Below are 71,753 nucleotides of genomic sequence, written 5' to 3' on the forward strand. Positions count from 1 at the left end.
ACTCCATATTTGTAGAAAAGTAGATATAAAGGTGTCAGTGACACTTTGATTAATCTCCCCATACTGTTTACATTCTTCTGCTCTTTTAGTAAGTGCAGCGCAACATCATATTTATCAAACTGTAAAAGATCTGCATTGAGTTTGAGTCAGAAGTAAGTGTTACGTTTTGACAAAGTTTGTATATTTATTTTATTAACAAAAATGTCTGACACACACTCAGCCACCGACCCTGTGGCTTCCACAACTGACAGCGTCATGTGATCACTCTTATATAGCAGCTATACTACATCCTTTTTTAATTTACGAGTATGTGCTGGATAGGCTCTAACCGTTTCTTTGCTCTGATATCTATCTGGTGGTTCTCTAATTCTATTCTTTATTATACTATTCTATTTCTTATTCTTTCTTTGCAAGCAAAACTCACTTCAACCAGGGCAGTTGCAAAATATTAATATTTATTTTAACAGGAAACATTTTCAAATAACAATGAATTAAGAGGGGTGCAGTTAGATGGTAATGGTCACATAGTCTCCGAGATCTATCAGCATCTTACTGTAACTGCACTTGTCTGGCAAAAATGTTATCCCAAATACGCTAAATCCAGAGTGGAAAGATACCCCACGCAATGAAGGCACCCTCTAAGAAACATTCCCGATAGGAGACGTTTGGGCGAAAATTTTCTCTCACACGGGCAAGGGCCCAAAACCTCTCAAGATGGCGGATCCGGAAGCCCACAAAAGGAGGGAGGAGAGCACGATGATGCCTCTGATTTCTCCATGACTTACTTCGAGGACCTTGAGAGGTGGGGAGATAAACACATTTCGCGGATGGGCCGCATCCATAGTATTAAAATGAATATGCTTCCGAAGCTCCTCTTCTTGTTTCAAGCTTTGCGGTTGCTGCACACCAAGAGGGACCTTGACAGCACACAAAGACATATGCGGTTGTAATTAAAATGATTTGACCCCTGTTGAAAATGAGGTTTATTGTCAAAATGTACAGACTTTCAACTGTTTGCAATGAACAAATAAAACAAAAGCTATTGAAATAGCTCAACACAATGAATGCTTCAACTGGTTTCCCAAAATTCCACTGAAAACACAACTTATAATGACTTCTACAGTCTCAAAATGATCCAATACCATTAATAAAATTCTCACAACAGAGGAGAGATCATCGTCCTTCCCAAACATGGAACAGGATACATAAAGATTGCAAACAGCTAAAAGGCTATACATTTTTAATAAACCTGATTTTACAACATGACAGGAGGCTTCATATTTTTCACAAACACAGAAACACAGAAAAAAAGACCCAATCACAAGAAAGTAGGATGTACATGAAGTATAATGACCTAATCACTTCCTCTTTCTTTGCTGCTCCATCAAACAGACAGGTCAGGGTATTACTCTTCTCCATTACTTTATGTTTCTACTGCCTTTTTTGACGTTGTTTCTGTATTATATTTTTTTATATACTTTGCTGTTTGTTCTTGTTGTGCTTATCTGTTTTTTTCTGTTATTTATTGTGTTTCTACCTTATTCTTGGTTTCTGCCCTCTCTCCTACTTGCTCTCACTTCTCTGTGGCTTGAGGGGCTTTTGGGTCTTACTGGGGTTGTATGTTAATGTTGAATTAGGCCACTTATATAAGCTGTTTAAAGGGATTTCACCCATAACCTTGAATTAACTATTAAAGCATGGATTAGTGCTCTGTCAGGACTGTGGCCTGCACTCAAGGGGTGAGCCCCCTACTGTATTTTTACTGCGCTGTGCTACTGAATGGAGACATGATGTTGCAGCCTCTGTAACTGCTGGGCAGAATGTCCAGAACATACTGCTTAAAGGACTAGGTCCCATAACCTTGAATTAACTGTTTGAGCACAGGTTAGTACTCTCTGTCAGAGCTGTGGCCAACACTCAAGGGTTCATACCCTGTGCACCTGGGGTGATACCCCCTTCTCTATATTTTACTACACTGTGCTACTAAGTGGAGACATGCTGCTACAGCCTCTGTTAACAGCTGGACAGGATTTCCAGGACATACTCCTTAACCCCTTAAGGACTACACTTTTAGAATAAAAGGGAATCATGACATGTCAGACATGTCATGTGTCCTTAAGGGGTTAAAGGAATATCTCCCATAACCCTGAATTATCTGTTTGAGCACAGATTAGTGCTCTCTATCAGGGCTGTGGCCTGCACTGAAGGATTCACATCCTGTGCACCTGGGGTGAGCCCCCTGCTTTATTTATACTACACTGTGCTACTGTATGGAGACATGCTACTACAACCTCTGTTAACTGCTAGACATGATTTCCAGGACATACTGCTTAAAGGAATATCTCCCATAACCTTGAATTAACAGTTTGAACACAGATTAGTGCTCTCTGTCAGGGCCGTGGCCAGCACTTACGGGTTCATACCCTGTGCACCTGGGGTGAGGCCCCTGCTGTATTTATTCTACACTGTGCTGCTGTATGGAGACATGCTGCTACTGCCTCTGTTAACTGCTGTACATGATTTTCAGGACACACTGCTTAAAGGAATATCTCCCATAACCTTGAATTAACAGTTTGAGCACAGATTAGTGCTCTCCATCAGGGCTGTGGCCAGCACTTAAGGGTTCATACCCTGTGGCTGTGCACCTGGGGTGAGGCCCCTACTACATGTGTGCTGCACTGTGCTGCTGAGTGGAGGCATGCTTTTGCAGCCTCTGTTTACTGCGTGAGCCCCAGTCTATTGTATTTGGCCACTGTTAAGATTACAACCCTGCAGGGTTTTTGTGAGCATTGCCTACTACTATGGTAGTCTGGCCTGTTTGACCTGCATCCTGAAATTGCCTACTAATTTGTGTCTTCTACAGGGATATCCCATATCATGGTAAATCTACCTGTCTACTTTTTGGGGGGAGCCCCAATTCTGTGTCACACAATTTCCCCCTATGGAAAATTCTCTGGCTAACCCTGTGGAATTTCAGGTAATGATACACACAACAGTGCCTGCATTTGTGGCGAAAACTGGCTGGAGTCGTTGAGTTTCGTAGTGGATGGTCCACTTCTTAGGATTCGTAATTCCGCGTCTTGCACACTGAAGCATTCCGCTTCAAAGGTTTCCTCTATCCTCAAGGAAATTGGCACGATCCTCCTTTGCAACACTGTGACCTCCACACACTTGCATGGATTGTGGGCTACTGCCCTCTTCCATCCAGGCTATCTTCCCAGACCTGCTACATTACCGGGACATGCAGCACTTCCTGGTAAGGTTTCCTCAGGCAAACCCTTACGACCAACCGGAATTCGTTCTGGAGTCGGATACCAGCTTGTGGGGCTGCGGTGACAAACTGCGAGAGCGCACCCACGGTAAGCGTGTGCACAACTCAGGGATTCTCACTTCACATTGAATACCTGGAATTCTTGTGAATAGTGGGGTCCTTCACTATTCGCAGACTGGTAAGGAATTGGCATTGGAGTATTATATGATTGTTGTTCAGTTACCAGATTGTAGTTTACAAATGACTACTATGGAATGCTGTGTATTACTTGGATTTCCACGTTCATGACTATGTGTGTAAACCTGTCACACATTCTCTTTTCAGTTTGACTCGTCCCTGAAGACATTTTAGTTGTTTGTGTGGAATTCATGTGAAGTTTGCTCCTTTGGATGTTGGATTTAGGAGTTATTGTTATTGCTTGTTATTTGTTTTCTTCTGCTTGATGTTGCTTTCTGAAAGAGCAAGTATTTAGGTCCTTATACCTCATGTACATCCTACTCTCTTGTGATTGGTTCTTATAAGGTAAAATTCACATTTCTCTTCTGTGTGCGCAAATCACTTTATTTTTCCGATTTTACAACTGTAGATAGGTTTATTTAGAACAACAAGCACCACAGGTTGGCAAGAAACATGCTTTACAGACCAAAGTAGAGGGGGGATTGGGACTTCCCAACCCCTTAATATACTTCTATATAGCACAGTTGTCCCGATTAGCTAAGGGCAAAGGAGATGGATGGAACTTAAAGCACAACTCATGGGTTTTGATATCCCAATGTTCTAAATGTGGTTATCTAAAATACAATAAGACTTTCTCTGAATGGAGTGCCCTGGTATAATGACTTCACAAATCTCAGCTTAGCTCCAGCCCTTTCGTATGACCCTGATATTAAGAAATAGAGACTTCCTATAAGGGATGTCCTCACAGAGAGTATAGCTGTGAAGCTCTTATAAGTGCTAGTGGTTATAGCAATATAGCTGTTCCCTACAATCACAAGACGAGGCTGCGTGTTGAGGGTGAAGAGGAACTGATTTTAATGGTGTGACACTTGGCCTTTTCTGACAATCCCCATGCAAGGGGTACGCCCACATGGACCTTGTGGGGAACTGAGTGAAAATATTCACAGACCAATAAGAACAGCATTCCAATGCACGACATTCCCACACATAGCATACAATCCCTCCCCTCTGCCTGGGAGACAATTGAGTCAGATACTGTATTAACCCAATTATCTCCAGGCAGAAAAACATACATTTCTATAAAGTACCCCAAAACACATAATATCTCCACAAATGTCTCATCCCTGATAGCCCTGATCTGGGTGACCAACATATCCAAAAATCACCCAGATCAATTCAGGGGTTCAGGAATTTTATGGAAGTCACATTTTGACGGACCGCAGGCATAGTCCCATGCCCAAAACAGTGCAAGAGAATCAGGGCTTGCGATGGGTCTAGTTCAGGGATAGGCAACCTTCAGCTCTCCAGATGGTGTGGACTACATCCCCCATAATGCTCTTACACACATAATGCTGGCAAAGCATCATGGGAGGTGTAGTCCAAAACATCTGGAGAGCAAAAGGTTCCCCACCCCTGGTCTAGTTCGGTAGTTTGAAAACGAACATACTACCGAACAGAGTCAATAGTCTTACCCTGGAGCTTGTTCCCCTCATCCAGACGAATGATCTCACTGAACAGTGACCTTCTAAGTTGAATAGAGCCGAATGCAGGCGATGATGGAAGTTCAGCTGTGTTCGGGAGTTTCTGTATCTGATTTTAGATCCATGAAATTCATGCCCAAACACCGCTGCCTGCGTTCATACAAACAAGATGGCCGCCACCTCGTGGTTGGCCATAGGAATTGCAGCCACCCACACGAACAATTAGAACACTGCGGTGAGAAACGTTCCAAGTTGTTAATAGGTGTTAACAAGCTCCAGGGTGGTCTCTGGTTTGTGTGGTTGTTCGATAATTCAAAGTGCTGTTTCGAATCGCTTCAGGAGTTCGAATTATAGCCATACATAGTAAAATAAAGGCACAAACAGTATTTTCAACCAGGGTTTAACACAGGGGCTATAGTCACAGGGTAGGGGGCTGGCAAACAGGCTCCTCCAAAACCCAGTGGCGAGGGTACTTTCACCACAACTAGTAATGACTTTTTTTCACCATCTACAAATTAGAGACTTTGCACACCAAGGGAAAGTGATCAAAACAAAAGCCCAACTTCTCACTTTCTTTGAAACCTTGTGCCAACATGAACAATATAGAAGGGGCCTTATTTCTGACATGTACAACAACATCTGCTCCCATTCGTTAGTATGGGGCCCCTTGAGATATGTAGACCAATGGGAACGGGACCTGGGAGACGAGTTAACAGGATATGAATAAGAAGAAACGTAGAAAGCAGTTAAAAGGTAATTGGTGTGTCTAATATCGCAAGAACAAATGTATAAGATTTATTCTGTTGGCACACCACCACTGTACAATTGCTTGAAATGGGGAAAAACCTGTCTGACGATTACTGGAGACTCTGTGGAATGAAAGGCACCTATTTACATATGTGGTGACACGTGTCCTTCCTTGGTGACGTTCTGTGGGGTGTCAATGTGTTATGAGGAGAAAATATTTCTTAGACCATTTGATCTAGACCCCTGGCTATTCTTGATATCCAAGCCACTGGAGGGCCTCACTAAGAGGGAACACAAATGATGCAATAAAATCACATTGGTGGCCAGGAGGGTCTTCTAAAGGCATGACAGATGAAATGCCCAGCTTATCTATTAAAAAAGTATACTATTGCCGGGGGCGGAGCCTGACATCCAGACTGAGCGGTTGTGCTGTACTTCAGCTCCTGCTCCAATCGACATTTTCGGGGGGCAATTCCCCCAAAAGTGGCACAATCGCCCACTGGAGCAGAGTAACAATGACGGGGACACCCGGGGGAACCACCCGACACCAAAACGAAGCCTGTAACCCCCTGGGGACCCGACAACATACCCTGAGGCCTGCCGGAGATCGAGCAGCAGGGAGACGGCCGCTCCCTGCGCTGACTGACCTGGACACGGATTCCTTGGGGTCACCATCTCCTACCCCCCCCCTCTGGACCGATGGGGGTCATCTCGGTCCACGACAAATAACAAGAGGGGCAGCCACAAGCAGATCACTCAGCTTGCTATGCCCCAACACATGGGCAGCAGAGCACGTGGAGCACCCAAAATGGCGGCGGCAGATACACCTTGCAAGCCACACAGCGCGCCCGCAGCGGAGCCGGAGACCCACGATGCAGCTACGCAACGTATTGCGGATGCCTTCACCCTGTTCTGGCGCAATCTGTACGAGCGTTTGCACGCACCCCAGCGAACCCTGCCGGGATCGAGTAAGCCGCGGCATCCTCACGGGGGAACACGCAAAGCTCCACAATACAAGCGGGCAGAGTGCAGAAGAGCAGGCGAGAGCAGAGAGAAGGAGCGCTCCGCACTGAGCGGGACTACAGCCTTCAAGCCACTAACCCGACAACGGCCGTGCAGGCGGGGAAGACACCGCCGGCGGCGAAGTCACAATGGGAACACCAGTAATCCCCTGCCTCGCGGAGACATGGCCTCGCAGCATGGACTCACTAAGTTGGACATGCCTACTTCCCACGCTGACTGCCCGCCCGAGGTGGGGGTCCCCAAGGGTATTGCTTCCCTGCATCAGCCGCACACATGGAGCAACATAACCTACCAACTACCATCACCACCGCTGACAGGGATCGGCTGATCAGGAGGCAGGACTTTCGATCTGACCCTGGTGATACCTGCATGACCATAGAGAACTTACCACATTGCTTGCTATAACGTTTTACTAACAGTCTACTTTATATGTCACACTAGTTGATTGCCTATATATGTTATATACTCAAAACTGCCTAACGTACAACATGATGCATAGATCTTCTCCTTTGACATGGGTGGTTGCTTGCAGCCGCTGAGGCAGGGCAAGCCTTGATGTTATTATTCTTACTCATATAAAAGCTGACACTAACGTGATTAACCTCACACTATTAAGCATTGACTGTGCCTACTTGTTTTAATCTTGTTTTAATCTTGTTTTAATCTTGTTTTAGCCTATAACTACAATCGTTGACCACTAGCTACTATTAACCTAACACACACCCAAAGAATAGCGAGGAGTTATACCCACGTACCAAAGAATTAGTTAACGAGACAACTGTTTAGACATATGGTGTATAGCCGACGCATTACCAGCACTAAAGCGATGTAACTAACTCTGACCTACTGCTAATCAAAGCATGATTACTGCCTACTCCTAACGTTGTATACCAGAATCGTTAATGCCTAATCACACTGCTTTAGATTATTTTCACAATATATACTGTAAGCCAACACTGTTAAGTAGTTAGAAGAATAGCTACGCATAGAACTAGCCTAAATTTAACATATAGCTATCTATACAAGCGACTGTTTTTATGAGTTATTATTGTTATTATAAAATGTGCTTATTCATCTTGTGCCCCGCATGTTGAGCGTGGGAACAGCTGGAGGACTGCTCTTGGGGCACCTACGACTTGCCTGTGATATATATATGCACAACAAAAATAAAGAATTATAAAAAAAAAAAAAAAAAAAAAAAGTATACTATTGCCAATGCTAACCTGCTCAGCAAGGTTGCTGGCCCAGCATGGGAGATGGCTGTTTTTATTTTGGTATGGTTGGTGGGCCTCCTTCCGAGTACAATATCACTGAACTGCCAATAGTAGAGTATTTTCTTTTCCATGTGCCATGCATTGCTTGTTTTTGGTTAATTCTTTTATGTTGTAAATACTGAAAATACAAGTGCCGATTGCACTTTGTTTACACTAAATGTACTTTTTTGCTCTGATGGTGCTTGAAAAATAAAGTATAAAAACCAAAACAAAAAACAATGAATTATGATCTTCACAAGTGGAAGACATCTTGTAATTCATTTAGCTGGGAAGATGTATTTGTCACTTGCAGTTTTTGTGTTTATGACAGGACAGTTTAATGGCTGTTTTTGTTACCTCAGGCTCACGCCCAGCCACCGAGAGGGCAGGGCTTCCACATCCGACGGCATCATGCAATCTTCCTCACGTAGCAGCTCCACTACAGTAGGTAGACAAAATCGTGTGCTATTTGTAATGTGCAGTAATTTTGCACAAGGGTTGTAGCCCATCTATGCAGAATCATAGCATGCATGTAAGTAGACAGAACATATAATTTTCGGTTCCATTTTCATCATCTATATCACAAGCACTCAAATCTAAGGCAATTTTCAAGAATGACAAATTATTTTGTTCACCAATTATAATGCAAAAAATACAAATAGTGTTGTGCAGTTATATTTTAATGATTGTCCTAAACTAAACTGTGAAAACCACTTATGTATTAGTGATAAACCACAATTTAAAAGAAAAATAACAAAATACATACAAACTGACTTGTGTTTTTCCTAAAGCGTGGCAGAAACTCATGGAGATGTCTAAATACATCGGGATACAAGAGGATAGTGGAAAATTTCCCAGTAGGTCGTGGCACCTTGGTGGCAGACAGCCCTAATGCCTTTTAAAGGACCACTATAGGCACCCAGACCACGTCAGCTTAATTAAGTGGTCTGGGTGCCTGGTCCAGCTAGGATTAACCCTTTTTTCTATAAACATAGCAGTTTCAGAGAAACTGCTATGTTTATATTAGGGTTAATCCAGACTCTAGTGGCTGTCTCATTGACAGCCGCTCGAGGGCTTCCGCGCTTCTCACTGTGATTTTTACAGCGAGAAGACGCCAGCGTCCATAGGAAATCATTGTAAATGCTTTCCTATGAGACTGGCTGAATGCGCGCGCGACTCTTGCCGCGCATGCACATTCAGCCGAGGAGGAGGAGAGCTCCCCACCCGGCGCTGGAGAAATAGGTAAGTTTAACCCCTTCCTCCCCCTAGAGCCTGGCGGGAGGGGCACACTGAGGGTGGAGGCAACCTCAGGGCACTATAGTGGCAGGAAAATTTGTGTTTTCCTGGCACTATAGTGGTCATTTAAGGAGGGAGTTGCTGGGGGCTGCCTGTGACCCAAGAAAGCACTGTAAGTCTCCCATTACAATTTCCAGCAGCTTTTCTGAGTCTCTTTTCCTCGACTGCCTCACTCAAGCTCCAGAGAGCCACTAAAGGGACTTCCGGAATGAAGCGAAACGGACCTTTGGTCTGTTATCTGACGCTGGACGTCCTCACGCTCAGCATGAGGACCTCCAGCGTCAAATTTTTTTCCATAGGAAAGCATTGAATATATCTGTATAATGTCATAAACTCTCTGAGGTGCCATTTTTTTCAAACTAAAGAGGTTTACATTTGTTAACCTTTCATCATAACTAAAATGCTCCATTCCATTTATTAATTTTGTAGCCCACCTCTGTACTTGTCTAGTGCCGTAATATTCTTCATTAGAACAGGTGCCCAAAATTGCACAGCATATTCAAGGTGTGGTCTTACCAGTGATTTATAAAGAGGCAAAATGATATTTTCATTCCGAGAATTAATGCCTCTATTTATACATGAAATACCATAGTGGCCTTAGCCACTGCGGATTGACATTGCATATTCCTGCCTAGTTTGTTGTCTATAACAATTCCCAAAATCCTTCTCATGTGTTGTTATCCCCAATTCACTACCATTTAGGGTGTAAGTTGCTTGTGCATTCTTTACCCCGAAGTGCATAACTTTGCATTTTTCTACATTAAATTTCAGCTGCTATTTGAGTGCCCATTCCCCCAATCTATCTAAATCCCTTTGCAGCAAAGCAATATCCTGCTTATATAATGGACATTAAAATTGAATGTATCAAAAATAGGGGTGAACTGTAATGTATTAGTGGGAAAAAAGGTGAAATAAAGGTAAAGCAAACGTGTATCAATAGTACCAAAATGATCTCCGTAAGAAAAACATAGAATATCCGCAAAAGCCAATTACTAAAAGTTATTACCTGTTAATGATCTAGTTATGGTGTTGCGCAAGTGCTCTCAGAAAAATTGCTACACAAATTGACCTTTACTGATATTTAACATGCTCTTACTACATTGACCTTAATATAACATTGTAATAGGAAGGAAAGAAGAAAACATTTATTTCAACAATTTATTTTTTTTCATAACTTATAATATATAAATTATATGATTTATTCAGTTTATTTTTTGGTGTTTCTACTGAGACGCATTCAGTGCTATAAACTTTTACATATGGTGATAAACCTGATGTCCTATCTCCGTTATTTGTATTACTACATGTTTAAAAGGTGATAAAATGTACCAAATTCAATGTCATACATTTATGAATTCCAATATCCTTCCAGTTAGTGTACATCATTAAACATAATCTGGTTCCACGTGAAAAAATATTATGGATACTTATTTCATGTTATTGAACAATTCTTTAATTATAATGTAAATTACATTTTGTTTTATGAGTTCACTCTAGTAATAGTTTGCTGGGTAATACAACCAGGGAAAAAAAATATATATATAAATATTTAAGAGTAAATTGTTCCACAGATCTTACTGATCAATCTTCAATTTGGTCCAGGCACCAAGTCTCATACAGTGGTCTCATCCGCAGCTTTCTTTAAGAGTTTGGAGGAAATCAAGGAATGTTGGGTAGTGGAAGCCATTTTAAAATCTGGTATCAACAGCAAAACCTTCTGGTTAGTCCGTCGCCATTCGGAGTACAGCTGGCAGTGGTAGCGGAATGATACCTGGCGATAAAGTGAGGATTAAACACACTGCAAGAAATACACAATAGAAGGGACAGGTGCGCTATACACAAAATATTACAACTGGTGCAGCTTAAAAACACCTCGGTGTACAGTCACTTATTACACCAAATGAGAGATATAGTGAGCAGAAAAAAAAAAGGTGAAAGCGCACAAACAGTGGAATATTTTACCTTTAAAATCTTGTATAGGTCCTATTTTCAGCAACAGACAGTAACTGTGGACCCTATATATAAAATATATACAAGAAAAGAACATAGTGTATACTGTTGAAACCTATTTACAATATGTGGAAAATAAAAAAGGTTCACTCACACTTTCCAGAGCCACATAAGTTAGGCTCTGGACTGTAAAGGTATTTCATCCACCAAGGGATACACTGGATCTGATCCTCCTCTTAGATGTTTGCAATACGCTTTTCTTAGCAGGAACTCAGGAACCAGGTAAGGTGAAGTGTTAAAATAAACATGTATTTGGTATAAAATAATAAAAGCAGAAATTGCTGAAACAGCAGCTAGCACAACGTGTTTCAACTTGAAAAAGACCCTGGAGGGTCGAAACGCGTTGTGTAGCTGCTGTGTCAGCAATTTCTGCTTTTATTATTTTATACCAAATAAATGTTTATTTTAACACTTCACCTTACCTGGTTCCTGAGTTCCTGCTAAGAAAAACTTATTGCAAACATCTAAGAGGAGGATCAGATCCAGTGTATCCCTTGGTGGATGAAATACCTTTACAGTCCAGAGCCTAACTTATGTGGCTCTGGAAAGTGTGAGTGAACCTTTATTATTTTCCACATATTGCAAATAGGTTTCAACAGTATACACTATGTTGTTTTCTTGTATATAGTATATATAGGGTCCACAGTTACTGTCTGTTGCTGAAAATAGGACCTATACGAGATTTTAAAGGTAAAATATTCCACTGTTTGTGCGCTTTCACCTTTTTTTTTCTGCTCATTAAACACACTGCACTTATACAGCAATAAATCATGAATACAAAAAAATAGTCTTAAAATAATTAGATTACACATCAAGTATAGTCTGAAAGAAATGCATTCATTTAAAAAAATATATATATATTTCAAAAGTGACATTAGAATGAAATTAACTTTAGTCCGTTACTTTTGTGTCACAGGATAAATGTTAGATGTACATATAATATAGAGTAGATAAGCTTTGGTTTAGTAAACAAGCTTGAATTTAATCTTTATCCCATGACGTGGTATAAAAAAACATCCTGTATAACCAATATTAGAAAACAGGGACTTCCTGTTTCTATAGATTGTCTAATCACCTGATTGGTTTTGCCTTTTTGATTAAAGGCCATATAATATGTAGACCTAATACTGCTTCCAGGAACTTTATGGGAGAAAATTACAATTTGAACATGTGAACAGTGTGAGCAAGCAGAGATATCCAGAACGCCATGGATAGACTGTTGAAAGAAAGATCATCTACTATTCTGAGTTCTTCTGCCATGTTGGGATGACTTTTAATCAGTGGGATATTTCAGTATATTTGCTCAATATCACTGTGGCGTTTAAGTCAATGTTTTCTGCAAACATCAGTATGCATTTAAATCTAGTTATAATAGTATTTAGCGCAAGACTCAAAAAGAACAGAAAATAACCTTATGCAGCCACCCCAATACAAAGAAACAACTACACAGATAAGATGGAAAAGCATGTATAATGAGGACCATTCACTATAACCACAAATCCATTTGTTTAATAACTTTGTGCTTTCTGGTGTCCAGAGTGAAAATTCCACAGACTTCCTGTGGGGAACTAGAGTTTATATCACTGGAATGGCAAATAAAGACAAAGGCAGAAATGTAATTAGGCATTTTTTTCTAAAAATGTCTGACGTCATGTTGTCCCTAGGTCAACAGTGGAGTAAAGAAGCTTCTTATGTTTCATCTTCCCATCTTTCAGATCCCGGTTTGGTTTCTTTGGTATACAGTAACCTAATTTAGCACTTAATTTTTCATTTACATTGTATTGAGAACAACATAAATTATGCACAATACAGCTGACAAGCCATGTTAAAGAGTTACTCTAAACATCATAAGGTTATGATGCAAGGAGCACCCTGGCCCAGTTAAGCAATGATTTGCCCCCTTACCTGTGTCCCTGCTGGGCTCTGATGCTCCCTGGTAATCCAGTGACCTACTTCTGGCTTCTGCACAGTTAAAGAAGCCAGAAGCTTTAGCATTCATTAATTGGTTGTGAGATTCAGCTGACCACTAACAGCAAATGACTATCATTCTGTGCAACAATAGTTGCATAAAGAATATACAAAGAACATACAGAGATTAAGCACTCTGGCTGCAGAAGGCTTAATTTCTGTATGTGCAGTTTCAAAGCTAAACTCCAACCACCATGACCACTTCAGTGATTTTTTTTTTTAATCCCTCTCTTCCTATCTCTCTCGGGTCCAGAGTGCGTGTGAGTGCTTTGAGTAGGCTAAGCTCTCCAATCACAGGCTTCTCTATGAGAATTCTGTGATGGGACCGTGCAAGGCTCCTGTGATGTCGGAGTGGGCATGGAAGTCAGTACCGGGAACCTCGTCCGGCACTGTATTCAAGGTGGGTAATTCTCTTTTTTGCATGTTTTACTGCAAATCAAGGGAGGGGAAACCTTATCCCCATAGTGCCCAATAAAGCATACTACGCAGCAACGGTCACCAGTCCAAAGGGTTGAAGTAACCCTTTAAACTTTAACGTTGCATTATCATAACTCCCTTTTTTAATTGACCTGTAATATTTGGCAGTTACAAATACTGGTCGCGTGCCAGTTTTTGGAGTGGAAATTGCTGGTTTCACTTTCAATGTTATTATAGGTGTATTCAAGAGTAAAAGGAGATGCTCATTTTTTATTATTTGGAATTTTCAGTATCAAAAAAGGTGGTTAATACAAGTATGAGAGGTTATTCTTCTTCAGAGGTAAATAGTTGCTATGGGCTTGAAATGGGTATACACTTGGTATAATTATATGGGCTACACAAAAAAAAATCTGAAAATGTAGGGTATCCTGCACTTATTGGGCTATAAAAGCTTCCACAGTTTGTTAAGGTTCAATATCTTCCTCCTTGGCTGACATCAACTGAAATAGTGATCTCAGCCAATCACAATGCTTTCCCACAGGAAAGCATTGGATTGACTGAGGTTGTCAATTCTGATGATCTCAGCCAAAGAGTTGGGTCAGAGGTAGAGCCAAACACCGCCTTGGCCAATCAGCATCTTCTCATAGAGATGCATTGAATCCATGCATGTAAATGAGGAAAATTCAGTGTCTTCATGCAGAGGGTGGAGACACTGAATGTCAGTGCTGCGCACTGTGTAGCACTGCCCCAGAAAGCACCTTTTTTTCTGAAAAAACAGTGTTTACTGCCCGCAGAGACTGATTATACTCACTATAACAACTACATTAAGCTGTAGTTATTCTGGTGATTATAGTGTCCCTTAAAGATACATTGTTTATGCAGCCTCAGGCACACCTTCCCTGCCTGTGACTTACACAAAGAGATTTAATCGTAAATGACAGAGCAGTGTGACTGCAGGGTCAAGATCTATGCACCTAAACCACTTCATTAAGCTAAAGTTGTTTTGGTGCTTAGAGTGTCCTTTTAATATCACTTTGTGCTGCTAATTAATTACCAGCGGGATTGGCATGCAGATGCCATTCACTTGGAAGGAGAAGAGGCCTGGTGGGACCCAGGTAAGAGGGTATACCATGGCAAAACAGTTTGCTTAATTACCTTGGAAACTGTGCTTGAGTACTCCTAGCATTATAACCACCACAGTGGTCTGTAGTGATTATGATGTTTGGAGTAACCCTTTAATGCAAAGTTTATCCTTGATACTGCTCTTTATACTATAAAATCCTCAACACGAAAACCTTTCCAGAAAACCCCCCACACCAAATATATGAAAAGCACAAAAGGTATTAAAAATGAAAAGAATTAAGACCTGCCACTGATCTGATGAAGAAATAAATTAACGGTTATTGTGGTTTTATTCATGCAGATAGATTAATGAATGCGGCAGCGAGGCTCATCTTCCTGTCCGCCCGCACCTCCCATGCCTCACCCTTCTGTCAGTCCCTAAATTGGCTTCCTGTAAGATATAGGGCTCAATTTAAAATTCTGGTTCTTGCTATCAAATCTATACATATTGCTGCTCCCACCTATCTATCCTCCCTAATACACAAGTATGTCCCATCTAGGCACTTACGCTCTGCTGAAGACTTACGTCTATTTTCTGTCCTTACTCCCACCTCTGATGCTCGCCTTCAAGACTTATCAAGACTTCGCAGAAAGAACCACATTTAAGTCCCATGATGAAACTACTTCTCTGATTGTTGGTTTAATTCTGGAAATAACCCTGCATGATACGTAAAGGTAGAGAGATCATATTCTACATGGTAAAGGAACTGATGGGTGATTCTTGACCTTTCAGAATTGCTGGTCAAAAGCCCCTAACAAAACCAAGCTGGAGGATCTCAGAATTTGAGGGCTAGATAGTTGAAAGGAATCAGCTTGAGTGAAGACAGCCAGCGGGAAATCTGTTTTCCCATATCTTATGATAACTGGCAATAGTACATTTCTGTCTTGAACAATGATATCCACTATATACAAACCTCTAAATTTCTAGAATGTACCATTCAGATACCACAGTTTGATATAGTACAGAAGGAAGAAATTCGGATGGACTAGAATCTGCTCAAGAATTCCTGAATTCTTTGGAAGAGACCAACTTCATGTCCAGAGGATGCGTATACAATTCCATGGCATTTACCCAGTTAGGGACCACAGCTATAACTCTGGCTTTGTTTTGATTAATCTTCTGCAAAATTTGGAATAAGGGAGACTGGTTGAAATGGAAGGCAAGTCTGAAATGCCATGGAATTAGGAAGACATTTAGAATATCCAAATCGTCTAGCCTGCACATTGATGAGTACTTTGTGGTTTTATTGGAAGCCATAATGTCTATCTTTGGATAGCCAAACTGATTTATCAATGCTTGAAAAGGACCAACCAACAGTGAGAGACCAATTCTTTTAGGTATATTGGTTTCTGCTTAGACTATCTGCAAGTAAATTATCTACTCCTTGTTGTTTATATATCCTCTGGGAACTGAGGAAAAAATTGTCTTCCAATATGCCATTCATTTTTGATGAAAAGGAAGTTCCCAGCATCCCAGCCTATCACATGACATTTCACTGGAAAGCCCAGGATGTCCCCTTTACAATACAGCAGGGATTGATAGAGTAGCTCAAAGAATAAAAGGAAATGCATGTAAATAAAATGTACAGTACAGAGGACACAAGTTAATGGGCTGGGTCTCAGGAGGATGTGACACACGTGGCTGAAAGTAAAGAAGAGCCTTAAAAAAATGCTTTCGGTTTCTTGTAGTTTGAGGAATCTACTAAGTATCCAGAGGCCCTGCACTATTTGTCTTTTAGAAGGGCTTCCCAACCTTGACCCAAAGTGTCTGTAGTGATGAGTAGGTTGTCCTAGGTTGAAAGACAAGGAAACGTTGTTTTTATCAAACAGAGTTTTACAACACCATAGGAACATCTAGAATCCAGATTTGTTATATTCCTTTGGAACATTCGCTTGCAGAGGTGTTTTGTGCTTTGGCATAATTGATATGAAAATGCATAGAACTTTCATAGCCTTTCTGATGCCGCATGACAGAACCGTGGAAAGGTCTGCAGTTACTTTCTTTACCTTGATCTATTTCTCTTCTGGAAAGACGATTTTCCTCTGAACAGAATACAACTTTAAACCAAATACATCTCGTGACTGGACTGGACATAGCTGGGAATTGTCTAACTTTCAAGATAACAACATATTCCTGAACTGCAGTGCTAAACATGGTATCCATGTGAAACTTTCTTTTTTGGGGGATGAAACAGTTGAACCTTTTGAGATCTAGAACAAGTAGATAAGCAATGTCTTGCTTTCTTGGGAAACAAAAACCTATTGTTCCTTTAAGTTTTTGTAATTGTATCATTTATTGTTAAATCTCCCCCTCTTATAATATTGTAAAGCTCTATGGAATATGTTGGCGCTATATAAATGTTGAAAATAATAATAGATATTGTATAGCTTTAAAGAGCTCTTAGTGTAACACACTCGTAAACACAACAGAGAGGAAGAAGGCATGTTCTCAAATTCCACAGAATTCCCCTTTTTACCACCTTCAAAATCCAAGGCTTTTTAGCAGTCCTCCCCAAGCATTCTTGAAATGTAGCAGTCTCTCTTCTCATAGGTCCTGTGTCAGAATGTATCTGATCTAGAATTGTTTTTCTCTTTGGAACAATGTTCACAATGCGGCTTTTCCATATCTGAAAACTGTCTTTAAAAGGAATAATTCACTTTGACTTGGGGCAGAGCCTTCTTATATTCCTAAGAACCGTATGCTTTAAAAAGCGCTCACCCAGAGATGAACCAAAGAGTCGGTTTTGCTCAAATGGCATTTTACATGAACAATATTTAGGAATATTTGCCGCCCATGTTTAAGAAAAACTGCCCTTCTGACAGTGGAAAGTCACACAGAGTAGTAGAAAGCTTTAACGATTCTGAAGAGAAGTCACAAAGAAAATCAAAATCTAAGCTTTTTTTTTTTTTTTTTTTTACAGCTTAAATGGTAACTCCAACCATTTGTTGTTTAAGGGAGAAAGTCCCCCACCTCGATTTGCACTAAAACCTACAAAATTAAGGTTTTAACCGTTTTGCACTTTTCTGAGGGCAATGGAGGGAGGCGGGAAGGAGCACACAGTGGGTGGGAAGGGGAAGCAATACCTATCCGCATACCCACTGAACGTTAATTTCTGTTGACTCACCAGAATTGGAAATGCTTGGTGATTTGGAATACAGGTAAGCAGTGTGCATTCCAGCTTTGGATACACTGACATCCATATCATCATGGGAGTCTCAGAAAAAGCAGGCCCCTGGAGCAGCCCCCATGAACCCAGCAAAAAAAACAAAAAAGTAAGTGAGCAACCTGGCCCTGTTCTTATGAGGGACAAACAAACTGAAAGAGGGTTTTATTGTTTGGAATTTTATTACTGAAAGGGCAATAGCAGAGGTGTGCCTTACAATGAGTATTTTTTTTAATTTAGGCTGAAATCCCATCATTTCGCAGTTATCCACGTGCAACAGAACAATACTATATTAATAAAACACTTCTGTCGTTAATTTTTTCAAACTGAATCCAATTAAAGTAGACCTAGCTAAACCCTTGTGTGATGAAAGAGGCATTTCAAACTCTCTGGTAATCGTCAAGTTTTATTATATATTATGTACTATCATGGAGCTTTAATATCAGTCAAGCTGTGGGGTGTGCTATTTATGTACATTAGTTAAACAAGTAAAAACATAATTAGTTGATTTAGGTTATGTTGTATTATTAACTGCAATTGTTTAATATACTCACCAATGTCCAAAGAACGTAGATAGTAAAAAGTGCTATAGTGAGGGCAATGAGCCCGACAGCCTCAAGTCTGCTGTTGAACTGCAAGTGATCCTGCGCTCCACGTAGACACAGCCAACCTGAGATGGCTGCCAATGGTGTAATAAATAAAAAACACACCATGTCACAGAAGAGTGTCCTTTTCTCATTTCGAGGACCCGGGTCCTTCAGCCACTGAAAAATATAAGCATATGCATATCCAAAGTTTTCATTTTTAATAACAAAAAAAAATGTAATTAAATTCAAAAATAATAACTTAAAACTGCACAAAAATAAATGGATAAACAATACAGTCCCCCAATGTAATTCAGACCCTAGGTAGAATAAGGATTTGAATTCCTAACACTGTAGAATCCATTCTTTAAGTGCATTAGATGGTTTTGGTCCCATGTTCATGCTGTATTTTTCGTCATATTCAAATCTCAAAAAGAAAAAAAAGGTGTTGCAACTATTTCTGGCATAACACTGTCCCCTTAACTCTAATCAATGCATCCTCTTTTCAAAAAACAACTTTCGTATTAGACGTAATATAAGTATTTATTAAGCTCAAACTGTGATGTAATTCCAGTAAAATACAAGTTTAGCAGGCTAAGATTGCCACAAGGCATATGTATGTATATGTGTTTGTAGTATCAGTTAGTTAATTACACGTAGCTAAGATACTGTTATCACTGTACTGACCAGGTGCAGGAATGTAAGAACTGGAATTACGCGTCCCTCTCCTTTGTATCAGATGAGCCACGTGGTTAGACCGGATGGATGAGTTTAGACTCTATTTATTAAATAGGTTAAGGGTATGTGTGGGTGTAGTTAATTGTGGGAGGAGCTACAGTGCTATATAAGGAATGTACTCTATGTATTCAGTACTCAGACTTTGCTGTATTTTGGTGACGCTAGTCCCTCTGAGTCCCGATCGGTGATCCAATAAAGAATCTCTTCCTTCCTGAAGAAACCTGTGTCCATCTCTCTGTGCTTGGCTTCCGTCAGTTTCTCCGGTATCATTTGGTGCATTGCCCGGGAAGCTCATCGTTCAACGGTAGCTGAGAGGCAGAGGCGTGAGACGGTCTATCTTTGCCCACGTTCTCTACGGCTGCACCCCTGAACTTCTGCGTGGACCTCCCTTCGTCTCGGCGCCACTGGTCTGTTGTCCAGGAGATCATCGGCCTCTACGTGAGAAGTGCTGGGGTGTCCCCGTCGATGAGTGTGAACTCAGGTTCAGGAACGAGGAGGTAAGACAACTGCTGTTTTAGACGGCAGGACCCACTAGGGGTATACCGATTGTGCGGTAGGCCCAAAGGGGTTTTGAATCTGTGTATCTGCCCCCTCTGTCGGAGGGAAGGAGCGAAGGCGCACCGCTCGATCGAACGCTCTTTAGTCAGACCGTTTGATTTGGTTAGTCAGGCGGGGTCCTGGTGTAAATAGCCCTAGCCGGACACCGGTGTCTTGTCTAGACTAGCGTTCTAGGGTGTATATTACGTTCGCTAGGTCGGAGGGACCGGGAGACTAAGCGGCGCCTGTGTAAATTCGGTTCGCTAGTTCTCATCCTATCTGGGCTAAGTGGGAAGGCGTGTAAATTTGGAACCCACTAGACTTTTGATAGTGCGACTAAGAGGCGCCTGTGTAAATTCGGTTCTCTAGCTCGCTATATATGTGGTGATTGGGCAGTGTGGCTAACCAAAACGGGTGTATATAGTTTTAGGTAGTCCATTCAAGGTACTGGCCAATAGTTTAGTTGGGAATTGTAAATGTGTTAACGATTGTTTTAGTAAAGTGTATATCTTGTTAGATAGCGCGAGCTCAGCCGTCTAGCGAGAGTGTTAATAGTGTGTTGCTGTATTATAGTGCACGGTACCATAACCCTGTATATTTACTGACATTATATAATAAGTACTAATCATTGTCGTCCATTGCATGTTTAACACCATAACCACTAATAATTGTATTGTGACCTTAACTTGTGCTTTGACCTATGCTAACCGTACTGTAACCGCTATTTGTAAAAGACGATGTTACTGGGGTGTGTTATAGACGGGTAATTCGTATATAGAGAATTATAGCGTGGGTGACTGTATAGTTACGCCAAAGGGCATAATATTGATTATATAGTGACTGGTGTAACAGCTGTGTGTGTACGGGAATTCCCTGAGTGTTTATTGTTATTGTGTACGTTTCACTTGGTAACCGTACCACGTGGTGCTGTTGCCAGAGGAAACGGGTGTGACTGTTGAATAGTACGCGTGTATAGTATTCGTTGTCGACGACGTTCCATTGTTAAGTATGGGTGCGTCGCAGTCAACGATTCCGGATCCCTTAGGATGTATGGTTAAGAATTTTAAAAAGGGATTCAAAGTTTGTGATTTTGGGGTAAAGATGTCTCCTGTACGTTTGGTCACTTTGTGTACTAGGGAGTGGCCTACTTTGGTTGCGGCATGGCCGCCACGTGGCAGTTTGGATCCAACTCTGGTACAGCGCTTACACGTGGCTGTATCGGGTAGGCCTGAACTTTACGGCCAGTTTCCTTATATTGACTGTTGGAGACAGGCCGTAAATGACTCGCCAAAATGGCTCCAGACATGCCACGAGGAGCAGTGTCGCCTCATGGTAGCTAGGACTTGCTCGTCCACTAGGACTGGTGTTAGGCCCATTTTGGACACGCCCCCTGAGTCCGAGATCCCTTTGCCGCCCCCTTACTTTCCGTTAAGAAGAAGTGACGCAAACGCAGGAAGTCCTGCACCCCTCCCCTCATTACCCTCATCCACTTCCGCTTCCTCCTCCAGTACAGGATCCACCCCCCCTCGTACTAAATCTCCCCTTCCGGAACCAGAATCCACCCCCATTAGAAACGAATATCCTGATTTGGCGCCACTTCAGACTTCCGGTCAAGCTTCATCTAGCTCGGCTCGAAGTGTTTTATTTACGACCTTTTCCCAAAACCGACCTCCCACATCCCCATACCCTATCTCTCCCCGACCGGAACCCATGACTGACGCCTCTCTACGTAGCCCCATCCAAACCCGACAGTTGACTGGTGCCCAACAATTAAAGCACTATCAGATGCCTCTTCGTCTGAATCCCGGGTCAGCTTATATCGATGCCGCAGGTCAAATGGCACACGCTGACCCAGTCTTCGTATATGTCCCATTTACCACAACCGATCTTTTAAACTGGAAGACCCATAATTCCTCGTATACTGAGAAACCACAAGCTATGACTGATCTGTTCACCTCAATAGTACAGACGCATAATCCGACATGGGCTGATTGCCAGCAGTTACTAATGACTTTATTTAACAATGAGGAAAGGACAAGAATAAATCAAGCAGCCATTAAAGCATTAGAGGATAGAGCCCGTGCTTTGAACCAAGCCAATCCAGCAGCATGGGCCGCGACACACTATCCCAACACCGATCCCGATTGGAACGTAAATGGTGCTGATATGGTTCAACTCAGAGCCTATAGAGACGCTATAATTGCTGGCATGAAAGCCGGAGGAAAGAAAGCCATTAACATGTCGAAGACAGTTGAGGTGATCCAGAAAAGCGATGAAGCGCCCAGTGTCTTTTATGACCGATTATTGGAGGCATACCGCTTGTATACCCCCTTTAATCCGGAAGACGCAGACAATTCCCGAATGGTTAACTCCGCCTTTGTCAGCCAAGCATACGGAGATATTAAGCGCAAGCTACAAAAGTTAGAAGGGTTTGCAGGTATGTCCATCACCCAACTAATGGAGGTAGCAAATAAGGTCTATATGAACAGGGATACAGAAAGTAAGAAAGAGGAAGAGCGCAAGATGCGTAAAAAGGCTGATATGCTAGCGGTAGCGATCGCAGGCGTAGATAAACGGGGCCCAGATAGAGGCAATAATAGATGGAGTAGGGAGCCTTTGAGTAGGGATCAATGCGCGTATTGCAAGGAAGAAGGGCATTGGAGGAACGAATGTCCGCAAAGAGAGCAGTACGAGAGAGACCAACCCAGGGCAGGCTACGGAAACTTTAGAGGTAGAGCGAGAGGTAGAGGAGGCCCCGGAGGGAGTAATGGTTATAGAGGGAGTAATGGGAACAGAGGAAGTGTTAGGGAAGACAGGTATATTCCAGCAGCGCAAAGGTCCCGCGATAGAGAAGGTAGGGACTTTGTAGGATTGGCTGACACTGTCATGGAGGACTATTGATACCGACCGGGCTCCATCCCCCTTGGTCGAGCGGAGCCTATGGTCGATGTATCAATAGGGGGGAAAAGGAGTGCGTTCATGATCGACACTGGTGCTGAACATTCAGTGGTGACTAATCTAGTTGCTCCTCCATCTGGAAGGACTATTACTGTGATAGGAGCAACTGGAAGAAGTGCTGAAAAACCGGTTCTTAAAAGTCGACTCTGTACATTGGGAGGCCACGTAGTAAAACACCAATTCCTTTATATGCCTGAATGTCCAGTCCAATTGCTGGGACGTGATATGCTATCAAAATTACAAGCGCAGATTACGTTCCTACCAAATGGAACAACATCCTTAAAGTTTAATGGACCTTCAGGTATTATGACTTTATCCGTACCAAAGGAAGAAGAGTGGCGACTTTATACAGTGTTGACTAGCCAAAACCCTAGGAGTGATGAGACATTGTTTAACATACCAGGAGTTTGGGCAGAGAACAACCCACCAGGACTGGCCCGCAATATTCCACCAATAAAAATTGAACTGAAACATGGGGTTTATCCAGTGAGCCTAAGACAATATCACATTCCGCAGAAGGCTAAGAAGAACATCCAATCCTATCTGGATAAGTTCATACGGTATGGTATCCTAAAATTCTGTACTTCCCCCTGGAACACCCCATTGCTGCCTGTTCAAAAGCCCGGTACAGATGAGTATCGACCTGTACAGGACTTAAGAGCAGTCAATGATGCGGTTGTTAGCATACATCCAGTTGTACCCAATCCATATAACCTGCTTGCTTTAATTCCGGGCGGGGCTACTTACTTCACAGTCTTAGATCTCAAAGATGCCTTCTTTTGCCTCCGAATTGCCGCAGAAAGCCAATGTATTTTCGCTTTCCAATGGGAGAACGCTGTAACGGGCTCAAAACGCCAAATGACTTGGACAAGACTGCCCCAAGGGTTTAAAAATTCACCTACCCTATTTGGTTCAGCTCTAAGTCAAGATCTACTGGATTTCGAGTCTATCCCAGGAGAATGTGTATTGTTACAATATGTAGATGACTTGTTGATAGCAGCAGTTACAAAAGAAAAATGTCAGCAAGCAACGCACGATCTACTACATATTCTCTGGAAGGCAGGATACAAGGTGTCCAGGAAGAAGGCTCAGTTGTGTTTGCCAACTGTCAAGTATCTGGGATTCCATATCTCTGAAGGTCAAAGGATTATGGGGCCAGAGAGAAAAGAAGCTGTCTGCCAAATACCAATACCCAAGAATAGAAGACAAGTGCGAGAATTCTTGGGGGCAGCAGGCTTCTGTAGGATATGGATTCCCAGCTATGCGATACTGGCAAAACCTCTGTACGCAGCCATCAAAGGTACAGAGCACGACCCCTTCTTATGGACCCAAGAACAGCAAACGGCATTTGAAGATGTGAAGAAGGCTTTGATGAGTGCCCCAGCATTAGGTCTACCTGATCACACACGACCATTCTACTTATATGTACACGAGCAAAGAAGAATGGCTGTGGGAGTATTGACACAGTACTTGGGATCATGGCAAAGACCTGTTGCCTACATGTCTAAGCAACTGGATGCAGTGGCCAGCGGACTTCCACCTTGTCTAAGAGCCGTAGCTGCAGCCGCCCTGCTAGTAGCTGAAGCCGATAAACTCACTCTGGGTCAAGAACTTTATGTACGAGTCCCACATGCAGTACAGACGTTGTTGGATTACAAAGGAAATCATTGGTTTAGTAACAGCCGTATGACCAAGTATCAAGCAATGTTGTGTGAAAACCCAAGAGTGCATTTAGAGACTGTAAACACCTTAAATCCAGCTACCCTTTTGCCGCAACCTACTGAAAGTCAACATGATTGTTTGGAAGTAATGGATGAAGTATTTTCAAGTAGACCAGATCTTCGTGATTTTCCCATCCAGAACCCCGATGTTCAATATTACACCGACGGCAGTAGTTATGTGAAAGAAGGGATCCGCTATGCAGGATATGCAGTGACAACAATAGACAAGGTGATAGAAGCTCGGCCACTGGCGAAAGGAACATCAGCACAAAAGGCAGAATTAATAGCACTAACACGAGCGTTACAATTGGCTGAAGGTTTAAGAGTAAATATCTATACGGACTCTAAGTATGCGTTTTTAACCACTCATGCCCACGGAGCTTTGTATAAAGAAAGAGGACTACTGAATTCAGAAGGCAAAGAAATCAAGTACGCAGCTGAAATCCTACAACTATTGGAAGCAGTGTGGGAGCCGAAAGAAGTCGGTATCATACATTGTCGAGCGCATCTGAGAGGAGATGGTGATGTAACCAAGGGAAATCGGATGGCAGATAGTGCAGCTAAGCGTGCTGCTGAATCAGGAAGACAGGAGTATGTGGGGCATATAGCTGCTCTTATACCAACTCCACTGTCCCAATGGACTCCAGTTTATACAGCTCAAGAAGAGGAGTGGTTAAAGACTGAACCGGGAAAGTATTTGGAGAACAAGTGGTATCAGCTAGAAGATGGAAGAATAGTCATACCAGCATCACTAGCGGTAGAAATTGTCCAAAATTATCACAACGGGACACATTCTGGGAGAGACAGTACTGAAGAATCTCTCAGGAAACATTTCTACATACCAAGATTGTCCAACTTGACTCAGGCCATTGTACGCAGATGTGTAACGTGTGCTAAGAATAATGCAAGACAAGGACCAGTAAAGCCACCAGGAGTCCAGTTTATGGGGGGACTCCCCATGTCCGATCTACAAATAGACTTTACAGTAATGCCTAAATCGGGTGGACATCGTTACCTGTTGGTAATTGTGTGCACCTATTCAGGCTGGGTAGAAGCATGTCCTACTCGTACAGAGAAAGCAGGAGAAGTTGTAAGATTCCTGCTACGAGAAATAATACCCCGATATGGACTACCCTGTTCTATAGGATCGGACAATGGTCCAGCTTTTGTTCATCAGTGCCTACAACAACTGACTCATATGCTTGGTATAAAGTGGAGGCTTCATACTGCATATAGACCCCAGAGTTCTGGTAAGGTAGAGAGAATGAATAGAACTATAAAGAACCAGTTGGCTAAAATGTGTCAGGAAACCCAACTTAAGTGGAACGTTCTCTTACCCATAGCTTTATTGCGAATCCGCAGTACCCCTACCAGAAGGATGGGCCTCTCTCCTTTTGAAATCATGTATGGGCGACCACCTCCCGTACTTGGTAACTTAAGGGGGGACTTGAGTCAGTTGGGAGAAGGAATTACCCGGCAGCAGGTTGTAGAGTTGGGTAAGACTATGGAGGAGGTACAGAAATGGGTACAAGATAGATTACCTGTGAATATTTATCCCCCTGTTCATAGTTATCATCCAGGAGATCAAGTGTGGATTAAAGAGTGGAATAATGTACCGTTAGGGCCCAAGTGGAGAGGTCCTTATGTTGTTCTTTTGTCTACCCCTACAGCGATAAAAGTAGCCGAAGTAACTCCGTGGATACATCACTCCAGGGTTAAACCAGCAGCAGTCGATTCTTGGCAAATTACAGCAGATCCAGAGAATCCCTGCAAGATCCGGTTGAAACGCACTACTCAGTCGGAGTAACGAGGAATTATTGTGGATTACAAATTTTATTGTTACAGGTGTGAGTGAGAAGGCCATAATAAAGCCTGTCCGCTTACCAACACATAGTGTATAAGCCAGGAAAGTCTCGAAGGGACACCTGTGAAGACGAGCAGAACTCCATTCCCTGCAGCCCTCACATCCTGGAAGCTGAGGTTCCATCGCACGGACGAAGACTGAGGATGACGGCGAAAGATGTGCTTTTGATTGTGTTTATTTATATGTGTTTTTATATTCAGGAAGGTAGAGGTACCGACACTCCTAGCTGTGAGGTATGCATTAAGACTACGAGAACAGGTAACCATATTTCCCAAACCCTAATTTGGCATTCACAATACGAATGTAAAGGAGAGGTATCAAGATGTAGATACCTAAATATAGACTATAGTGTGTGCCATTTAGGAGTAGGAGAACCTAAGTGCTTCAGTCCAGAGTATCAACCTCGTACAATTTGGTTGACTCTCAGGAATGGAGATCCTCAGGGGACCCTAATTAATAAGACGGTGTTAGAATCCGTACATTCTTCGGGTGTTCTGCTATTTGATGCATGTAAGGCGATATCAAGTGGTAGAAAACCGTGGAATGTATGTGGGGATCTTAGATGGGAGAGGACGTATGGGTCTAATGATAAATATATTTGTCCCAGTAGTAAAAATAAATATGTGAGTCCTAGATGCCCAAATAAAGACTATAACTTTTGTCCATATTGGTCTTGTGTGGGGTGGGCGACTTGGGGACAGACAGTAGATAAAGACATGATAGTGACTAAGTTGCCGACTAGCCCTTATTGTAAGTCTATGGAATGCAACCCAGTCCATATACTTATTAATAACCCCGACAAGTTCCTAGATAAGTATGGAAATTTATTTGGGTTTCAGATATACGGGACGGGTTTAGATCCTGGGACATTATTGTTTATAGGAATAGAGACTGATACGGTATCCTCCCAGACTCATCAAGTATACCATTCCTTTTATGAAGAGATGAGTATAGATAATAAGATCCCCCATAACGCTAAAAACCTGTTCATTGACCTAGCTGAAAGTATTGCCGGTAGTCTTAATGTTACCAACTGCTATGTGTGTGGAGGTACTAACATGGGAGACCAATGGCCTTGGGAAGCAAAGGAGGTAATGTCCGGTTCTGAGGCAGTTGACCAACTAATATCTACACAAGCCGATTATCATTTGAGTGTTAGAGGTAAATCTGAGTGGAGATTAAAGACCTCCATCATAGGTTATGTTTGCATAGCAAGGAAAGGAATAATGTATAATACTTCTGTAGGAGAATTAACTTGTCTAGGGCAAAAAGCTTATGATGATGATACTAAAAATACAACTTGGTGGTCGGCTTCAAATGTCTCAGAACCATCTAACCCGTTTGCTAGATATGCCAGTTTAAAGGATGTGTGGTTTGATTTATCCATCACATCTACCTGGAGAGCCCCAGCAAATTTGTACTGGATCTGTGGTAAGAAAGCCTATTCGGAGTTGCCACAGGACTGGGAAGGGGCATGTGTGTTGGGTATGCTCAAACCATCCTTCTTCTTGTTACCGATTGAAACAGGTGAGACTTTAGGTGTTAAAGTGTATGATGTGAATCATAGGAAGAAAAGGGGACCCTTAGAGATAGGCACCTGGGAAGATAATGAATGGCCTCCCCAGCGTATCATAGATTATTATGGGCCAGCCACGTGGGCAGAAGATGGTACCTTTGGTTATAGAACCCCAATTTATATGCTCAACCGTATTATAAGATTACAGGCGGTGGTTGAGATTATTACTAATGAGACCTCACAAGCACTCAATCTTCTAGCGAAGCATAATACCAGGATGAGGACAGCAGTGTACCAAAATAGATTAGCCTTGGATTACCTTTTGGCAGTAGAGGGAGGTGTATGTGGGAAGTTTAACCTGAGCAATTGCTGTCTTCAAATAGATGACGAAGGGCAAGCAATAGCTGAGCTTACTAGCCATATGGTTAAACTAGTGCATGTGCCTACTCAGGTATGGAAAGGGTACAATCCAAGTAGTTGGTTTGGTAGCTGGTATGAGTGGTTTGGAGGGCTTAAGGCAGTGGTAGGTGGAGTCCTACTGATTTTACTGTTGTGTCTACTCCTACCGTGTCTTATACCCTTAGTAGTTAGGTCTGTGCAAAGCCTGATAGGAAGTATAGCAGAGAGGAAGGCTGCTGCACAGATAATGGCGATATATAAGTATAAGGCTCTAGATCAAGGAGAACCAATGCAGGAAGATGAGTGTTAAAAGATTCACATCATAAGATAAGTCTGGTCTGGTTCATGGTAACCTGAGGTATATGCAAACCAAGGTTAAGTGATGCCTCAAGTAATTGTGAAATATCAGAGGCATCAAAGGGGGGAATGTGATGTAATTCCAGTAAAATACAAGTTTAGCAGGCTAAGATTGCCACAAGGCATATGTATGTATATGTGTTTGTAGTATCAGTTAGTTAATTACACGTAGCTAAGATACTGTTATCACTGTACTGACCAGGTGCAGGAATGTAAGAACTGGAATTACGCGTCCCTCTCCTTTGTATCAGATGAGCCACGTGGTTAGACCGGATGGATGAGTTTAGACTCTATTTATTAAATAGGTTAAGGGTATGTGTGGGTGTAGTTAATTGTGGGAGGAGCTACAGTGCTATATAAGGAATGTACTCTATGTATTCAGTACTCAGACTTTGCTGTATTTTGGTGACGCTAGTCCCTCTGAGTCCCGATCGGTGATCCAATAAAGAATCTCTTCCTTCCTGAAGAAACCTGTGTCCATCTCTCTGTGCTTGGCTTCCGTCAGTTTCTCCGGTATCAAAACAATAAGAGCTCAAAATGAGATGTGCTGGCATCACTCTGCCCCATAGTCAATCACGGTCTTCTTATTATCTACACTCTTTCGCCTTAACATGGCTTTGAAATAGCACACAGATAACAGGATAGTGACTGACTGTGAGAGAGGAGTCAAGTGAACAGCTTAGCTCACAATAAGTTTTGATCAGAACTTGTACAATTGCCTCCGTCCTTAAGGGGTTAAAGGAACACTCTAATACTTGAACATATATTTACAACGTTCTAGTATTCCTTGTGCCTTTGAGATTCAAATCCTCCCAGGTAGAAAGTTAAACCTGTAGTGGCTTTGGTGTTTAGAGTGCCTCTTTAAGTAAAGCTAAAGAGCTTTATACATTGCAAACACATTAGGATAATATAGAATCCACCAGTGAACAGGTAAATCAGCTGACAGAGATAGAGACAGAGTGCAGTTGAGTGGTGGAGGGGTGAATTTACCTCTGTGACAGGCCTTGGTCTTCTTTCAACAGCGAACTCTGTATGACACAATTCACAGTAGCTTGTGTTGGAGGAGGACAACCATTTCTCCAAACAACTCTTGTGTACTGTACCTAAGGTACCAGTGCAGTCACAGGGAGACAATAGTCTTTCCCCACTACCTCCTTCATGACATATTCGACAGATGGGCCCATCACTAAGAGGAAAGATAAATACAATAAAATGAATTAAGACAATGCCAAAGTGGTCAATCTGATCACCCAACCCTTACAATGAATACATATAGTGCATTCCGAGAGTATTCTGACCCCCTAATGCCTATGTTGCAGATTTATGCTACAAGTGTATTAAAGGAACACTGTAGCATTAGGAATACAAAGCCCTCCCCCCAGAACGGCACTGTTTTCAATTGCAGGGTTAAAATGGTAGGAACATGGCACCTAGACCACTTTATTGAAATTAAGTGGTCTGGGTGCCTATAGTGTCCCTTTCATTTCTTTTACATTAGTCTACACCCAATACCCCATAATGACAAGACACAAACAAAATCTTTGTTCAATTTTTGCACATTTATTAAAAGAAAATCACTGCATATCACATTGACACGAGTATTCAGACCCTTTCTCTATGGCACTTGAAAGTTAGCTCAGGTGCATCCCAGTTCACTGAATCATCTTTGATATGTTTCTACACTTTGATCAGAGTTTAATGTTTGCAAATGCAATTGACTGGACATGATTTGAAAAGGCACAATCCTGTATATACAGTCTTACAGTTGTAAATGCATAAAAGAGCAAAAAACAAGTCTTGAGGTCAAAGTGCCGTAACTGCCTACAGAACTTAGAGACAGGATTGTATTGAAGCATATACCCGGGGAAGGCTACAAAAAAAAAAAAAAAGTTTTGGCTGCAATGAAGATTTTCAAGAGCACAGTGACCTAGATGGTTCTTAAATAGAAGACGTTTTGAACAACCAGGACTCTTCATTGGTAAGAGAGGTGCCCAATGGTCATTCTGGGTGATCTCCAGATATCATGTGTGGAGGTGGGAGAAACTTGAGGAATAACAAACATCACAGCAACATTCACAAATCTGGCCTTTATGGCAGATGGCCCGATACAAGTCTCTCCTCACTGCAAGACACATGAAAGCCTGCTCGGATTTGCAAAATATAAATAAATAAACAAAATGTGCAACTGTGATAAACAGGATTCTATGGTAAAACAAAGATTAAACTGTTTGATTTCAATTCAAAGTGTCATGTCTGCAATTGTATCCCAACGGTGAAGGATGGTGATGATTTGATTGTGCTTTTCAGCAGCAGGCATGCTGAGACTGGTCAGCATTGGGGGAAAGTTTAAAGACCACCCAGGTCCTGAGATTGGGCCAAAGGTTCAACTTTCAACAGGACAATAATCCTAAACACACAGCCATGACAATGTAAAAATGGCTCAGGGACAACTCTCTGAACGTCCTTGAGTGGCCCAGCCAGAGTCCAGACTTGAACCCAATGGAACAACTATGGACAGACTTGAAAATGGTTGTCCACTGATGGTCCCAAATTTAACCAGAGCTAACAGAGCTTGAGAGCAGCTGTAGAGATGAACAGCAGAAACAATCCAAATCCAGGTGTGAAAGATTGCTGTTTCATACCCAAAAAAACTTGAGGCTGTAATCGCTGCTAAAAATGCTTCAACTAAATACTGAGTTAAAGGGACACTATAGGCACCCAGACTACTTCAGCTCATTGAAGTGGTCTGGATGCAGTGTCCCTATTGCATTTGGTGTTGCAATGTCGAACATTGGAGTTCCCGAGAAACTGAAGTGTTTACATTGGAGCACCAAGTCTGCCATCAGTGGCTGTCTCCCAGACAGCCACTGGAGGCGCTTCTTGCATCCAAACGGACCTTTGGTCCAGTAACTGACGCTGGTCAGATTTTTAAAGCACTGATTCAATGCTTTCCTATGGTGAAGTCTAATGCGCGCAACATTTGCCAACCATGCTCATTAGAGCCTGCTCATTGCGGAATGCCGGAGGAGGCAGAGTCGCGACCCAGTGCCAAAAGACATCGGCATTGGAGTAAGCCAAGTAAATAAAAGGGTTTTAACCCTTTATTTACCGTGGTTGGGAGGAGGGCGCAAGGGAGAGGGAAGACAGAGGGAGCTATAGTATGGCTTAACATACATTAAAAAGGTCAGTATAATCAGTATATCCTTTGTAGCCTATTGAAGTGAATATGGTGCCAGCCTGTCCCTGGCCTTCTTCTTGGTTCCTTGTGAAGTCATTTACAAGTGTTTTGACATAAACCCTGTGTGCTTGTGGTCGGGTCGCTTGACGAATTTACACCTCTGCATTAGCAAGGTTAATTTTGTAAAAATGTTGACAGAATTTTTTGCTGAACGGGTCAATAACCCTAATTCAACAACTCTAACATTACTTCTAATGAATTTTGAGGCAGAGTGATTATTGTCAATGAAGGAAGGCAATCCCTATGCTTGTCTATTGTGGCAATATCTGTAAATGGAAACCCAATTCTGTTTCTGCCTCACTTGTGAAGAATATAGTAATAGCCCAGTACAGGAGTATACCCATGATCCAATTCCCTAGATCACCTTGTATCTCTCCCCCCACAAAGGCCCTTTGTGTATCTCCACACATTCATGTATTACTCACTCTAGGAGGATGGCTGCCAGGAAGCAAAGCTTCAGTTGGATCCAACTGGACAAGCTACCAGTGTAAAGAAGAGGGTGCAGAGCAATCTTGCTCTAATCAGTCCCCTGCCAATTGTCACCTGGGGATTTGATATACAGACTTGAGGGAGGCATAACAACATTTTGGTTTTGGAACCCAACAATGTACCTAGGGAGTGGGATATTGCTAGCTTTATTCCCATTAAAATAGGAAAACCTAATATAAAAAAAGACTACCTCATCACACTGTGATTAAAATTGTCTGTACACTTCTCACTCTTGTTAAATCTCACCAGTCCCTAAACCATATGTAATGCTGAATAACAAACACACATGCATGGAAAATCATATATCATACAACAGCAGGGGTAAAAAAATCAACATGTTTAAGGGACTAAAGTGGTAGCCAATATACTTGACTGTCATGACAATTTATTTGCCCTGACACAAGATAATTTTAAATTAGAAAGTTTGGGGACACTGATAAGACCTGGATATTGGCAGGGTTATTCACTAATTTTTTCAAATTAAATCTGAATGGAAAAACTGAGGCAAAATAGCTCATATGGAAAAACCCTCCAATAGGCTATTTTTGCTCAATTTTGCCATTCAGATTTAATTTCTGTGGGTCATGGCATTCAGTGAATCAGAATGCACGCTGGGAATCTCAGCGGCAAACCTCTGACTCACTAGAGAGCACCAGACAGCGAGGGAGTGATTACGGAGGTCTGCACCCACAGGAGATACAGTAAACATTCCCCATGCTCCGGATGTGTCTCCCTATCATGTCAAATTCCACATCACTCAGCACAGGGAACACATTCAACACATAATAGAAAATTGTGTTAAATTACTTTATAGTACGATAACATGCCAGGAACTCCGCAATCACAAAATAAAACCTGCTCAACACGAAGCCACCTTATTCATGTCCAGGGCCAGATTAAGAGCCTAGTGGGCCTGGTGCTGACAATTATGAGGGGCCTAAGTACAGAATCTTATCGACCAAAAACACTAAAACAGTCATACCTCTCAGGCGTTATGTATCTAGTGGAGATGTTGCCAGAGGGAAACTCATAGGATGCAGCTATAAAAATTCTGATTCTCTCAAAATATGCCAATCTCTCTTATTCATGCTTTCATCTTTCAAGTAAATCCATACCCCCTAACAGCAATGTCCAGTGAAGCAGGAAGTCAATGGGCGGTGTAAAAGGTTGGCCCACTGACGCGGATCATATAACCAGAACTCCCGAAAGGGACAAACAGGACTAAAAAGGAGGTGTGTCTGCCCAAAGAATTGGAAGGCTAGCATGTCAGGCTGCCTGCCAATCATGCATGCTGGCCAACAGCATCCTGAGCTTAGCATAAATGCGTCTAATGATGCGCTTGCGCCGTGCTAAGGACTGTCCCCTAGCAGTCACATGTCCACTTGTCTCCTTACCTTCTTACTAGCAGGCAGAAGTTCCTGGTATACAGTCTGAGACAGAGAAAAGGTGGATGTAGTGAGTGTACAAGAAAGGGAACCAAATCAGCATTACCTTAACTAATTTCATTTCAGCTAGTCCACACAAGTTTTGTTTTCATATACCCTCTTAAGTTTCCATACTTAAGCAAGAGCAAGAGTATGTGAAGAGTAGTTAGGGTTGCTATCTTTCTTGGAAAAAAAATACAGGCCTTACTAATTTGCTTAACTAATTATGTTTGCATGACATCCCATGATGTAAACATGGAGTGACATAAGAGAAAATTCTGTAAAATCACCAAAAAACTACTTACAGTTTGATTCTGCTGTATAGATGGATTGCTCCCAGTGTCTCCTTGTCTCCCATGTTGCCCAGTGTCCCCTAGTGTCTGTGCCCCCGTGTCTGTAACATTAAGACACTAGGGACACATAGGGACACAGACACTTGGAGACATTGTGTCCCTAGTGTCCCTATGTCTACCAGTGTCCCCAAGTATCTGTGTCCCCATGTCTCCCAGCATTCCCTAGTGTCTCAGTGTTCCCAGGTCTCAGTGTCCCCTAGTGTCTCAGTGTCCCCAAGTGTTTCTGTGTCCCCCCAAGTGTCTCAGCGTCCCTAGAGGTCTCCCCGTGTCTCAATGTCCCCATGTCTCCCTGCAGCCTTTACCCCATCCCTCACTTCCCTGAGCTCATCCAATGTTTGGTTTTCTTTTTTTTTTATTCTTTATTTTGTATTGACACAACATATTGCATACAGTGGTACTGCGCTAACTGTGTATGTATAGCAGTTTACTGCCTCTGGTGCCTGCGTGCCACATATGACTATCGTTATGGACGCCTTATGTTGGTCAATATTTTGTTTTTTGAAACTTGTAAGCCTGGATAGAAATACAGAAAGAAGAAGAAGAGGTATCAAAGAGTGAAAGAGAAAGGAGAGGGGGTAGGGTGGGGAGGGGGGTCCAAGAATGGGGCCGTTATTTCTTCCGTCGGAGCGTGGTTATATATTAAACTTCCCAGGTTGGAGTTTTCCCAAGGTTCCCAGATGTTCTGAAAAGTTTTTAAGGTGCCCCTTATCCTAGTTGTTAGGTTGTCCATCAAGTGGACTTCTTTTATCCTATTTATGACCCCTGTGATGGGTGGTGTGCCGGGTTTAAGCCAGTCTGAGGCTACGTCCCTCCTAGCTGCTAATGTAATTTTGTGGGTAAGCTTTTGTTCATGCCTAGTCCATCCGTCTAGGGTCCCGCTTAATAGGAATAGCCATGGATCTAGGTCTGGAGTTCTGAAAAAGACCTGCGACAATAGTGCCTGTATCTGTTTCCAAAATGTGACCATCTGTGGGCATTCCCACCACATGTGCATGTACGTCCCTCTCAGACCGCACCCCCTCCAGCACTCATCTGTAGGAGTCTTTTGGTATAGTTTAACTGGTGTAGTATACCAGCGAAGCACTGTTTTGATAGATTGCTCCTGAAGGGTAACGCACACTGACGAGGTATGGTTTCCCTACCAGATCTCTTGCCACTCTATGCCTTCCAACGTGTCCCCTAGGTCTCTCTCCCATTGATCCGTATAGGCTAGTTTGCCCCAGTCCCTAGCTTCTGAACAGAGGTGGGCGTACATGAGCGTTATCATGCCTTTGGGTATAATTTCTTGGAGGCAGATGCGTTCAAAGAACGTCATCTTTTTCCCGGGCCGCCGTTTTTATGTGCGCTAATTTGGCGAAATCTCTCATTTGTACGTATCTAAAAAAATCCGCGGGGGTGAGGTGCAATGTTTGGTTTTCAGAGGAGGTCAAGGTTGTCGCCATTTTCTTTTGGCGCGGCGACTTCCGAGGCCTTAGCGGGACGGAGAAAAAGGTCTCCTATATCGCGGGTCCCCACTGGTTTTACGGGTCCCTGATGTTTGGACTTCTTCCCCATCATGAAATGGCTTGGTCTGGTTTGTGGTTAGTGGATGTAGCGAAGAGCTGGTATTATGGTTATCTCCACTCAAGATTCTAGTGAGGCTCAGGAACAAGTATTAAAAATCCATAAGGCAATAATTACAGCAGGCAAGAAAATCCACGAATATCCCAATATGGATCCCAATGACTGGACGACACACAGCATCAGAAGCAGAACTGAACTTTTGCTAGGTTATACAATTTGTTATAAAATTCTGCCACGGTGTCATTTATGTGTTGAGGGTTTGTTATTTTGGTACCCGTGGAGGTGAGCATGTGTTGTATTTTAGACTGGGCTTGAGTTTGCCGTAGTAAGGATGCCAAAGCTTTCCCCGCTTTATTGCCCTGTGAATATTGTGTCATCTTCAAATTACTTAGTATGTGCGAGGTTTTCTGAAACAGTAGGTCATTTATTGCTTTAGTAGTTTGGTATATTTGGTCTGTCCTTCCTGGGTTGGGGAGATAAGCTGGGCGCTCGTTTGGTCTCTGAGTAGTTTAAGTAACGAGGTATAATCATGTTGTGCTGTTTTTTTCAGATATGCCGCTCGACTGATGATTAATCCCCGTATTACTGCTTTATGTGCCACCCATGTATTTTGGGGTGTATAAATGTTGTAAAATAGAGATTTATTTCCTTTGCTAGTGATTCTTTGAAGGATTGGTTGTATAAAATAGTGTCATTCAGTTTCCAGGGTGAGCTTCCCCGAAATTGGAATTTGTCTTGTAGTGTTAATGATTTTGGTGCATGGTCTGACCATGTTATGTCTCCAATGTTACATTCTGTGATTGAGGTGAGGAGGTGTGCCGTTACTAGAATGTAGTCAATATGCGAGCTAGTTTTGTGGACTCTTGAGTGGTGCGTGTATTCACGGTTGTTTGGGTGTGTTGTGCGCCATGTGTCATAAAGAGTAAATTCCATAAGCAGTTTTGTTAGAGCTTTACATTGTGGTTTCAGGGCAGCATGTCTCCTGGTGTCTCTCAGTACTGTCGTATCCAGGCGTGGGTCCAGGATGTGGTTTAGATCTCCACATAGAATTAGATTTTGTAATTGTGGGCTCGGAATTTTGGTTAAAACTTTGTGTAAAAAAAATTCTCTGATTGGTGTTTGGGCTATATACAGAGGCTATTGTGTATTTTATGTCATTTATAATACAATGGAGTATGATGTATCTGCCTTGGTTGTCCTTTTTTACTTGGAGTAATTCATATGATAGTGATTTATGCATTAGTATTGAGGCTCCCCTTGATTTAGTGGAATATGTGAAGTGATATTGAATGGGGTAGTCCCGTAGCGCAAATGTGGGTATCTTAGTGTGCGTGAAATGTGTTTCTTGAACACAAAGTATGTCTATTCTTTCTTTTCTAGCTGTGTCCGTGAGAACACGTCGTTTGTGCGGTGTGTTTAAACCGCACGCGTTAATGGTTTGTATCTTCAGGTTGTTTTAACTGTGTGGTTGCTGAAAGAGTGCTTATTAGTATGTTATTTATAGTTGAGTGTGCCTCGACCCGGGAGGTGCATAACTTGGGTGTGGTGATGGGGGTAGGGTGAAAAACTGAGTATATACATGTTCCCTGTCGTGGGGAACTGGTGCAACAGTGGAGACAGCGGAGGGAAGGCGCCCGGGCCCCCCGCCACCCCCCACCGACAACACAATTGAGACTTGATGGGGTTTCTCACATCCCATCCCTTTGGGCCTCAGGTGGTCCACTGATACCCCCCCTCGGTCTTTGTGTTCATCATCACTGTGCCAGTGGGGACATTTATACATGTGCCAGCAGTGCCCATGGGGCTTATACCCTTTCCTATACTACCCCATCCAGTGTAACCGACATAAAGTATTAAAGATACATTAAAGAATAAAGCATAACAAAATAACATAGCGAATGATGTCGCTATAGCAGTATGTGACAATAGATTTTCGTCGGACAATAATGTCCACTGGCTATGTGCATATCGATGATTCAGCCTCCCAAGGCTGGTGGTGCGGAGTCCCAGTGTGTCCGAGCCATATGTGCGTGAGTGGTGTCAGAGAGAGTTGGGGATTTTTAGTCTTGTTATGCCCTTTCACTGGCGGTATGCCTGAGTGTGATAAGTGAGTGGTGTGCAATACTTGCGGTTTCCCTCATGTATCTGCTGATGCGGTTTAATTGTTACTTGCGGATGCATGCCAGTCCAGCCGCATCCTATGCCGTGATGAAGTTTGAGCGGGTTCTAGTTGAGGGTTAATACCCCACGTTTTCAGTTTGGTGATTCCATCTTCTGGGGTTAAATTTGGTTTTAGTGCTCCATCTTTTACCACCAATAATTTCGTCGGATACCCCCATCTGTATCGTATTCCATTGTTGCGAAGCGCAGCTGTAATTGGTGTGAATTATTTTCTCTTCCGAAGGGTTGCCGCCGATATATCAGGGAAGATCTGTACCGTGGCATAATCTTCTGGCGGTTTAGGCTTGTTCCTGCTGGCGCGTAGTATGTGTTCTTTAACGTGATAGTAATGGGCGCGTAGCAGGATGTCTGTGGGTATGGAGTCTGGAATATGGCGCGGGCGAGGCACTCTGTGCATCCTATCCAGCAGCAGCATATCAGTCGGGATTTCTGGAGCGTAGGCGCGCAGCACACCTCGCACGTATCCCTGTAGATAATCTGGGAGCAGCGATTCCGGCACACCTCGCAGCCGTAGATTGTTTCGCCACGACCTATCCTCCATGTCTGCTAGCTTGGCTTCTGTGAGTAGTAGTTTTTCTTCCAAGCTTTCAACGTGGGATGCCAAGTCGTTATGTGCTGTTGCGACTTCGTCCATTTTGGATTCCATATGTGATGTTCTGTTGCCTATGTCTTGAACATCCTTGCGCAGGGACTCCACAGTACTTTGCCATGATCCAATTAGCTTTTGGGAGAGATTTTCCAAGGCTTGAGCTAAGTAGCTTTTTGTCAAGGCTTCTCCGGTTTCAGGTCGGTTTTGTGGTGTGCTATCATCTTCAGAGCAGTCGTCGCCATCTTGATTGGCATTTAGTAGGCCTGAGGTCGTCTGCTGCAGTTTTTGGTGAAAGAAATTCATTTTTTCCGCTTTTGTTGTGTGACATTTTCTGAGGTGGGGTCTTGATGCTGTTCTGTGTGCAAGGATTGAGTTAGATTGTCAGCCCATGTGCCGGAGCTAAGGATTATGCATCCATCTTGTCCGGCGGTTAGCCACACACCCCCCCCAAGAACTGAACTTTTAATCCACACAACCTTCTTTTAAAGCTTTCTCCCATGCAAGGGAGTGATTCACATTAATTAGTACAGTATCCAATAGTGTAACTGTTACCTCCCACACATCTCCTCCCCTCAGTGTGACACATAATTCACTTACACATACTGTAGTTTTACCCGATTTCTGGATGTACCCCAAAACAGTCAGATAGAATTATATAATGGGTACCCCCTGGTAGCCCTGATATGAGTGACTAACATATTTAAAATTCACCCAGATCAGACCAGGGGTTCGGGAGTTAGGTGGAAGAATTTGACCGACCGCAAACGAGGTAGTATCCGTAAAAGGCTCCATGTGTTTTGGCCTTGCTGTCGGTCTCTGTTCGGGAGATAAAATGCATAAACATACTTGCCATCCAAAGTTAAATCTGTATTCGTATTAATTCCCTTGTTCGGAACATTTATTTTACCGAACGAGGTGCTAGTTGGCCCCTCTGTTCGTGAGTTACGGAGCTCTGAAAGGTCTCAGCGGTGTTTACCTAGTCGAGTGTCCGATTTTAGTTCCAGACACTCAACGGCAAAACACAGCTGTTCGGGAGTTTAAGATGGAGGATAAAGCACACACTGCACGGATTGCCAATTACGGGTTTGCAACATTGTTGCAAACGGTAATTGGAGGCACACTTATTCCTGGGTGGTCTGATTGTTCAGTAGTTTCACTCATATAATGAATGGAGTGATTTTACCGAACAATCAGTCGAATGCTGCATACAGTATACATACATACGGCAAAATTAAACAAAAGCATATTAAAACACAATTTTGTGGACAGCCCAATGCCATCCGCTACAGTGGAGCTTGGTGATTTAAACTGCTTTTTCCAGGCTTATTTTGGTGGAGCTCGTCTGTCGCATGTCTGCTCTGTTCGACTGCTGGCTCCGCCCTCTGGTCTATGTTTTTTTGTTCTCTTACCCAAGCATGTCTAGAAGGGACTTAAAGGCTACGTATTTTAGCTATAGCCACGATTCCACTCAACATAAAGGCAAGTAACTGCATCGTGGCTATCAGAAAATACACAGGCCAGTTTTCAGTTTAGTTGCTGTGGTTCTTGCTGTGGTTGCTAAACTCGTAAGGACTTACAATCTACTAGCTTTAAATTGGTTTAACCATAATTTGTTTATTTTATTGATTCAGAGCCAAAACCAAAAGACCAAGCAGCTAGCACATGATTAGTCTGATTAAAAGGAATGGGTCTGTAATTGAAAACAAAAATCTTTATTAATTTCCACATAAAAAGAATTTACCCCGAAGAAGTATGGGTTCCAACATATAACAAGTGAGAAATGCAAAAGGTAGCAGAATTGTATTACAGAATAATTTTCAACATTCATATTGCAGTGGATCCTAGTTAGGAGAATTTCCTTCTTTGCCCACTAAAGGGCCCTATTACCATGCACATCAGATCACTCCTCCACAGTGTGCTAAACAAAGTCCTTGCAACAGGTAATGAACAGAAGGGAGCAAATCTATATAAACTAAAATAAAATGGACAAAACTGGAAGGGGAAGACTGGAAAGATAGTAATAAATATAGCGGTATTTACAACATTTCAGGAGTGTACTTCATCCATCCAAGATCATATGACTACATAATATAGTAAGAGTTGAATGCTATATCGCTGATATATTATGACTACATTTATTGAGCTGTCCCCTATAATGCACAATAACTATACGTATACTGTTCATGTCTGGCTCTGGCTTACACGTCATGTAGCAGCCATTTGGGTGCTCCTGTCAACTTCCAATATGTGAACATGACCAACTTTACAACGCATTCGAAGGAAGTGGTTGTGTGCACCATTTTAATATAAAAGATGGGGAAAGGACACATTGAAGAAACTGGCGTTTGTGAAGCAGAGTGTGTAAATCCAGCCTTGACAGCTCATGAGAGAGCTGTTGCAAAATATGAAGTTTTTCCTGTATGCATCAGAAATGCAAATTGTCTTATCTTTGGTGGCAGTATATTCATAATTTTAATAAAGATGTAAGGTAAATATTTGTTTCATCTCCCTCCAGCTATCTTTTCTTTTTCCTCAGGATTATTTCTGTTTCATTTTAACTTTTTTTTCCTGAGGTTAATGTTCGGCCTCAGCGGTCATATTTAACAGGTGTTTTGCATACAGGATGTGACTTCTGTCCATTATGGAGACACTTCCACGTGTTTTTCTATTTTACTCTAAAGTTTGATTCTTCCACCATCTTCGGGTGTTTTCTTCTTCAATGGAAGACCAGTCTCCTGTTCCGCTACTTTAGTGTTTTCACTTTTATATTACTTGAGTTTCTCAGCTGTATCGACCTATGCCTCGCACTGATTGGTTGTGTTTTTGATTTGAATACATTGTTTTTTTTCTTTGCCGAGGAGTCAGTAGAGAAAAGATTAAACAAAATATAAGCCTTCTGTTTTTATTAAAATTATGATTATACTGTCACCAAGGCTGCAATCTGCAGAAATTGGCACTTTTATAATTTACTAACCCAACCTGTCTTGTTACTTCCTGGTTTGGTTAGCTTATTTGTACTGAACTCAAGAGGCAGCAATTGCCCAGAGCACCTGCTTTGTAAAGACTTCTCATTGAGCTGCATTGAGAAGTCTGTAATTGGACAGCCACAGAACATCTAGCGGGGTTAGAAGGGGAGGGTTTGCAAAGGCTGCAAAAAAGAGAACTAGATGTTTTGCAAGCTTTTTTTTTAGGTATTACTGCAATGAAACAAGTTCATATTTGGGTATATCTACTAAACAGTGATTTTTATTTATTTTGTATTTGGGCAATGGCATGTCTCTTTAAGAAGTGGTTTTGGTGTATAGCTCCTGTCACTAGTCTCACTGCTTAATTCCCTTCCATTTATGATTTAAATAAATTTGTTTCCCCAGACCACACCTTCCCTTGACTTATAAAGCCCTACACAGATCTTGTAATAAGTTTGAAATTTTAAACAACTTTTATTGCATAGTGTTTAACTTAGTTTTTTTTTTTTATATTTCATTTTTATTGTAAGGTGCACACATGACATAGGTACAAAGGTAAGCAACATGTTGATATACATGGAGTTATAAAGAGTTCTGATATAGTCTAACAAGTAACAGCTAGGTAAGTATTTATACATAACATACTTCGAAATTTGAAGGACATAGGTAATTCTGCATTTTCGGAACCCGAATGTCAGCGGCCTTTTGGTGGGGACATTCAGTTGTGAACAGCGGTTGGGAGCTACAAGGCATATTGCACTCTTGAAGTCACGGGAGACCATTGCAACCCTACAGTTTTTATACCCTTACATGTTGAGGTACTCTCAAGAAAAAGTGCACAATATTAATTATAAAACCATATTAAACATAAGAATACTTAAGGATACTCAAAAGGAAACAAGGAAACCAAAAGGTTGAGATACTTACTCTACTATATAATTTTGGAGTAGTACAGAGCGCAGGCTCGTCACCCGTGCTTTTACTCACACAGGGGCTGGGCCTGAGATGTGGTCACTCGTGTAGTTAGATGGAAGGTAGTGGTGTGGTCTATCCCACAGGAAACATTCAGGGTGGCCACGAGACCTCTATGTCCACGTGGACCATATTTGCTCATACTTCTCTAGTGCCTGCAATGGTATGCAACATTTTTTCATATTGCTGCTTTCGATTCACCTTATCGATAACCAGTGCTGGGGCGGGCCTACTAGTTGACTTCCATAGGGTGGCTATACAGAGTTTTGCTGCTGAGTGTGATATGAATGGTAAATGCTGCTTCGTGTTTCGTTTCGTTGGGCATCATATGGGTAGGTAACTCTCCGGTAAGAGGGGCAGGAGCTTCCCTGTGCTTTTTTCTATTAATAGTTGGATTAGTCGCCAAAAGGCTGTGAGTTCTGGGCAATACCAGAAGATATGGCTTAAGGTGCCTATGTGCTGGCAGCAACGCCAGCACATTTGGTGGGGGCCTGGGTATATGTGAGCTAGTCTCTGGAGGGTGAGGTACCATCTCATCCACATTTTATAAGCTGCCTCTATGTGATCCAAACAGTGTGTAGCTTTTTTCACTTGCATCATGGCTGTAAGCCATCTACTCGGCTCAATACTATTGGGCAGGGACCCAGATCACTGATTGCATTTTATAACTGATGCCACAGCGGGTTCTGTGGCATCGACATGAGTCTTGCTGTCTGTGCCAGTATGGTAACCAAATAATATTTAGAGATGTTAGGTACCCCTATACCAGCCCCTCCCATATCCAAGCTTATTCTTGACAGAGAGACCCTTGGTGGTTTCTTTTTCCATATGTGTCAGAATATTGAGAGAAATATCCTGCAATGGCAGTATATGTAATTAAAAGGGAAATGTACATATGGTGTAGTATATCCAGGTAAAATAATGTTAAAAGGTAATAATTATATCACACTCACGTGTAATGGAGCCTTTTCCTCTAAGCTCTATTGTTTGTGTAAACGTCTTTCTTAGGGCGACGCTACCCTTTGATGAAAGATATCCTCAATAGGAAGGTAGTAGTAAAACTTTATTGGACAAAACAAAATATAAGACTGTAAAACAAAGTTTTAAAACAAGGTTTAACAGGGCTTCTATGAAGGGCTGTGATACATTGCAAGGATGATCATTATCTTTGCACTCTGGACACGAACACCAGGTAAGCACATACATACTTCTAAAGTAAGCATACGGTTTACGGATTGAAAATTAAAATGTTTTTTTGTTCCACAGAGGCTATGTGAGTGCCAGCCAGGGGAGGTATGGATAGGGCTGTTTAACAGATACAAAAGTAATTTAACTCCTAAATTACAGAGAATTGTGCAGCACAACTACAGGGGTGTCATCTATGCACCAAAACTGCTTTATTAAAGGACCACTCTAGGCACCCAGACCACTTCAGCTTAATGAAGTGGTCTGGGTGCCAGGTCCTTCTAGGGTTAACCCATTGTTTCATAAACATAGCAGTTTCAGAGAAACTGCTATGTTTATGAATGGGTTAAGCCTTCCCCCTATGTCCTCTAGTGGCTGTCTCATTGACAGCCGCTAGAGGCGCTTGCGTGCTTCTCACTGTGATTTTCACAGTGAGAGCACGCCAGCGTCCATAGGAAAGCATTATGAATGCTTTCCTATGTGACCAGCTGAATGCGCGCGCAGCTCTTGCCGCGCGTGCGCATTCAGCCGACGGGGAGGAGAAGAGGCGGATCGGAGGAGGAGAGCTCTCCGCCCAGCGCTGGAAAAAGGTAAGATTTAACCCCTTTCCCCTTTCCAGAGCCGGGCGGGAGGGGGTCCCTGAGGGTGGGGGCACCCTCAGGGCACTCTAGTGCCAGGAAAACAAGTATGTTTTCCTGGCACTAGAGTGGTCCTTTAAGCTAACATTCTTTTAATGTTTAGACTCTCCCTTTATATATGAAATATACTTAGAATTTTTACTTTAGTGAATAGCCCTATGCAAGGTGGATACAAATTAACAATATAACATTTTGAGAAAGATATCAAATACATTTTTTTTTTTTTTTAAATCTGATTATTTTTATTTAAATAGAATTTCTTTTACTAAAATGCTTTCGGATGAAAAATGTAACTAAAGATAGATTATAGTTCAAAGGTTATTTAAAAAGAAACAGGGGTTAGCTATGCAGTTAAGGATGTATATTCATGCAAAATTAAACATTTTGGTAAATTAATTCCATCAATCCAAGGTAATTGAACTTGTGTCTGCAGAGATGTATATGCTCATAAACTTTGGTAAAGAAATGATCAGAGATGGTCTGAATATCACTTAGAAGTACATATAAGTGTATGTAACATTTCTGAGAATATTAAAGTAGGAGGTTCACTTTATGATTAAAACAAACAAAACAAGTAGGTAATCACTTATTATTATTATTATTGCAATTTATATAGCGTCAACAGATTCCGTAGCGCTTTACAATATTGCTTCATCAGAAATAGGGAGTTCTCTTTGTTTTTTAAAATTTTACCATTTTCCATTGGTGTTTCCATGCCATGTTTTAAACTACGCTGCACAATGATTAGAAAATATCATATAATGCTGGAAACAGAAAACAAATTGTACCTTTTCTGTCTGATAAAAAGCATTCTAAAATGATGTCTACTTAAACACAATGGAATTATATTGAGCAAAACAGCCAACTGGGAAGTCACCATAATAATTGCTGTAGCATATTGCTCTACAAGGCTGACCATATTTTCTCGTAAGTTTTATTCAAGCATATTTTTAGCATGTTGCAATACTTGTGCATTAAAAATGGTCAGCGTGATTGGGGTTTAAAAAAAAAAATGTATTAATTATTTTGTTCATAGTGAAATTAGTTGAACTGCTTAATCTGCTGACAATTTAGTTTGATTCTGCAGCATGAATCATTATTGGTATATATGCAGTTTTGTTTTGCAGTGCAATGCTTAGTATACATTAATACTATGAAAATGCAATTATACATAAAACGCCAAAGCATGCAGCTAGTGAGTGAAGTAATGTTAGTAAGTTGTTGTAGCATACCTCTGTGTGCCCAGTGCTTTGATCACTGTAGACAGAAGCTGACCATCCTTAGCAGTCACTTGGGTGACATACTGCGGCCTGCCTAAGTCTGAATCCTCCAAGGACTTCAGGAAGGTGGCACTCCCTCTACAATCACACAGGGAACCAGGAAGGTGGCAACAGTCACCAGTCGTCATTTCAAATCAGAGCACTTTGCTCTTTATGGACCAAGTTTGGGACTCATGGTTGAGCTGCAACAAAAAAGAAGAGTAAACATTAACAAGAGTGTAACAGATGTAATTTATATTACATACCAATATCAAGTATCTTCCTTTGGGATCTTTTAATTCTACAATCAGCTCAAATTTTAACCATTTTGCGAGGATATGTGCGACTCCTCTTTTCTTTTTATTTGTTAGACCCGAGGAGAAAACCCTAGGAAATCTGGTGAAACACAGTCGGTGTACTCCACCAGTCTTCCAATGGGTCTCCTGCACAAAGCATAAATTAAATATGTTTTTACTATGGAGTCATATAGATAGCCTCTTTTTTTAGGTGTATTGAGACCCTGTGAGTTGATTGAAAAGACTTTTAAAGTCATCTATACAGAGCACGCCGAAGTCCCCATGCCAACGCCTTTCACAACCGGGACAAGACGTACACACATGGACAGAAGGTACTGGGGAATGAGAATATGGAGGACATACAACCGCCGGACTGGATACGATGTCAAACGTAAGTGCCGGAAGTGGTCCGTCAACCGGAGGACGACAGGGGGCGGAGCTACAGTAATGGATGTCGCCAAATTTGGATATAAAAAACAAATGGAAGAAGACGCGAGAAAGACTTACCATCGAAATGCGTTGTGTATGGACTCTATGAGGAAGGACTCATGCTGGAAGCACCTTACTTTTATGTAAGATTTTAATTTGTGTGTTACTGAATAAATTGGATGTTTTGTAACCTGGAGCCTTCTCATATTTATTCTATGTTGTGGAGGATACCACTACAGGAGCCCTTCTACATCTACCTCACCACTTCTATGCTGATTTACCTGAGCCAGTGATACACAGGCTCAGTAAAATGTGAGTGGGATATACTTGCACTTGCACTTTCTATATTTATCAGACTATACTACCCTATGGTAGTTATTATTTCTTACAGCAACATTGGAAGAAAACAGATATAGGAGTATATATAGATCTCTTTATTTGTGCACTCAGTCACTTTGTGTATTGTGTGATTGTTATTTCACAAAGTGCACCACCGACTATATGTATTATTTGTCTATTAGTTTTGTGGTGAAATTGGGTGATTGATTTCACAGTGGGGGTGGGACGCACCTACAGTTTAGTGCCAATTTGTATTGTTTGCACATGTTTTTTGGATTAATATGTAGTTGGTTCCCCTTTGCAGCTATAAGAGCTTTCACTCTTCTGGGAAGACTTTCCACAAGATTTTGGAGTGTTTCTTTGGGAATTTTTACCCATCCAGTGGAGCATTTGAGAGGTCAGGTCATCATGTTGGACGAGAAGGCCTGACTTGCAATATCCGTTCCAGTTGATCTCAAATGTGTTCGATGGGGTTGAGGTCATGGCTCTGTGAGGGGCAGTCAAGTTCTTCCACACAAAACTCACCCAACCATGTCTTTATGGACCTTGCTTTGTGCACTGAGGCACAGTCATGCTGGAATAGAAAGGGCCTTTCCCAAACTGTTTGCAGAAAGTTGGAAGCAAAGCATTGTCCAAAATGTCTTGTTATACTGAAGTATTAAGATTTCTTCCCTTCACTGGAATTAATGGGCCTAGCTAAACCCCTAAAAAAAGCTTCATATCATTATCCCTCTTTCACCAAAATTTACAGTTGGCACAATGCAGTCAGGCAGGTTAATACAGCATCATCCGAAGCCAGGCACGCCCATCAGATAGGCAAACAGAGCAGCGTGATTTGTCACTCCACACAACCTGTTTCCACTTCTCCAGAGTCCACATGTAGCATGTTGATCCAATGCTTGGTATTTTACTTGGTGGTGGCTGATCCAATGCTTGGATGCTTATTATTGTAATAAGTGACGTGAGGCCTGCATGCAACTGCTCGGCCATGGAAACAATCCATGAAGCTTTCACGACACAGGTTTTGTGCTGATATTAATGCCAGTGGAAGCTTGAAACTCTTCTGCTATGGAATCAGCAAGACGTTGGTGACTTTTACACACCATGTGCCTCAGTCATACACAACTTGTAAATAAATATTCGATTAATTTAATTTTATTGGGATCTAATTTTATTTAGGAATTTACCAGTAGCTGCTGCATTTCCCACCCTAGGCTTATACTCGAGTCAATAAGGTTTCCCAGTTTTTTGTGCTAAAATTAGGGGCCTCGGCTTATATTCGGGTCGACTTATACAGTATTTATTTTTTTGCAAATCTTTTTTTTATTAAGGTAAATGCACAAAATATACATGCCAGTCAGAATTGTTTATGTTTTCAAGAATATATGTGTGTGTGTAGTGGATGCAGTGAGAGTATTGGATTAGTGAATGCAGTTTGTGTTTGTGTAGTGGATGCAGTGTGTGTTTGTGTAGTGTGTATATAATGAATGCAGAGTGTGTGTGTTTGTATAGTGAATGCAGTGTATTTGTGTAGTGTGGTGTGTGTGTTTGTGTAGGTATATAATGTGTGTAAAATGGGGCAAGGGACATTTCTATTGATTTAAAAAAAAAAAAATATATATATATATATATATATATATATATATTATATATATTTTCTTTTTTTTTGGTCCCCACTCCTGCTTCTTACTTGGCCAGAGAAGGGGGATATGGCATTCCCAGGTGGTCCAGTGGCATGGACTGTGCAGTGGGGGCCGCAGCAAGCTCTTACTAACCTTCCCAGCATCTCCCCTGTCTAAATCACGCGGCCTGTGTGCCGCGCGGAGCGTTGCCATGGTAACCCGTGGCAACACTGACAGCCGCGGGACACACGTGAGTTAGACAGGGGAGCTGATGGTAGCTGCTGGGAAGGTAAGTGAGAACTTGCTGCGGGCCCCCCAGGACTGCCGGGCTTTTCATGGGCCCAGCGGTCCTGGTCTGCATTATCGGCAATATCGGTATCTTTATAGGCCGATACCGATATTGCCGAAAATACTGAATATCGGCCAGTAATATCAGCCAGACCGATAATCGGTCGATTCCTAATTGTAAACATATATTTTTGGTCATCATATTAAAAATAGATACAAGCTGAATATCTCCAGAAGCCCTGTATTCAGTCTGATGTAGTGGTACTGCAAAGCTTTATTCCAACATACCACAAAAAAACTGAAATATTTACAGAGGGACTTTAACCCCTTAACCCCTTAAGGACACATGACATGTGTGACATGTCATGATTCCCTTTTATTCCAGAAGTTTGGTCCTTAAGGGGTTAAAGGGACACTCCAGGCACCCAGACCACTTCTGCTCATTGGAGTGGTCTGGGTGCCAACTCCCACTACCCTTAACCCTGCAAGTGTAATTATTGCAGTTTTTCATAAACTGCAATATTTACATTGCAGGGTTAACTCCACCTCTAGTGGCTGTCTATTAGACAGCCACTAGAGGTCACTTCCTGGGTTCTAGCACAGGTTTCCTGTGCTAGAGCGTCGCTGGACGTCCTCACGCTGTGTGAGGACCTTCAGCGTCGCTCAAATCCCCCTAGGAAAGCATTGAAATGATTTTTCAATGCTTTCCTATGGGGAGACGTAATGCACAAAGGCCTACCATTTGTAAAAGTAGACACTCCAGGGTATCTCATAAGGTGCATATTGTGCCTTAACATGCCCCCATTTTTTTACCATTACATGCCAAAGTATGTGGTAAAAATTATTTTGTGCATTTTTTTACATATGGATTGCATTTTTGCTGGGCATTTTGTATATTTCATATGTGCCACTAAGTTCAACCCCCCCAAATTATGCTCAGCTAAGTCTTCTGAGTAAAAGGACACCCCCATTGTATGTCTATGGCACTATTTTGTGAAGCTACAGTGCCATATAGGAGACCAAGCCATATCAGTTTTTACCGAACTTTGAATTTTGACGCTGGGCCTATGTGCAATTTCCAAGCATCTTCGCAGGTTTTAAATTCAAACTACCCCACAAAGGCCTACCATTTCTTAAAGTAGACACCCCAGGGTATTTCAAAAGGCATATTTTGAACCTTAGTGTGGGATCATTTTTCCGCTAGCGTGTACCAGGTGTAGTGGTAATAAGCGTTTTTTTTCTGCCTTTTTGACACACAAAGTGAGTTTGCACAATATATTTTGCAAACCATATGTGTACTACCACTGTATAATACTTCATATGTTGCTCAGCTATGTCGGCTGAGTACAGCAATACCCCCGTATGTACCTTTGCCAGGTATATGTGGACATCGGAGGGGCACATTTGGGACACAGCCATTCCAGTTTTTTTCAAACTTTACATTTTTACGCTGTGCCCATGTCCCATTTTAGAGTATTTTACCAGGCTATATAATCCAAATACCCCATAAAGCCATACCATTTCTTAGAGAAGACATCCCAGGGTATTTCAAAAGGCATATTTAAAACCTTAGCGTGGGATCATTTTTCCGCTAGCTTGTACCAGGTGTAGTGGTAATAAGCGTTTTTTCTGCCTTTTTTGACACACAAAGTGAGTTTGCACAGTATATTTTGCAAACCTTATGTGTACTACCACTGTATAATACTTCATATGTTGCTCAGCTATGTCTGCTGAGTACAAAAATACCCCCGTATGTACCTTTGCCAGGTATATGTGGACATCGGAGGGGCACATTTGGGACACAGCCATTCCAGTTTTTTTCAAACTTTACATTTTTACGCTGTGCCCATGTCCCATTTTAGAGTATTTTACCAGGCAATATAAACCAAATACCCCATAAAGCCATATAATTTCTTAAAGAAGACATCCCAGGGTATTTCAAAAGGCATATTTTGAACCTTAGCGTGGGATAATTTTTCCGCTAGCTTGTACCAGGTGCAGTGGTAATGAGCGTTATTAAATGTATTTTTTTACTTTTTAAAACTATTTTTTAAACTTTTGTTTTGCTTATTAATTTTTTTAAAGTTTCCTAAACTTTCGTAAAACTTTTTTTTTACAGATTTAACATTTTTCTAAGCTTTTTTTTTACGTTAACCCCTAACTAGCAGTAAGCAGCACTAACAGTAAATTCCCCATTTTCCCATAAATCCCACCCACCCCAGCTAGCAAAATATTTAATTATACAATATTTAAATTAGTTAATTAAATAAATTTAACCCCTGAGGGTTAAAAAATAAATAAAAGTTAATCGTCAGGGGTTAAAAAAAAATTAGATCACAGTATAACACTGTGATCTGTATTTTGATCACTGTAGGCAGTGATCGACTGGCAGGGAAGGGGTTAATTTTTATTTGGACTGGGTAAAGGGTTTATTTTTTTAATGTTTTACTTAAACGTTATTAAAACTTTTTTTTTACTTAATTTTTTAACTTTTTTAAGCTTATTTTTAAACTTTTTTTAACGTTAACCCCTAGTTAGCCTAATACTAAATCCCCCAACTCCCCACTAACTTCCACCCTCACCAGCTAGCTAAATTTATAATTTTAAAATATTTAAATTAATTAATAAAATAAATTTAACCCCTGGGGGTTAAAAAAAAAAAAAAAGAATTAACCCTCAGGGGGTAAAAAAAAAAAAAAAAAAATCAGATCATAGTAAAATGTAATCCCTGCCAATCAATCACTGTAGTCAGTGATTAATTGGCAGGGAAGGGGTTAATTTTTTATAAAAATGGGTAAAGGGGGGTGGGATTTTAAATAAACTTTATTTTTTTGTCACCAGGGGGCAGGATCAACACTGATCCGTCTCCCTGCACTTCACACTGAACCCGGAAGTGCAGGGAGGCGGAGGTGAGTATACAGAGCACATGTGCCTGCTCTGACATGCTGTCAGAGCGGGCACATGTACTGGGGCAGCCGGATCCGGTGCTCCCGGTCTGCCTCTAATGCAGAGGCAGACCGGAGCACCATTAACCCCACGATCGCCACGATTGCGGCGATCTGGGGTTAATTTTAACGGGTGACGGACGAGGTCCGTCACTCGTCATTAACGCATTCCCCTGAGTGACGGACCTCGTCCGTCACTCGTCGTTAAGGGGTTAAAGAACGAAATCAAGCTGCAACGTATTATATACACCTATACCACAAAACTATCTTGAGAAACAGTGTTTATCAAACACACTTCAATGTATCCTGTAAGAGTTATAGTATCCTATTTTAAAACTGCTAACCTGGTTGTCACTATAGGTTCCCTCCCTCCCTCACATCCCCCTCCCACGGGGCTGAAAGGGTTAAAACTCCTTCAGCCACTTACCTTAGTCTTTTGGTTTGTTATCTGACACTGGACGTCCTCACGCTCTGCATGAGGATCTCCAGCGTCAGATTTTCCCCACAGGAAAGCATTGAATAATGCTTTCCTATGTGGAGGTCTAATGCGTACGCAGCCAATGATGCGCATGCGCATTAGGTCTCCACCGTCGGCTGACCATGGGTGAGGAGCGTGGGCGGAGCCTGACCCAGCACCGATGGACATCAGCGCTGGGTCAGACTCTGCCCATGCTCCTCCCCCGCAAACGTCAACCGGCGGGGGAGACCTAATGCGCGGCATTAGTCTGCACGTGCATATTAGACCTCCCCGTAGGAAAGCATTATTCAATGCTTTCCTGTGGGGGAAATCTGATGCTGGAGGTCCTCATGCAGAGCGTGAGGGCGTCCAGCGTCAGATAACAGACTAAAAGTCCGTTTGGATTCTGGAAGCCCTCTAGTGGCTGTCTGGTAGACAGCCACTGAGGGCAGACTTGGAGCTGCAATGTAAACATTGCAGTTTCTCTGGAACTGCAATGTTTTACATTGCAGCACTAATTGCAGTAGAGACACAGCACCCAGACCACTTAAATTAGCTGAAGTGGTCTGGGTGCCTACAGTGTCCCTTTAAATCCAATTTTACCATTTGCCTTTCATATAAAATACACTTGTGGAAAATTCTTACTGTTAACATGAGCTATTCATTTTCTATATGATGCACTCTTGATTTGCTTAACATCAAATTATTTGCAAACTTCAGTGAAGCTGTGACTATAGCGGAGTGATAAGAGCTTTCCGAATTAGCAATTAATAGGTTACCTGCTAAAATAAAATGTGGAATTCACTTTAAAATTCGGACAGCTCACACATTAGTCACCCAGTTACCGCATGATAATCAGGAAGTTGATTTATTTTGTCAGCATCAGAACTTTTTTTTTTTTATGTGAGCAATGTACTACTGTAGTGACCTGAGAAGAATTAGGCTAGAAGATAAATAGCTGAGAAAAATATATGTGTGCACGCATTTATATCAAAATATATCAAACTAGAAGTTAAAGCGGCACTGTCATGCCGAATTCCGTTTTTTTTTTAACCCCCCTCCCGCCTCAACTACATCCAATCGACCCCCTAGTCATCCCCAAATGCCCCTATGCCCCCCACATTACCTATTTTTTATTCTTTATCTTCTGCCCCGATCTATATTCAGGGCGCCGCCATCTTTGTGTGGGTAGGTGAAGTCCCTGTGGGACACGTCATCTACCCACACTACACAGACTGTGAGATTCCCGCACATGCCCAGTGAAACACCTGGACATGCGAACGGGAATTTCACCTATTCATTCATTCATCAGACAGACGAATGAATGAATAGAAAAAATCAGACGAACAAACTAACACTGTGTATCAGTGTTAGTTTGTTCGTTCGGTTTATTACAAGGAGGGAGCTACCGGCGTGCAGCTCCCTCCTTGCATTATGTAAAGACAGAAGCGGCAGGGAGCAGTGCTCCCCACCACTTCATTAGCCCCCCAGGTCCTCCCCTCACTCTATGGGGGTCAATATGACCCCCATAATAGCACAAGGGAGATTCAAATCTCCCCAATGCCCCTACTCGCTATATCGCGAGTAGGGGCATGTCCACTAAACAGTGAGCAGCCTGTGGCTGCTTACTGTAAAAAAAAAAAAAAAAAAAAAAAAAAGGGTAATAAGGGGGGGACGGGGGACCTACTGTCCTCCCCCGCCGGCCCCCACCCATGGACGGCGGGTGGGGGCCATAATGGGAATGAGGGGGGACCTACTGTCCTCCCCTCAGGCCCCCACCCCTGGGCGGCGGGTGGGGGCCATAATAGTAATAAGGGGGGGGGGGACCTACTGTCCTCCACCCCCCGGCCCCCACCCCTGGGCGGCGGGTGGGGGCCATAATAGTAATAAGGGGGGGGACACCTACTGTCCTCCACCCCCCGGCCCCCACCCCTGGGCGGCGGGTGGGGGCCATAATAGTAATAAGGGGGGGGGACGGGACCTACTGTCCTCCCCCCCCCGGCCCCCACCCCTGGGCGGCGGGTGGGGGCCATAACAGTAACAAGGGGGGGGGGGGGACCTACTGTCCTCCCCCCCGGCCCCCACCCCTGGCCGGCGGGTGGGGGCCATAATAGTAATAAGGGGGGGGGGGGATCTACTGTCCTCCCCCCCCCCCCGGCCCCCACCCCTGGGCGGCGGGTGGGGGCCATAACGATAATGGGGGGGGACCTACTGTCCTCCCCCCGCCCCCACCAAGGTGACTAGGGGTGCCCAAGCCCCTAGTCACCCACCCCCCACCCCCCACCCAAATAAAAAATGCCCCTACCTACCCCCCTCACCCTAAAAAATAGTGAGGGGGGAATAAAATTGCTAACCTGTAAAGTAAAATTAAACTTACCATTCGACGTCTTCTTTTTTCTAAAATCTTCATTTTTCAGCCCCAAAAAAGGCCAAATAAAAAACCATCATAGCCGTCGAACTAAAAATAAAATAAAAAACCCGAGCGCAAAAAAAAAAACCGACGAAAAAGAAAAAACCCGAGCGCACAAAAAAAATAATCCATCTTCACCCATGGAGGGCTCCGCGCAGACTGAGCTCCGCAGGGCGGGGCAAGGCTTATAAAGCCTTGCCCCGCCCTGCAATTAGCCTAAGAACACTCTGATTGGTGGGTTTAAGCCAATCAGAGTGCTCTTTGTCATTTTACAAGCGTGGGAAAGTTCTTTGGAACTTTCCCACGCTTGTAAAATGACACAGAGCACTGTGATTGGATGGATTTCAAGCCATCCAATCACAGTGCTCTGTGTCATTTTACAAGCGTGGGAAAATTCTTTGGAACTTTCCCACGCTTGTAAAATGACACAGAGCACTGTGATTGGATGGATTTCAAGCCATCCAATCACAGTGCTCTGTGTCATTTTACAAGCGTGGGAAAATTCCAAAGAACTTTCCCACGCTTGTAAAATGACACAGAGCACTGTGATTGGATGGATTTCAAGCCATCCAATCACAGTGCTCTGTGTCATTTTACAAGCGTGGGAAAATTCCAAAGAACTTTCCCACGCTTGTAAAATGACACAGAGCACTGTGATTGGATGGATTTCAAGCCATCCAATCACAGTGCTCTGTGTCATTTTACAAGCGTGGGAAAGTTCCAAAGATGGATGGATTTCAAGCCATCCAATCACAGTGCTCTGTGTCATTTTACAAGCGTGGGAAAATTCCAAAGAACTTTCCCACGCTTGTAAAATGACAAAGAGCACTCTGATTGGCTTAAACCCACCAATCAGAGTGTTCTTAGGCTAATTGCAGGGCGGGGCAAGGCTTTATAAGCCTTGCCCCGCCCTGCGGAGCTTAGTCTGCGCGGAGCCCTCCATGGGTGAAGATGGATTATTTTTTTGTGCGCTCGGGTTTTTTCTTTTTCGTCGGGTTTTTTTTTTTGCGCTCGGGTTTTTTATTTTATTTTTAGTTCGACGGCTATGATGGTTTTTTATTTGGCCTTTTTTGGGGCTGAAAAATGAAGATTTTAGAAAAAAGAAGACGTCGAATGGTAAGTTTAATTTTACTTTACAGGTTAGCAATTTTATTCCCCCCTCACTATTTTTTAGGGTGAGGGGGGTAGGTAGGGGCATTTTTTATTTGGGTGGGGGGTGGGTGACTAGGGGCTTGGGCACCCCTAGTCACCTTGATGGGGGGGGGGGGGGATTTACTTAGTGCCCCCACCCGCCGCCCAGGGGTGGGGGCCGGGGGGGGGGCAGTAGGTCCCCCCCCCCTTATTACTATGATGGCCCCCACCCGCCGCCCAGGGGTGGGGGCCGGGGGGGGGAGGACAGTAGGTCCCCCCCCCTATTACTATTATGGCCCCCACCCGCCGGCCAGGGGTGGGGGCCGGGGGGGAGGACAGTAGGTCCCCCCCCCTTGTTACTGTTATGGCCCCCACCCGCCGCCCAGGGGTGGGGGCCTGGGGGGGGGGAGGACAGTAGGTCCCCCCCCCCTATTACTATTATGGCCCCCACCCGCCGGCCAGGGGTGGGGGCCGGGGGGGAGGACAGTAGGTCCCCCCCCCTACTACTATTATGGCCCCCACCCGCCGCCCAGGGGTGGGGGCCGGGGGGGGAGGACAGTAGGTCCCCCCCCCTCTTATTACCATTATGGCCCCCACCCGCCGGCCAGGGGTGGGGGCCGGGGGGGAGGACAGTAGGTCCCCCCCCCCCTACTACTATTATGGCCCCCACCCGCCGCCCAGGGGTGGGGGCCGGGGGGGAGGACAGTAGGTCCCCCCCCCCCCTTTATTAACATTATGGCCCCCACCCGCCGCCCAGGGGTGGGGGCCGGGGGGGAGGACAGTAGGTCCCCCCCCCTCATTATCTTTATGGCCCCCACCCACCGCTCAGGGGTGGGGGCCGGGGGGGGGGGACAATAGGTCTCCCTCCCTTATTTTACTTAACGGCCCCCACCCGTCAATTAGGGGTGGGGGGCAATATTTTTTTTTTTTTTTTTCTACAGTGAGCAGCCACAGGCTGCTCACTGCTTACTAGACATGCCCCTACTCGCGGTATAGCGAGTAGGGGCATATTATTTACTAATACCAAGTCATTTTTACTTGGTGTTAGTAAATTTGGCTGAAAGACCAGTTTAGGTCTTTCAGCCTTTTAGTAGATAGCTCCCTGATACCGTGGGAATTAGGGAGTTATCTACTAAGCGGCTGCAAGATGCAGCCACAGCAATGAATAGGATCGGAGTTTCATTCATTTGAATGAAATTCCGATCCGAACAAAGTACCGAATTGCATCCTAACACCAATGGAGAAACAGTGCTCATTCTGTTAGGATGCAATTCGGCAGTTTTGCCGGCGTTCTGTCTAAGTGACAGGACTTTCGGCAATACTGACAGGAAGCATTGTGGGAACAGGGAGGAAAGCTAGGGATCATGGGAAAATTGCTCTGACCAGCGGAAATGAAGCACACTTTGCTCCTCCGCTGGTCAGAGCTGGTCAAGCGGAGGAATCCCATAAGACAAAGAGTCCCTACTTTGTCTTATGGTTTTAAAGAAAACTAAAGAAGAATGGAAGAAATGAATAACAGATCCCGAGAGAGGGTGAGAAGAGGAAGAGATTGAGGAAAGGTAAGTTCGGCATGACAGTGCCGCTTTAAAGTGTTTGTAATGTGCGCAGTCAGTCCAGTAAGGGCCCTACATGTATATTAAAGGATCACTATAGTGTCAGGAAAACAAAGTGGTTTTCCTGACACTATAGTGCCCTGATAGTGCCCCCACCCTCAGGGTCCCCCTCCCGTGGCGCTGAAGGGGTTAAAACCCAGCGGCTTACCTTATTCCAGCACCAGGCTCCCTCAGTGCTGGTGACCTTTCCTCCCCAGCCAACGTCACAGGATCCAAATGCACATGCGCGGCAAGTGCCGCACGCGCATTCAAGCTGTCAATAGGAAAGCATTTCTCAATGCTTTCCTATGGACGCTCTGCGCGACGGAGGCATAATATGCCTCCAGCGTCGCAGATGCGCCTCTAGTGGCTGTCCAGGAAGACAGCTACTAGAGGCTGGCTTAACCCCAAATGTAAACATAGCAGTTTCTCTGAAACTACTATGTTTGCATCTGAAGGGTTAAAACCTGAGGGACATTGTACCCAGACCACTTAATTGAGCTGAAGTGGTCTGGGTGACTATAGTGTCCCTTTAATATAAGCAGCTGTGCCTTCGATGTGTGTGTGTGTGTATATATAGTATATAAACATATTATCCTCCAGTTTACTATAATGTATATACAGACGTGGGATGCCAGGCTCCCTGTTGCAATATTCTGGTTTGCCCATACACTAATTCAACCCTTAACATAATGTGTTATAATAAGAATATATTAAAAACAATAGAGCCTGGGCCATGGCCATGTGTCAGTTTATCAGCAGTGAAGTAAAAGCAGGTCATTATCCAGTTAATCAGCACACAGTAAAGCTGCTCTGTTATTATATATGGGCAGACACAGACGATGAATAATAATAACAGCTTATTCTATCTATATAATACACTACTACACTGGCAATGGGCCATTTATCCCTGGGACCATGAATACACAGAGACATCACCATTCAGCCACACTGTATGCCATTATTATCTGTGTTTCCACCATATTTACCTGCCTCCCCACAGCCAGCTTCTGGTGCTTCGGCCCATCCGCTTCACACCGGAGCCGCCATGTCGCTTCCTAACCCCCTCCACCGTTAGTTACGCCATAAGCGTATCTATGCAACCAGCGTAACCTTTACGCTATCCGTGTAAGCGAGCGGACGTAAAGAAGCCCCCTCTCGCTGCAGCCTCGTCAGCTGTCTTGTCTAAACTCCCCCTTGCGCAACGATTCCGCAGCTGGCGTGGAAGGGTTACGCAAACATCGTCAACGCACAGATGTTACGCAAATGGAGCAAAATAACGGTGCATCTTCTGTCATGACTGCACAGCTGTGTGGGCGTTACCAGCACAAATCCTGACCAATCGGCTGACAGGAGGAGGCTCAATCCAGGCCAAGTCCTCCCTGCTTACTTGTTGAATAGCACAGTCTGCTGCCCATGCTTGTGGTGGCTGCACTATACTGATATGCAAGCAGAGGGACTCTATCAGCTCTGGCATAAACCATAGTTAATAATGTTGTGTACTGATAGCAGAGGCCAGGAGGGCCCTGGTTAAACTAGCTCTCAATATAGGATGTCATTTCCCTAATGCTGCAGTTTGCCAGCCACCAGTGTGGGTCCTAAAAACAAATTTATTTTAATTTTTACTCATCTGTAAAGAGATACTTCAAGAACCATAACCACTACAACACGTCGCAAATATTCCCGCATCCTCTTTTTGATCTATTTTTAAAGCTAACTAATCTTTGCAAGGGGTAAATAAATGTTACATCAGCCGTCACCAACAGATTGTCCAAAACCTTCCTTTTTAATATTATATTCCTTGAGATTCCTTAACACAAATTATTTCTGATTAAATTAAAATTTTTGTCCACCCAGAAGGGAATTAGCGAACGTGCAAAGTAATCTAGGGCCCTGATACTCAGTATTATAAGAGATGAGACAAAAACGTTTGTAGCATTTCAAAAAGTTTTAGTCAATTTAATTAGTCAAATTAAACTGACTTTCTGTCCACTAATCAAAGAGATGTAAAGTGAAGTAGAAAGCAAAAATAGTAGAGATATGAGCAGTGGTGTATCTTGGTTTTGTGCTGCCCTAGGCAGGACAAAACTCAGATACACCCCCCCCTCCCCACGCGCGCGCGCGCGCCACCCCCACCCAACCCTTCCCCTGCCTTCTAAATACACACACATTCACTGACAGATACGCATACACTAGTCAGACACACACACAGTCGGACACACACACACACTAACAAACACACACAGTCGGACACACACACTAACAAACACACACACACTAACAGACACACACAGTGAGACACACACACTAACAGACACACACACACACACACACACACTAACACACACAGTAACAGACATACACACACACACACACTAACGGACACACACTGTCGGACACACAGTCAGACACACACTAACAGACACACACAGTCAGACACACACACTAACACACACAGTAACAGACACACACACACACACACAGTCAGACACACACACACACACTAACAGACACACACAGTCAGACACACACAGTCAGACACACACACTAACACACACACACTAACAGACACACACACACACACTGACACACACACACTAACAGACACGCACACTAACAGACACACACACTATCAGACACACACAGTCAGACACACACACACACACACATTAACCCTTTTTTTTTTTTTTTTACTTCCCCCCCCCCCCAGCCTCCTTACCTTTGGGAATGCTGGGGGTGGGGGGGTTCTCCCATTCCCTGGTGGTCCAGTGGCTGCAGGGCGGCACTGGCGGGCAGGCTGGGTGGCCGGCGAGGGAGCTCTTCCCCTGAGCTCTCTGCTCAGCTCCCTCGCGCGCCGCCCGCAGAGTGAGGCTGGGAGGCGGAACCGGAATATGACGTCATATTCCGGCTCCCAGTCTCACTCTGCGGGCGGCGCGCGAGGGAGCTGAGCAGAGAGCTCAGGGGAAGAGCTCCCTCGCCGGCCGCCCGCCCAGCCAACCAGCCCAGCATGTCTGTTAGCCGCAAGGCTAACAAGACATTTGCCCTGGGCATTTGGGGGCGGCATTTTTTGCCGCCCCCTGGAAAATGCCGCCCAAGGCAAATGCCTTGTTTGCCTCGCGGCTAATACGCCCCTGGATATGAGCACAGCACTAACCATTAAAGGGACTCTATAGTCAACATGTAAAAGCAAGAAAGACAGGTCCCCCAGCCTTCCTTCTTGCTTTTATATGAACTTTCATTGATTAAAAATAATTTTCGGAGTGTTTTTATATTAAAAACTTACCTCCGTTCCAGCGCCGAGCTCCCAGCCATGCCGCGCCCCCTTTTTCGTCAAAATGACGAAATCGCGGGGCCTAATAGGACGCTTCTCTGAGAGAAGCGTCATCGCGATGTGGTGCGCATGCGCGGCTTCGCGCTGCACCAATCGCGTTCTTCATAGAGCGGCATTGACAGCCGCCCTATGAAGAAATTCAGCGCTTTACCGCGCATGTGCGCGGAATGCGCGTTCGCGAGCTGAGCTGTCTGACTGACAGCTCAGCTCGCTTTCTAAAACTAACAATAAGGAGGGGGACCTACTGTCCCCCCCAGGCCCCCACCCCTGAGCGGTGGGTGGGGGCCCTAAAACTAAAAATAAGGGGGGACCTACTGTCCCCCCCGGCCCCCACCCCTGAGCGGTGGGTGGGGGCCCTAAAATTAACAATAAGGGGGGGACCTACTGTCCCCCCCGGCCCCCACCCCTGAGCGGTGGGTGGGGGCCCTAAAATTAACAATAGGGGGGGACCTACTGTCCCCCCCCCGGCCCCCACCCCTGAGCGGCGGGTGGGGGCCCTAAAATTATCAATAAGGGGGGGGACCTACTGTCCCCCCCGGCCCCCACCCCTGTGCGGCGGGTGGGGGCCCTAAAATTCACAATAGGGGGGGACCAACTGTCCCTCCTGGCCCCCACCCCTGTGCGGCGGGTGGGGGCCCTAAAGTTATCAATAAGGGGGGGACCTACTGTCCCCCCCCGGCCCCCACCCCTGAGCGGCGGGTGGGGGCCCTAAAACTAAAAATAAGGGGGGACCTACTGTCCCCCCGGCCCCCACCCCTGAGCGGTGGGTGGGGGCCCTAAAATTAACAATAAGGGGGGGACCTACTGTCCCCCCCGGCCCCCACCCCTGAGCGGTGGGTGGGGGCCCTAAAATTAACAATAGGGGGGGACCTACTGTCCCCCCCCCCGGACCCCTCCCCTGAGCGGCGGGTGGGGGCCCTAAAATTATCAATAAGGGGGGGGACCTATTGTCCCCCCCCGGTCCCCACCCCGGTGGGGGCCCTAAAATTATCAATAAGGGGGGACCTATTGTCCCCCCCGGCCCCCACCCCTGAGCGGTGGGTGGGGGCCCTAAATACAAAGGGGGGGGACCCTAGTTAACCCTTCCCCACCCCAAAAAAAATGATCTAAAAATAATGAGGGGGGGACCTTTAACTAAAAACCTGTAAAAAAAAAAATGAGATAAAAACAACTTACCATTCGATGTTTTCTTTCTTCTAAAATCTTCTTTCTTCAGCCCCAAAAAAGGGCAAATAAAAAGCCATAATAACCGACGCAATAAAAAAAAAAAAAAACGAGCGCAAAAAAAACAATCCATGTTCACCCATGGAGGGCTCCGCGCAGACTGAGCTTTGCAGGGCGAGGGAAGGCTTATGAAGCCTTGCCACGCCCTGCAATTAGGCTAAGAACACTCTGATTGGCTGGTTTAAGCCAATCAGAGTGCTCTCTGTCATTTTACACAGCGTGGGAAAATTCCAAAGAATTTTCCCACGCTGTGTAAAATGACACAGAGCACTGTGATTGGATGGATTTCAAGCCATCCAATCACAGTGCTCTGAGTCATTTTACAAGCGTGGGAAAGTTCTTTGGAATTTTCCCACGCTTGTAAAATGACAAAGAGCACTGTGATTGGATGGATTTCAAACCATCCAATCACAGTGCTCTGAGTCATTTTACAAGCGTGGGAAAATTCCAAAGAACTTTCCCACGCTTGTAAAATGACTCAGAGCACTGTGATTGGATGGCTTGAAATCCATCCAATCACAGTGCTCTGTGTCATTTTTACACAGCGTGGGAAAATTCTTTGGAATTTTCCCACGCTGTGTAAAATGACAGAGAGCACTCTGATTGGCTTAAACCAGCCAATCAGAGTGTTCTTAGCCTAATTGCAGGACGTGGCAAGGCTTCATAAGCCTTCCCCCGCCCTGCAAAGCTCAGTCTGCGCGGAGCCCTCCATGGGTGAACATGGATTGGTTTTTTTGCGCTTGTTTTTTTTTTTTTAATTGCGTCGGTTAGTATGGCTTTTTATTTGGCCTTTTTTGGGGCTGAAGAAAGAAGATTTTAGAAGAAAGAAAACATCGAATGGTAAGTTGTTTTTATCTCATTTTTTTTTTTTTACAGGTTTTTAGTTAAAGGTCCACCCCTCATTATTTTTAGGGTGAGGGGGGTAGGTAGGGAGATCATTTTTTTGGGGGGGGGGGGAAGGGTTAACTAGGGTCCCCCCCCCCTTTGTATTTAGGGCCCCCACCCACCGCTCAGGGGTGGGGGCCGGGGGGGACAATAGGTCCCCCCTTATTGATAATTTTAGGGCCCCCACCCGCTGCTCAGGGGTGGGGGCCGGGGGGGGACAGTAGGTCCCTCCCTTATTGATAATTTTAGGGCCCCCACCCGCCGCTCAGGGGTGGGGACCGGGGGGGACAGTAGGTCACCCCCCTTATTGATCATTTTAGGGCCCCCACCCGCCGCTCAGGGGTGGGGGCCGGGGGGGAAGTAGGTCCCCCCCTTATTGATAATTTTAGGGCCCCCACCCGCCGCTCAGGGGTGGGGGCCGGGGGGGACAGTAGGCCCCCCCCTTATTGATAATTTTAGGGCCCCCACCCGCCGCACAGGGGTGGGGGCCGGGGGGGGCAGTAGGTCCCCCCCTTATTTTTAATTTTAGGGCCCCCACCCGCCGCACAGGGGTGGGGGCCGGGGGGGGCAGTAGGTCCCCCCCTTATTTTTAATTTTAGGGCCCCCACCCGCCGCACAGGGGTGGGGGCCGGGGGGGGGAGGAGAGTAGGTCTTTCCCCCCACCCCCCTTCAACCACTATTGTGGCCAGAAAGAGTCCCTGTGGGTTCGGGCTTCAGCTGTCAGCTGAAGCCACTCCCACAGCAGTGCTGACAGCCTCAGCACACAAAGCGCGTTCACAGTGCTTTGTGTGCTGATAGCCGGTCTGAAGTATTCACCCATGCGTGAATATGTCAGACGTGATGCCTTTTTAGGGCCTCTGAACTCGGAAGTCCCTCTGGTGGCCGTCTCATTGACTGCAACAAGAGGTGTTCCAAGCTTTCAATGTAAACACTGCATTTTCTCAGAAAATACAGTGCTTACAAGAAAAAGGCTGCAGGGAGCTGTAGCACTCACCTGAACAACCTCATTAAGCTGAAGTTGTTCAGGTGACTATAGTGTCCCTTTAACACCTTTAAACCTGTTACACATACAAACATATATTAATGCCAAGCATACGTTTGTATAATATACAGCGTTATTATTATTATTTTATTATTTATATAGCGCCATCAAATTCGGTAGCACTGTACAATAGGCATCAAGGGAAACTCTAAGCACAAAACCACAACAAAATGAAAACCCCCTAAAATAAAAAATATATATATATATTTCCTGGACAATGGTGTTCCTCATGACCTCTACTTATGCCATGATGGTCTCTGAGGTCTCCGCTCAGTCCTATGTACCTCCTTGCTGGCGTTTCATGATACAGCAATTTTGCGTATTGACTACAATGCCTTATAAGCCCTAATGGGCATGCCTTCTACATACAGGATCAAAACTCACTGTATCTGTGCAGTGATCACGTTTTGGGTCTTTCGCCATGAGACATCTGTAGTAGATCAGATTTGCAGGACTGGCACTTGTCATCCCAGCAGACTTTTTAACATTTTTACCTTTTTTATGTTTTTTTAGTCTGTTGACACAGCTTTTGCCTCCTTGTATTCACCGAATACTTCCCAATTGTCATTCTTAAGATCTGTTTTGACCAAATTACCTAATATACAGGAGGGTAAAAAATTTGTAGGTAGAGACTTGAATCTACCTTTCGTTCCTAATTTTGACTCCACTTACAAAAGATCCTCTCATCATTTTAACAGACAGTTTAAAAAGTCACAAATGGTTCCTCCGTACACCACAAGTCTAATATATATGATCTCTAGAGAGTCCTTAACCCAGGGCCGGATTAACATAGGGGCTGATGGAGCTGCAGTTCCAGGCCCAGGCCCATGCAATAGGCCTATTGATTTAAAAAAAAAAAAAATTTTTTTTTTTTACACACTACTCTTAGGGTTGCCACCTGGCTGGTATGAGGCTGCCTGGCCGGTGGTGATATTGCTGTTATACCGGCAATACATATGCCGGTATTTTTCTCAGTATAAACGGAGATTACTCTGCAATACCAGCACAGGCCTGTAGGGGTCGCTGTGTGTGGAGAGAGGCAGGGATAGGAAGTTACAGCATATACCTGCATCTCTCTACTCACTGATCCACGGGGGAGCAGCTACACAGCACAGAGAATCCAGAAAGTCGTTCCCAGCCTGCAGAGACAGCCTACAGCTCATGGGAGTGAGGGGATGGCGTAAAGGCTGCAGGGAGACATGGGGACACTGAGACACTAGGGGACACTGTGAGACATAGGGACACAGGGAGACCTCTGGGGACGCTGAGACACTTGGGGACACTTAGAGACATGGGGACACAGACACACATGGGAAAACTTGGGGACACTGAAACACTAGGGTACACTGAGACCTGGGAACACAGACAGTAGAGGACGCTGGGAGACTTGGGGACACAGACACGCATGGGGACACTTGGGGACACAGACACACATGGGGACACTAAGACATGGGGATACTAAAACACTAGGGGACGCTGGGAGACTTGGGGACACAGACACACATGGGGACACTTGGGGACACTGAGACATGGTGAAACACACACATGGGGACACTGAGACACTAGGGACACAATGTCCCCAAGTGTCTCAGTGTCCTCATATCTCCCAGCCAGTGTCCCTAGACTCTCAGTGTTCCCATATCTCCCAGTGTCCCTAGTGTCTGTGTCCACATGTCTCCCTAGTGTCTCGGTGTCCCCATGTCTCCCAGTGTCCCTAAGTGTCTCAGTGCCCCATGTCTCTCAGTGTCCCCTAGTGACATGGGGACACTGGGAGATATGGGGACAAATACACTAGGGGACACTGGGCAACATGGGGACACTGAGAGACATGGGGCACTGAGACACTGTGATACATAGTCTCAGTGTCCCCAAGTCTCCCAGTGTCCCCATGTCTCACAGTGTCCCCTAGTGACATGGGGACACTGGGTGACATGGGGACACTGGAAGACAGAGAGACACTGGGAGCATTCCATCTATACAGCAGAATCAAACTGTAAGTAGTTTTTTGGTGATTTTACAGAATGTTCTCGTATGCCACTCCTTCTGATTTACATCATGTGATGTCACGCATACATAATTAGTTATACAAATTAGTAAGGCCTGTATTTTTTTCCAAGAAAGGTGGCAACCCTAACTACTCTTTACATACTCTTGCTTAAAGGACCACTATAGTGTCCTGAGGGTGCCCCCACCCTCAGGGTCCCAATCTCGCCGGGCTGAAGGGGGAGGAAGGGGGTTAAACACTCACCTTTCTCCAGCGCAGGGCTCCCTCGGTGCTGGGGACTCTCCTCCCTCTTCTGATGTCATCGGCTGAATGCGCATGCGCTGCAAGAGCCGCGCGCGCATTCAGTCAGTCCATAGGAAAGCATTCTCAATGCTTTCCTATGGACGTTGGCGTCTTCTCACTGTGAAAATCACAGTGAGAAGCGTGGAAGTGCCTCTAGCTGCTGTCATTGAGACAGCCACTAGAGGCTGGATTAACCCTAAAGTAAACATAGCAGTTTCTCTGAAACAGCTATGTTTACAGCAGGCAGGGTTAAACCTAGATGGACCAGCCACCAGACCACTCTAAAGTAAACATAGCAGTTTCTCTGAAACAGCTATGTTTACAGCAGGCAGGGTTAAACCTAGATGGACCAGCCACCAGACCACTTCATTGAGCTGAAGTGGTCTGGGTGCCTATAGTGTTTTTTTTAAGTATAGAAATTTATGAGGGATATATGGAAACAAAACATGTGGACTGGCTGAAATTAAATTAGTTAAGGTAATGCTGACTTTGGTCTCTCTAACACTGTGGCATGTTCCCTTTCTTCTACACTCATTACATCCACCTTTTCTCTGTCTCAGACTGTATACCATGAGCTTCTGCCTGCTTGTAAGAAGGTAAGGAGACAAGTGGACATGTCAGTGCTAAGGGGCAGTCCTTAGAAAGCTCATCATTAGACACATTTATGCCAAGCTCAGGATGCTGATGGCCAGCATGCATGATTAGCAGACAGCCTAACATGCATTCTTGCCAGGCTAGCCTTCCAATTCTTTGGGCAGACACGCCTCCTTTTTTGGCATGTTCGTCCCTTTCGGAAGTGCTGGTTACATGATCAGCGTCAGTGGTCCACCCTTTTACATCCCCCATTGACTTCCTGCTTCACTGGACACTGCTGTTAGGGTGTATGGATTTACTTGAACGATGAAAGCATGAATTATAGAGATTAGCATATTTTAAGAGAATCTGTTTTTTTATAGCTGCCTCCTATGAGTTTCCCTCAGGCAACATCTCCACCAGATACATAATGCTTAAGAGGTATGACTGTTTTAGTTTTTTTGGTCGATAAAATTCTGTACTTAGGCTCCTCATAATTGTCAGCACCAGGCCCACTGGGATCTTAATCTGGCCCTGCCTTAACCAAGAACACTGAGACTATGCCTTCTTCTGTGCTCCATTGTAAGCTCTCCTCTACTTACCTTGGCAGTCCGCTTGTCAGCTGTTGCTCCGATCCGGTAGACCGCCGCTCGCACACAGCATGAAGCCTCTTTATGCCACGGCGTACAAGTGTTTTGGCGGCGTGGTTAGCATAACCTATAAAAACATATAAAATCATGTTCTGCCCAAGGCACAGTGCCCTGTTGTGGTTCCTAGTGTCCCAATAGTGCATTCCTTGCTTTGTGTATATATTTTTGGTAATGACCTGGCATTTGCCTTGACTTGTCTATTAATCTGGTTCCCTTCACTCGGCTCTGTTTCTTGTTTCCGGGATTTTATGGCTTCCCGTGACCTTGGCTTGTTCTGATGTTCCTATTGTCCTGTTTTTTTTTTTATCCTGTCTTACCCAGCCACCCCAAGGACCGGTTTAAGGACCTTTTCTCTGTCTCTATTCCTCTGAGGATTTACATTCAGCGTATTGGGTATAAACGCTACTTCCATACTTCCTATACCCATATTGATTTATGGTTATCAGAACTTATACTAGTTCATGTGAAATAAGTAGCATAGATTTGTATGATTAAAAGAGAAAGGTTAGAGAATGTTTAATGGGTCTCCCCACTCTCCCCTCACCCAATGTGTGTCCGGATCCAGACAGGGATCCAACACGCAGTGTACTAAAACTATAAAGACGTATACCGGACCTTAGAGTGGCCGGACTAACGTCAAGCAAACAAGGAATGGTCAGGGACAAGCCGAGGTCGAGGGAACGAGAAGACAGGTAAGCGTAAGCCGGGCCGAGTAAGGATAGGAGAGGTAAGCAAAGTCAAGAAACAAGCCAAGTCAAAACCGTAGAACACTAGGAGAATATAAACGCACTGAAGGGACAGGCAAGCTGAAACCACGACAGGGCAATGACTCACAGTAAGTGAGTACCTTTTATACCCGGTCTCTTTAATTGATATCCACGCCCCCAGAACGTCCTGGTTTGAGATTTCCCACGGGTCGTGACGTCATGACGTCGGCGGAGTTGCGCCGCGTCATAAAAGGGGGCGGGGCTATCGCGTCCGGCGTCCAAAGTGCCGAAATTGCTGGAGGAGAAGGAGGTGTGAGTGGCAGGTACCATGACAGTACCCCCCCTCTTAGGAACGCCCTTCGGGCGAAAAGGACCAGGACGAGACGGAAAACGGGCATGAAACGCCTGGAGAAGGCGAGGAGCGCGGATATCCTCATGAGAAACCCAGGACCTTTCCTCAGGGCCATAACCTTTCCAGTCAACGAGATACTGTAAGCCCCCACGAGAGATGCGGGAGTCAAGAATAAAATTAACCTCAAATTCTTCCTGACCCTCAACCTGAACAGAAGAGGGAGGAGTCGGGGCAGAGGTGTATCTGTTACAAACGAGAGGTTTCAGGAGCGAAACATGAAAAGAATCAGGAATGCGTAAACCAGGAGGAAGAGCAAGTTGATAAGCAGCTGAGTTAATCCTCCGTAAGACTTTGTAAGGTCCAATGTAACGAGGGTCGAATTTCATGGAAGGAACTTTCAACCTTATGTGTCTGGTACTTAACCATACCTTATCCCCCGGGCAAAAAATAGGAGCAGGCCTTCTGCGTTTATCAGCATGTTGTTTAAATAAGGCTGAAGTGTGACCAAGAACACGGTGAATCTGATCCCACAACTTCCTCAGATTGGCGACATGGACATCAACCATCGGTATACCCTGTGAAGAGGACACCGACGGAAGAATGGTAGGATGGAAGCCATAATTCATGAAGAAGGGGCTATTATGAGTAGACTCGCAAACCAAGTTATTGTGCGCAAACTCCGCCCAAGGAATCAAATCAACCCAATTATCTTGATGTTCAGACACAAAACAGCGCAAATATTGTTCGATCTTCTGGTTGGTACGTTCGGCAGCCCCATTAGATTGGGGATGGTAGGCCGAAGAGAAATTAAATTTAATACCCAACTGGGAACAGAAGGATCTCCAAAAACGAGAGACAAACTGGGGACCTCTGTCAGAGACAATATCTGCAGGGATACCATGCAAGCGAAAGATTTCCCTAGCAAAAATATCAGCTAATTCGGGTGCAGAAGGGAGCTTGGGTAAGGGGATAAAGTGAGACATTTTAGTAAACCTGTCAACAATCGTGAGAATAACTGTTTGTTTATTGGATACTGGTAATTCAACAATAAAGTCAGACTGGACCATGGTGTTTTAGGAATTTCTAAAGGTTGAAGTAGACCACAAGGAAGGGCGTGAGGCTGTTTATTCTTAGCACAGACCACACAAGCCATAACATATTCCCTAACATCCTTACGCAAGGAAGGCCACCAAAAACTTTGGGAAATTAGAGAATGGGTCTTATGAATGCCCGGATGTTGGGCAATCTTACTGTCGTGAAAGCATGAAAGTAATTCGCTCTGGAGATTGGGGGGCACAAAATACTTTCCCTCTGGAGTAGGCATAGGTGCCGTGCATTGAACCCCTTCAATCTTTAGGAGCAACGGAGAGTGCACTTTCAGACTGGTGTTAGCTATAATATACTGTTTGGGAACAATAGACGACATAGAGACTTCCGCGAAAGTGGCAGGTTCGTGTTGGCGCGAGAGAGCGTCAGCCTTGGTATTCTTGGAGCCCGGTCTGTAGGTAAGTATGTAATTAAAATGGGCAAGGAACAGGGACCAACGAGCCTGTCTGGCGGACAATCTTTTGACCTCTCTGATGAAAGATAGATTCTTATGATCAGTTAGAATAGCAACTGGATGTAGAGTTCCTTCTAACAGATGCCTCCATTCCTTCAAGGCTGATATTATAGCCAATAGTTATCTGTCTCCAATGTCATATCTTCTCTCCGTGTCAGACAATTTTTTAAAAAACACGAGGATGCAAAGGTTTGTCCAAACCTTGTCTTTGCGACAGTACAGCCCCTATACCAGTCTCAAACGCATCAACCTCTAGCAAAAAAGGTAGAGAAGTGTCAGGGTGAACCAAAATCGGGGCAGAAGCAAAAGTCTCCTTGAGAGTCTTGAAGGCAGCCAAAGCTTCCGTAGACCAAACTTTGGTATTGACACCCTTCTTAGTCATGTTAGTAATGGGTGCTATTATGGAAGAAAACCCGTTAATGAAGCGCCTATAATAGTTGGAGAATCCGATAAACCTTTGTATGGCTTTGAATCCAGTGGGCAAAGGCCAGTCTAAAATAGACTGAAGTTTACCAGGGTCCATCTTGAAACCTTCATCGGAAATGACATAACCCAGAAAATCTATCTGGGATTGGTCAAAACTACACTTCTCCAATTTGCAGTACAACCCGTGTTGTAAAAGTTTGCGCAACACTTTTCTGACTTGTCTGTAGTGAATCTCCTTGTCTCTGGAATGTATTAGTATATCATCCAAGTATACTATACAGTCCTCTTGGAATTCTCTCAACACCTCATTGATTAGCTCCTGAAAGACAGCTGGGGCATTACATAGCCCGAATGGCATAACTGTGTATTCATAGTGACCATAATGGGTATTGAATGCAGTTTTCCATTCATCACCCTGCCGGATTCTAACCAAGTTATACGCTCCTCGTAAGTCCAACTTGGTAAAGAGTTTGGAACCCTTAAGTCTATCGAATAACTCTGTAATCAGAGGAATAGGATAAGCATTTTTAATTGTTATTTTATTCAAACCCCGGTAGTCTATGCATGGCCTCAGTGTGCCATCCTTCTTAGTGACAAAGAAAAATCCAGCCCCCGCTGGTGATGTAGACCTTCTGATAAAGCCCTTATCCAAATTTTCCTTGATTTATGCCTCTAGTACTAGGTTCTCCTTAGTGGATAATGGATACAGAGTACCTCTGGGAGGCATCGTGCCAGGTAGAAGTTTAATAGTGCAGTCAAATGACCTATGGGGAGGTAAGGTGTCAGCTCTCCCCTTATCAAAGACTGTCTTAAGATCCTGGTATTGGAGAGGTATCTGTAAATCAGAGACCTGGGAAGAGTTAGTAGGTATGTTTGCTCTGGGAGCTGGAGTGATCCGTTGCAAGCATCTGCCCTTACAACCTAAACCCCATGACTTTATCTCTCCTAGTTCCCAGTCAATGACGGGATTGTGTTTTCTTAACCATGGGTACCCCAAAACTACAGGTTTTTTAAAGGTGAAGAAATTAACAGTAAGGATATAATTTCTTCGTGTAATGCGCCAATCATAGCATTGATTGGTATGGTCTCATGAGAAATCACGGGCTCTGATAGTGGTCTACCATCTATGGCCTCAACGGCCAAGGGTGTCTCTCTTAAATGAAAAGGAAGGAGTTGTCTCTTGGCAAAGGTGAGATCCATGAAGCTTTCTGCTGCTCCAGAATCTATCAGGGCAAAAGTTTTAACTGAACTCTTCTCCCAGATCAACGAGATAGGGACTAAAAGCCTATGGTCTTTCTGTTTATTTATAGAGGACGAGATCGCATCACCCAAGGCCTGTCCTCTGGAGGTACTTAGGTGCGAGCGTTTCCCGGCCTAGTAGGGCATGTAAGGCGTAGATGACCCCTCTGTCCACAATATAAACAAAGACCCTCCCTTCTCCTGTATTGTCTCTCCTGTTCAGTTAAGCGAGCAACCCCTAACTGCATTGGCTCAGGTAGTGCTAGCGCCATAGAATCGGAATTCTGGAATGAGGGAGCTAATCTAATGGATGGTTTACGGATTCTCTCTCTGGTGTTCTGTCTTTGTCTCATACGTTCATCTATACGAGAAATAAACGAAATCAGATCCTCGAAATTCTCAGGAAGTTCTCTAGTGGCCACTTCATCTAAAATTTCATCAGATAAGCCATTTAGAAAAACATCCATAAAGGCTTGTTCGTTCCATTTTACCTCAGAGGCCAAAGAT

At 43.8% G+C, this 71,753-nt stretch overlaps 1 protein-coding gene across 1 annotated transcript; it reads right to left on the minus strand.

The window, feature by feature from the left end:
- Positions 1 to 10,392: 10,392 nt before the first annotated feature.
- On the minus strand, positions 10,393 to 58,264 carry MARCHF2 (membrane associated ring-CH-type finger 2). Its single transcript, XM_063453248.1, has 5 exons — positions 57,959 to 58,264; positions 45,434 to 45,663; positions 29,594 to 29,789; positions 18,484 to 18,693; positions 10,393 to 11,019 (listed from the first exon to the last, which is right to left on the minus strand). Exons 2-5 carry the CDS (start codon positions 45,607 to 45,609, stop codon positions 10,861 to 10,863), a joined length of 741 nt encoding a protein of 246 aa, XP_063309318.1. The 5' UTR covers positions 45,610 to 45,663; positions 57,959 to 58,264; the 3' UTR covers positions 10,393 to 10,860.
- Between the last annotated feature and the right edge of the window lie 13,489 nt (positions 58,265 to 71,753).

The sequence above is a fragment of the Pelobates fuscus genome, chromosome 5 (genome assembly GCF_036172605.1).
Source record: "Pelobates fuscus isolate aPelFus1 chromosome 5, aPelFus1.pri, whole genome shotgun sequence".
In the NCBI taxonomy this organism is placed as follows: domain Eukaryota; kingdom Metazoa; phylum Chordata; class Amphibia; order Anura; family Pelobatidae; genus Pelobates; species Pelobates fuscus.

Bases quoted from the DNA above. Each gene is read 5' to 3' on its own strand.
- MARCHF2 (XM_063453248.1), bottom strand. From the start codon at position 45,609: ATGACGACTGGTGACTGTTGCCACCTTCCTGGTTCCCTGTGTGATTGT. The intron at 18,694-29,593 runs GTAAATTCACCC...TATATTTTTCAG, and splicing joins GACCAAGGCCTGTCACAGAG to TGGCTGAAGGACCCGGGTCC. The intron at 11,020-18,483 runs GTGAGTATATTA...CTTTATCGCCAG, and splicing joins TCTACGTTCTTTGGACATTG to GTATCATTCCGCTACCACTG.